The sequence below is a fragment of the Trachinotus anak genome, unplaced genomic scaffold (genome assembly GCF_046630095.1).
Source record: "Trachinotus anak isolate AG129_WGS33_773 ecotype Australia unplaced genomic scaffold, CSIRO_AGI_Tana_v1 ptg000008l, whole genome shotgun sequence".
NCBI classification, from domain to species: Eukaryota; Metazoa; Chordata; class Actinopteri; order Carangiformes; family Carangidae; genus Trachinotus; species Trachinotus anak.
In genome coordinates, this window is record NW_027273859.1 from 9,535,671 (window position 1) to 9,601,816 (window position 66,146).

Below are 66,146 nucleotides of genomic sequence, written 5' to 3' on the forward strand. Positions count from 1 at the left end.
AAAGCAAGCTGCATTCAAAGTCTACTGTGTAAGATTTCTGAGAACAGCGTATACTTGCAATTTCTACTCCCCGCTCAAAAGCTTCTGTAACCGCTCCCCACTCATGCTGAGAGAAAACATACTTATGTTTGCTCTATAGAAGGGCTTGAAACTGGTTCATTTTTTCTCTTAGATAAGTTAACTGAGCGCTTCACAATATGCCTAACAATGCTGCCCTTTAGTTGCATTATGGGCTGCTAGCATACTGTTGTGAATGAGCAGTATCTTGGAGTGAGAGGGATAGCCAAGCCTTTTAAAAAAGCCACTTCATGTTTTCTCCCCCTCTCTGCAATGCTAACGTAACCTGACTGAGAGATCCTTGGAACACAAGTCAAGTGTGTATGGTTTGGATTTCTAGGCAGGTCGAGTTTATCCACAAGAGTTTGGCAGCTATTGATTTGGCTACTAAATCCACAGAAGAGTGCAAACATTCACTTTCTTGTTGTTTTTGTGACATCTTGTGTTTCTGACCTGCACCAGCTTTTTATATTTGACTGTTCTATGGTCTTTGTTTTAAAAAAATAAATTAATTAAAAAAAAAAAAAAAAAAGAAAAAAAAAAAGTCAAATATAACTCTGAAAGAGCCCCAAGCATAATCTGATCAAAGTGCAGCACCCCAGCATCAATGGAAGGAGTGGAAGTGTTTGAAAAGGTTTAGAGAGGAGGTCCTAGATCAGGGTCTGGTGGGGTTCTTCTTCTAGCTGAGTAAGCCACTTGCAAATACACTAATAGATATACTCACAACCAGGATTGCTCACACGCATACACGCACACTCATACAGAGTCTAGCTTAGATGAGTCTGGCCTCTCCCTCCATGTCTGGCGGTAGATCACACACTCCTGTGAAGTGCATCTCCTTTCCCTTGCTTCCCTGTCCCGCCCCGGCTCTGGCCGCTCGCTCCCCCAGGCTGGGAGAAGGCTGTTGGGCCTGAGGGTCTGACGATGTCCCACGGGGGATTCCACCTGCCCGCCTCTCTTTCAGGAAGACCTCTAGTCGGCGCAGCATCTGCTTGGGGTTCTTTTTGGCAAACAGCTCCACTTCTAAAGGGTTAGAAAACACAGATACTGAGGGACTCATGCCAGGATGACAATCTGTGTTTAAATGTGTTGATAATGCATATCAATGTGACTCATGTATTGAAGGAAGAGTTTGACATTTTGAGAAATATACTTATTTTTTCTATTGCTCAGATTTAAATGAGAAGATAAGTCCCACTCACATATCTGCCTATTAAATATGAAATGAAAGCTAGCCGGGCTCTTGGTGACAAGATCAGCCTACCAGCACCTCTAACACTCCTTACTTGCACATTATATCTCACCTGTTTAATCCACACAAAAGCAGAAATGTAAAAATGACAGGTTGTGGTGTTACCAAAGGTCTCTTCCTCGTGCAGGTACAGGAGATGAACCCGCCATTTTAACATTTCAATTTTTTTTTTTAATTTTTCCAGGTAGATTTTGTTAACTTTCAACAGAGGCAGGCTACCTGTTTTCCTATTTTCAGTCTTTGTGCTGAGCTAATCTAACCAGCTGCTGGATGTAGCTTTATATTTACAAGACAAATATGAGCAGTGTCTACCATCTATTTTAGCCCTTCTTATACAATTGGTTAAGAGAGCTTGCAAAAAGGCAGGGCAAAAGTTAAAAGAACAGACAGTTGAAATTAATAAAATAATGAATTTACAAATTACGTAGAACGAAATATTGTCTTTTTTATTCAACACATTTTTCTGTCAAAATCTTGTACCAACATTACCCAAACAGAGATGAGGAGCAGGCTACAGAGGTCTGGTAAGCTCACTTCTTTCTTAGTCCACAGCCCCAGATTTTTTCATTTTCTAACCTGTAATCTTTAGACCCAAACAACCCTGACTCAAGTGATGTCAATTGAGGCTAGTTATCAGATTTCACACAGCTCCTCTGGAGCCACAAAAGGGTTTATATAACTGTTTTCACATACGCAGTAGCAGTCCCCAGGACTTGTGAACAGACTCTGATGTATAGAATTGGTGGAGTTCTGCTTTACTGATGCATTGTCGTATCACATATATGGTACATGTAACTCTTTCACCCCAGTACAATACATCAGCAACACAATGATATCATGACAAATGAATGAACAAGGTTTATTTCTAAGTGTTTAATAATAGTAGAAACAATCCAGCATTTTCTTTACCTTTTAGTACAAAGCCAGAGTCAGCAATGGTCTTCTGTTGGGTCTTCCACAGTTGGTACAGGTGCAGGTACGTGGCAACGTAGAACTCATTCAGCACACCAACAACTTGCTGACGACGATTGCACTCCCTAGTATCACCAAAGACAAAGAGAAGCATTGCCGTGTAAAAGTAGACAGAATAACACATAGACACTCCAGAAGATGTGATAAAACAATAACTGTGACTCACTTAGACAAGGCTTCCTCTCTGAGTACTTGCAGAGCGATGCGGGTCATGTTGATTGACATCACACTGAATGGAAAGTTCTGAACGAAAGGAAATACACAAGGAAACTTAAGTCCCCATGGAATACTTAAAAAGGCCACAAGAAGAAATCCTGAAACATGCGTGTCTTGGAGCTGACTTTATTGATCCCTGAGGGGAAATTCTCTTTTTTGCTCTAGTTCCCTCTGCAGGGAGGACAAAGGTCAGGGTCAACTACAAAGCAGCACGCCTGGGGTTGGAGGAGTTTCAGTGTCTCTCTGAAGGATAAGTGAAATCTGATTCCTGACTCAGTTGTCCAAAACAACAAATATAATTAAAACACATCTCTATTACAGTAAACACATTTGTGCATGCACACATTTGCTGTCTCCTGGCACCTAGTGACCACTTGTTTAAGCTTATTTTTACTTGTTTTCAATCTTGGCAATTTTCCTTTTCTGTCGGCAGATAGTTTTGCTTAATTTAAGTAATATTTCCCCCATTATACTGCTTTTTTTATTGTTTTTGAGATTCAGGTTTTTGCAGCGTACCTGTGTAGGGTGCTGTGATAGCTTGTAGATGTCTCTAGCCAGTGGCAGAGTCTCTGGGTCCATCACAAAGTACAGCGTATGCATCAGTCCCAGGAAACCAGTGCCACGTAGGTCAGTGGCCGGGTCTGTACCTGAGGTACAGAAAACAAAGCAATACAGAGACGATACAACAACACATATTCATAATGTTCAGTAGTTTTGATTTTTCTTTTCTACAATAGCAATAATAGAATTACTCTATCACGCAAAGGCATCAGAGCCATTCATTTGATTAATTGATGCACTTATTTAAAGAAACACTGAATACTGATGCTCTTTGCTAATAAACCATAAAATTTCTTGGGGTTACAGGTGTCTCACCCTGAAAGCCGATGTTTTCCCAGTGTGCCCCATAGCGAGGACAGTCCAGCCTGCTGCCAATCAGCCTCTTATAAATGGTCTGCAGGACACGCATGTGAACTGTTTGGCTGTTGTCCACATGGCCTATCGAAAGCACAAACAATATGCAAAAGTGAAAAGCTGTGGTTTATTAAAAACACTCATCAGTTTTATCCCTTCGTGGGCTCATTACACAAACGGGCCGCTGCAAACACACACTCACACTGTGCGATGGCAAAGACCAGATCCCTCTCCTCCAAGAGTTCCCGGTGCAGTCGTGGAGGTCCGAAGAGGAAGTGTGTGATAGCGGCCAGACCTGTCCTGCGAATGGTTGGCTGGATGTTCTTCTACAGAAGGAGGGGACAGCAAAAACACAATACAGCTTTAGAATAAAAGCTAGTTATAGCTTTCAATACAATTCTTCAGCAAAGCAAGTAATTGACTCAGTTTTTGTATCTATAGTTCACTGATTTAGCTGTGGGTGCAGTTTTCCTGTTGCTGGAAGCCACTGCAGATAAAGGATATTTCTCTCTCTCACCAACATAGAATACTCTCTTAATACTTAATACTTTATTTACCTCAGCAGATCTTTATTTGAATCGAATTTCTCTTGGTTCTGATTTGCTCTTCTTTCCTGTTAATTTGCTAATTTCCTGCTGTTGGTGTCTGCTGTTTTGCAAACTCCACTTCCTCTGTCTGTTTCACAATAAAAGTTCTCTTCCCCTCTCTGGGATGTTTTACATGACAATGTTGTTTCACTAATAAAAATAATTCTGTGGTTATTTACATTGTGCTGGATTTATATATGAGCCATTACAGTGCAGGTAAACCACATTTGCTACTCTTATTTGAAACTTGGTTATTATTTAAAAAATTACAAAATTTTTGGTATGTAGCATTTCTTACTAGCAAGTCCCCGAGGTCTGTGGTCTGGAAGTACTGCAGGGCTTCATTGAAGGAGATGAGTGGGGTTGGGGTTGAGTCCTCAGTAAGAGCTGAGGGACATTACATAAAAAGCTATTCTTTCAGAACAAAAACTTACAGACAATAAAAATTCACAAGATCATCTTTAATTTTCAAGAAAACAGGTGAAACAGCAAGATGCATCTGACCTGGTTGCACATTCTCCAGAGCCTCCCACTCCTGTCTGGCCTTTTCCAACTCCACGTTTTCCTCTGAGGAGATTCACAAAGGTGAGAGATGAAAAACTACTTCACTCAATAATTTCACACGCTTTCTACACACAAATTTCACTGGCTTCAGCACTCAAAGGGGATGAGCATCTACTCGACCAATGAGCTATGGTGTAATGGCCAACACCCATGCAGTTCATTCTCAGTCATAAATCCTTCCTCTCTGATAGACCTGCATCATCAAGAGCGCAACTGAGACTCTGTGCTGCCTCCAAGCAGACTCCTGAGGGAGGTTTTACCAGCTAGAGCTGCCTGGTTTCTAGGATACACTATCAAATTCCTGTGGGAAGACGATATGAGACAAAAGAGAGGCTGTGTGAGAGCATGTATATGTTACCTGTAGGCTTAGGCTGGTCCCCTCCAGCTGCCAGGTTCTGGAGAAGACCGTTCTGCTTCAGTGCTGAAATCTGGACAATAACCAAGTAATGGATTACCTTATATGAAAGCAGGGTCATGTGGGTTAAAGTGAGATAGTAGGTATGAAATGTAATTACCGGCAGGGATCTGAGTGGTGCGCTGCCGTTGGTGTGGTCTTTGACATTATGACCAATAATCAGTCCATTCATGACCTATTAAGAAAAAAAGGCTTGACCAGGCAATTTCTACATAAAACACTTAGTAGGAAAAACAGATTACAATGGATCAATGAGAAGTGATTTTTTTTGCTGTACTCACAGGCTTATGGTTGGAGTGTCCATTGGTGATCTCCTCAAATTGTTTACATTCATGGGACAAACCATTCAGACCCTAACGAGGGGTAGCCACACAGAGCAGATGCTTCAGACATGTGCACAATGTAAAAATAGTACAGCTTTCACTCTATTTAAGACACACAACCCATTATCACTGCATGCCACATTTTATTCAGATTTTTTTTTTCTTTTTAATCTTGGCATCCTTGAAATCTTATGCACATTTGTGAAAAATATAAAGTACAACAAGCCAAAATTAAACCTCAGAGATGTCTCAGCACTTGCACACTTGCAAACACTTAACTTTTTCTGCCTTATAAGGATGCATTCTGCATTAGTGGATTTACACATTAAGAATCAGGTAATTCGAGGTTGCACTCCCTTTAAAGAAAACTTCCCCTGCCTTGTTGTTGTTGACATACTTATCCAACTGTTTACAAAAGCAGCAATACACAAGGAGAGAGGCCAGGGTGCAAGAGGTAATGTTACGGCTAGAAAACAAAGCCGTGGATAAGGAAATGCTCTGTCAGCTGCCGCCATGGAAACATGCCAAGCCAGACCAGAGATTAGAGCTAAAGCGGAGGGAGAACTATTGACCGTAGGCCTTAAGTTAAACACATGTGACAGAACTGCTTAAACAAATGAGCTCTAAATTGTTTAACATTAAACAAGAGTGCAGAGCAGGAAGGGAACATTTATCCTTGAGGGTGACTGCATCAATATGGCAACAGTGGTCAGACAGCACCTACTTCCATTTTGTTGACCAACACAGCAGGTGTCGCCGTTCTGTTTTAATGGTGTTATATTGGTGTAAACCCAAACACTGGAATGAGATTAAATTGTTGAAATTCGAGGATCAAAGGTGAAATAATAATACCTCAGTATGGGATGTGACATCAATGTCTTCTTCCATTGCATATGAGTGTGTTGGCTGGCGAGCGTGTTCCTGATCCTGGCTTCTACAGACTTCTGAAGTCTTGGACTGAGCTGGGCTGAGGAGCTGATGCAAGGACCACCATGGTTTCTGTAGCGCACATTTGTAGTGACTGCAAGTGTCTAACACTTTGTCATTATCTCCTCATAAACATAGAGAACTCAACGTCCACAGTCATCAGTATGATTTCACAAAACTGTCATTGGCGATAGAAATCCATGTTGTGCACATCATATTCTCTGTTTCTGTGTAATAGCGTTGATTGTGTGGTTTTGATGGGAGCCTGGTTTTATTAGCTACTCCAAAGTCTAACCTTGAAAGTGCACACAGAGAGGAATGTGCAGGTATCCGTCTACAGGAGCTGACCAGAGGAAATGGTTATCCATCAATACACAACCTTCCTGGAAACTTGCCTCCTTCCTCTCCTCCACAGATCTGCTCGGCCAGTGGGTTCACTCCTCAGCCCCATCAGAGGTACACAGAAGCTGGATGATGACATTGCTATTCAGGGCTTGGTTCTCCCTGCCCAAGACACTTCATTACTTTGGCACTCAAGACAAATCCAGTATGCACCTATAGGTACCAGTACAGGTGCAGTTTACTTTTGTTGCACCAAAGCTGTGTTATGTCTTCAGCCTCATATGAAACAGCAGCACACATCCAGAGCTGCAGGCGTCCAGTGAGATGAGGATCATGGATAGGCTCCCTGTATGGCCAGAGTCCTGAGGAGGAGGTGTCATATGTATACAATATCTGAAAATAAGCACAAAAAAATTAACTACACAAAGTTAATAGACATCTGTTAATGGGCAACACACAAATCATATAGCACCAACATGGGGCACACAACACAGAAAATGTGGAGCAAAATGTGGGTACAATCTCAAAATTCCTAAATATGCAACTACAGACCTTTTTCCACACACTTAGCAGGAAAAGCAAAATCAACTTGTGTTATTGTCGTTGTGCTACGGCTCTGTTCTTTCAAGTGTCTCAGTAAGTCATGCCAGTGAGCCAGCATGCACAACATCAGGACCCTGGACCTGACTCATTAAATGGAGCGCAGCCATGTTTCATGTTATCAATTACACCTGTAGCTTCCCTGCTACAACAAGCCAACATTTCTGCTGTGAAAAGGGTCTGTAAGCCGAATTCCCTTAAAATGATTTTCCCTTATAATATTATTTTTGCATGTTATTTCTTGGCAGAGCAACCTGAACTCTGTGGTGTACAGTAAATAAGCACATTTATCCAAATAAATACAAATTTATATTCCACTCCGGCCACGCCACTTTACACTTGTAATTTCACATACACAATTTATCATGAGCTTATAGATGCACTGTTGGAAATTAAACCAAACAGCACATGAAATAGCCAAATATTAGCTCCAACAGTAAAACCCTGATTACACATTAATAACAACAATACTATAATAGTGCAAGACTCACAGGGTAATTTTTTCTGCGTAGAGTCCCTTTTATTTCTTCAACCTCTGGCACTGTCATTTAGCGACGTTTACAATGCATGACTTCTGGTTGGAAATCATTATTTTTTTTAATGTGGTATTATCACTTTTTCTCGAGTAAAACGCATGAAATTCATTGCACTCGAGTGTTAAAGTAAAGCCCTGCAGAGTGTCGAGACGAAATCTTAAGTCTTTTCTTTGTCGGCTGACAGTTCACTGTATCAGATCTCCGCTTTGACAGCTACGGCAGCGGCAGCCTGCCGTCAGTTAGCTAACATTATCTGTAGCAACCGACAAGCTAGCAATATGTCATATAGCAACCCCGCAGGCACAAAGACGCAGCGACAGCTTCGCCTCAAACCGACAACGCAACGCCCGCATATACTGCGTGCAAGCCGACCTACATTTGCGCCACGGAGCTGAAAGATTTATGTCTTGAATTTGAAGTGGAGTTAAGTAGTTGAGACCTGGCTAGCACTAGAAAAGCCAGCTGTCAAGCTAACTAACGGGTTAGCCGTAGCTCTATTGAAGTATAACGGGGATGGAGTCTGTCCCCAAATACGACAGCAACATACGGATAAATCTGCTTTTGTCTTTAAGGCAGAGCGAATACGCTACAAAACATTACGTGCTGCGGGCTGTCCGATAATATTGTGCGATATGAAGCATTTAAAAAGTACCTCAGTTTCTGATTGTTTCTCCCTCCAATCTCAGCTTCCCTTCCCCCGTCCAGTGGCCACGGTAATTTCAAGTGCATCTTGGGAATTGTGGTTTCCTGTCGGACTCTAGCTTCATTACGTCATTGCTCTTGCTCTCTCTCTCTGTCTCTCTCTCTCTCTCCTTCTAGTGTAGACTATTGTAGAGCAGGCAGCCTGTGACCTCCTTTTCTTTCTACACTTCCCATCAGCACAGATAACAAAATACTGTAAAATACTCAATATACTGTAAAAAGTTTCACTTTTATTTCTTTTAAACAAATTATGAATCGAATAATTATGAAAAGGCCACAAATATAAAGGTTTAATCAAGGCTGTCATCAGTGCCAGGGATTCAGTGAGACTGCCAAATAGTTTGTTTTGTCTTCCTGGTGAACCTATCTCCACTGGATAATCTTCCCTGTCCTACCCCAGAATTTCTCCACTCCTCTCATTATACAAATAACGGAACAGGATCTTCGAGTGGCTACAACTCTCCTCACATCTGCTTATGTTCAGATTTTGAGGAATTTCAAGCAGATGTCAATTATTACCCTCTGGAACATTCTTTTAAGGAAAAAAAAAAAAAAGTTTGTTTTGCATTACACAGGCCAGCAGTTGGAACGATTCTGCTGAAGTCTGTGCTTTTTTTCAAACGCACACAGGAGTCAGGCTCAACCCAAACTTGGCATTTTTCTTGGGTTTAAACTCTCAAAAGGTCTATGGGGAAAAAAGTGAAAAACACAGCTACCACAGTTCACAGGTTACAGCCAGCCGTAACTTCCTATTTCACCTCAGAAATTTCCTTCAGGCCCTAATGGTATGACATAATTGGGAGACATTCATCCGAAATAGTGCTGGTGAAAATGTTGCGGCCAACTAAATCATGTGAGACAGAGAGTGAAGCCCCAAATCGTCATCTTAACTAATCCTGGCCCCTGTAGTCTGCACTGCATCCAAGCTGTTACAAAACATTTTGATCGATTAAGGCTGCACAAAATAGGAAAAATCTTACACAACTGGCAATAATGGAGGACAGATTTCCTGTTTGGGATGAGCTCTGCCGTTACTTGATCTCAGGGAATGTGCTGCTGGCTCACAACCGACTGCTCGCTGCTGGACTCTTCACACATCTGAATGGCCAAACACCTGCTCATTCTGGCGCACTGTCAGTCTGAAAACCCATGAAGCAACAAAAAGACATGTTTTTATGAACTACATTTTTTCATGGGTTGAAAAAGAACCTTCAAATTCACCCTTCTTCTCCCCGTTGAAGTGGAATCATTGTGCAACTGTTGTGTAGTTTCCATGATGAGTTTTCTGTTTTCTGTTCATTTTTGTGTTTTGCTTTTGTGTATTTTTTTTCCTATGGAGATAGAATTGCTGTTATTTTTAAAGTGTGCGTGTTGACTGTGCTTTTCGGCTTTATCTTTGCAGTTAAGCAAGCACTGAAATATTTTATGAGCTTTTATTTAAGTTCTTATGCATCAGGATAGGACAGAGTAATCATTCTTCAAACTGCCTCTCTCTCTCTCTAACAGCATAATAAAAACATAAAAACATAAATATCAGTGACATTGCAATCATTTATTCACTTGGCAGTCACTGTAAGGTAACACATCTGTGCAATATCAATAAATAAAACACTGAAATAAAAGTTCAATTTAACAGCACAGGGAGTGGACAATAACTGGGGTGTTATCAGAAAGAAACAATGTGCCATTTGTGTTACATGTTTTATGGCTCACACTGGCTCAGTGTCTCTGCCAAGGCGAAGTGGAGCGATGTGGATGGATGCGTCAGAAACAATCAAGCCACACAATGTGTAAGATTGGTGTCAGCAATGCGAAATCTGATGACAGAATTTCTATCCATAGGGGCAAGAAAAAAAAAGGCCAAATGAAACATTTGTGCTCAGATTTTCACACAAGCATCGTCTTCTTCTGATCTCCTGAATACGTTCTGGGTATTCTTGTTTTTTTTCAGCAGTTACCAGCAGATTTGTATGATTTTTTTTTTTTTTTAGATGAGCATGGGTTGCACTTCTGCCACTGTTGAGCGCACTGTTTCAAAGCTCAAGAGGCGCCTCGTGTCAGCAGGCATGAGCCATCTCCATAGAAACATTATTAGCCATCCTTTGCCTGAGGTGGTTGGCAAAGTCCACCTGCGTCTCAGAGAGCACTTTGTGTATGATTGTCTTTGGGATCCATCCCTGTGTACGACAGAGAAAATACCAGTGTTAGATTTGTATAACATAAAAAAAAGAAGTTTTTACTTTTAGTTCATGACTCAATTTCATTACAATCGCTGTAGGAACTGTAGAAAAGAAAACTCAGACATGGCAGTTCTATACCTTTAGATCTATAATTAGAAAAAAAAAAGACATGGCAGTCATGTACCTTGAGATCTATACTTAGTAACCAGGTGAACTTGGTCTTATTTGGGTCTTCAGCACACGGCTTCATAACTATACAGGTGGGCCCATTCTCTGCTCTGAAAAATGTAAAGATCATTATGAGGTGCAGTACATCCATCCATCCATCCTCTCCACACAATTAGCCTGGTGACTCTTTATTGATTCATTTCACCTTACAGACACACAAATGCCTGCACGCATTAAAATAAGTAAATGACTTTCCCCCACTGGTGACTCCCCTTGACTCACCTGATCACACCCCTCTGCACGGGCATTTTTGGATGCTGGGTGGACATTCCAGCCAGGAAGCAGGTGGAGCCCCTGCGTTTGGCGCAACGGACACTGACAAAGTCCCTTGATCCGACCACATTGCCAGGTGTGTCTGCAGAAACCTCGTGGGTCACCATTGTGTCCTGGCCGATCTTTTGAAGGATCTGTGGGATCCCATTTTGAAATTACATAAATGGTCTTGGATAGACACTGTCTGTATTTCTTAATATCCCCTTTTCTGATATGCTGTATACCAGAATTAAAAAAAAAGTAATCCCCATTAATTTTCCAACTCACGGTACTGCAACTCTCACCTTGACCTGTTTGACATTAGGGTTCCACTCGCCCATTTTCTCCATGTTCCCCACCAGCTCCTCATAAAGATTGTCAGGATGTTGCTCCAGCATCACTTCCAGCTTGAACACCTTCCCAACGTCAGGCAACACCTTACTCAGGACTTTGTCTCCGTTTGCCTGTGGGAGGGTGTAAACAAGCACTGGAAGTGTTCAAGTACCTTCTTTCAAATTTGAAACAACGTACAGATGTGTCACATCCTTGAACTTTAAATCATGACACGCACACCCTTAATGAACCCTGTAATGCAGCAACAGCCATAACTATTGAAATGACTTAATACTTAAGTAAAAGATTATTCTGTGGGTGCCATCTCAATACTCACAGCTACAGTTTCGGTGGTCCAGCCATCCTGCTCGCTGAGGATGCCGATGGCCTTCTGCAGTGCATCCTCACCTTGCTTCACATAAGAGATCTCCTCCTCGCTGTATCCCTCCTCCTCCTCTTTAATCCGAGAACCTTAAAACAGAACAGCGAGTCAGGGAATCATGTCTGTCGCACAGTTATGTTACTTTAGGATGAAATACTAGTATTATACATCATATCAAGTCTTGCATCATTGGTATCTTTGTGGCAATTTACTGACTCAAATAACCACATGTGATAACTCACTGAGAAAGGAGCTTCGTCTGCGAACTTGGCTGATCCAGTTACTGTGGCCTGGACCTGCCAGTCTGTTCAGCTCATGTTGAACGGCCACCATGGCATTCTTCCTCAGACCTGGGAGACGCAGACAAAAAATAGTTAGTTACTACAATATTATAAAAGAAATCATAAGAGATTGAAATAATAATGGCTTTATTCTGTCTTTATCCATTCATTCAGCCACTCTTATCCTGGGTAACATGAAGAACATGAAGAAAATTTAATGTAATGTAAAACGGGGAGAAAACTAGGCCAAGGCGACAGTGATGAACTGGATTCTCTCACTCACCTGTCATGTTTCTCACATGCCGGTAGGAGATGCCAGCGCACAGTTTGAAGGTTGCAGGCAGCATTTTCTTTTACAGGAGTTTGTAGCAGCTTTAAGAGAACTGGAAAACTATGAAATCAAGTAGATCACAAAGATTCAAAATTGTTCTGAGCCGTGAATGGTCTTGAAAGAAGTGGACAAAGAGTGCTGTAGAGAGGGGTTGAATTTCTGTCTGTAGGCGCTCGAGAGTGTCTGTATATATAAGAGCAGCGCTCACAAGGCCGCCGTGCTATCACCTCGTAGATAAACACACACATCACCTCACAGTGCCAATGGCCATGTCACCAAGGTTGCCTCACGAACACGACGAGCCTGTCTCAGAATCTCACAAACACTGTGTCAGATAACATCCAGTGCCCAGGCCCACTGCCTTGCCTCACACACACACACACACACACATACACACGCACACTTTTTACACATTCCTGTAGCAGTGGGCGACATAGAAGAAACAGCCTCTCTTCAGTGATGAGAGTCCAAAACAGGGGTCAGAAGGAGAGACCCTGAGTGACTCATCCATCCCTTCACGGTCCATTACAGCCTAAACACTCACTGTGGAATTTAAGGGCAAAAAAATTTCCACCCAGTTTGGCATGTTTCTTCCACATAATGATTGATATCTTGATATGAGGTATGCGTCAATTATCATTATCACTGAGTGGAAATGACCAGTCATTAATCATAATGTTTCGTTTGGGGTCCTGGAGACATTAGATTCTCTTTATCACTTCAAAAGAAAAAAAAAACCTAACATTGTTTTATCACCATGCTATTTCACGTGTTTCCCTAACTTTGATAACATTTCTTACGAAGATGATTTTGACATAAACAAAAGTCAGCTAGAGAAATAATTGCATGACTTGTGTTTGGAGTCTCAGGGACTCTGTCTGTAAAACAGGGTTAAATACAATGGATTTACATATACTTTATATCAGTGATTGGTGTTGACTTTACTTTAAGTCATTTTTGATTTCTGTTTTGTCACTGGACTATTTTAACAGTTTCGGTCGGCTCAGACAACAGAGAGTCTAACTGACCCCAAACAGGTCACATTACAATGTACATTCACATATTGAACATGTCTTTGTCAGTAAATGACTTTTTGGCAAATAACAGTGATACAACTGTATATTTTCTCCTGCATGTTAACATAATGACATGAGGTATGTACTGATTTGGTGTAATACCACTGCCTTACTGTCATTTCTCTTACTGATTTATCACCTTCTGCAAATGTGCAGGTCCAGTTTGTTGCAAAGTGAAGGGTTACTACTTTTGCTTCACTATTTGATTTTGCAATTATCATCATTATTATTTTTTTTTTTATTATTATTATTACACATAGAGTGGGCTACAGTAGTGGGATCTGTGGGACCCCAAAATGCTGAGGAAGTACAGTCAGTTTTAATGAAACAGTTAAAAGTGAATCTAGACCTATCTACTGTACTGTAAGTTACAGAAATCAGGAGCAGTAGCAACCAGCAGTTACATGACTGTATGGGATTTTGTTCACATGTGAGTGTTGGTGGCCACCTTCCCTCTGGAGGACTGAACCTGTAATTTTTAAGTAAATGAGGACCCCTACTTAAACATCAACGTAATTATTTTTTCATGTTGCATGTTGTAGTAACTGCTACATTTTCTTATGTGCAAAAACACACAGAGAACAGGGCATTGTAACAACCATGCACAGAATGCTCAGTCAATCTACCCAGTAGAAATAAAGGTTAAATAATACTTCTCAGTGAGGGTTTAACATTGCTCAGAAGCAGCCCTGTCAGTTTTTCCATGGTGGTTAGGCCCGTCAAACACACCACATTTCATAATGCTGACATCCAAACATCAGCTACATGATTCTCTGTCAATGAGACTGAATCACCCTCTGGAGGTTCATCCAAAAGGATTGCTTAATCGTCAGATGACGCAGTGTGATCTGTAAAAAAACATGTTTTATCAAGCTGCACAAGTGTTTTGACAACCTTACTCACTCCACCTAAGCAAAATCCAAACTATCTAATAGCAATATTGCCTCAGCGAGCTGCACGTCAAACATGTTCTCAGAGTCAACAGTGCACATGACCACAGGAATGGAAACCAGTCAACAGGGAAGCAGGCCATCTGATTAGTGAACAGGAATGGACACAGAGAAAACAGGAACAGATTAGTAAAGCGCAAGGAAAGACTGAAGTCACCTTCACCTGCAACCTCGCATCCCTCTGGCTAGATGGCAGGAATTATCCATCAATCCCTCTGGCCTTCTGCAGGGTGAGTTCTCTCATTTAATATGGGAACATACAGGCCTAGAACTATCTGACCTGTTACTCAGCCATGTCTCTGGTACTGTAGAGCTCTTTTTTCTGAGACAAAGAATCAGGAGCTAAAGTGGGTCATATGTGTCTATTGGCCCTCTATGTGACATTATGTTTTAATGAGCCTCAGTCCTGGGGCAAACTGTATTTCTCTAATATGGATCCTGTAAAGGTTTAAGAACCTGGAGAAGGTTATGTCCAGACAAAGAAATCATTTCCTTGTCATAAATGATGTATATTACAGTCTTACCAACCTAAGAGGCCTGTTGGACTTGAAGATGGGACTAGGACACAGTAGCTTTGTGAGTTTTACTTCTTTTGCTTGCACTGCATTGAAATAAAGGTTTATTCACTACTGGAAAGGCTTCAAGAAAAATGTTTGTGTCCTTATCTCCTTTGCAAATATCACCATGTTGTGGCACCTCTGTTTTTTTCCCATGATTCCATCTAAGTCAGATAGTGAGGGCGTTCCTTAGCAATGTCATGGTGTCTCATGAAATGAAACAGTTTTTCGTTGCAGTAATTGTTCCTCCTGTTGTTAGTGACCAAAAACATCGTCCTCTCTCTGTACAGAGATGCACTGCGAATTTCAGCTGCCACAAACACAGGGCTTCAGCAGTCTGAGTTTCTCAAATCAATTGAGTATCTTTCACAGTTAAAGTGTTATTAGTACAAAATTCCTTTTGTGAATTCCCAGATGGTGTTTTCTTGTTTCTTGTAGTGGAGAGAAAGGAGCATGAAGTGGGAATTTGGCACCAAAAACAGTGGATTTTGCACCATACCTCTTACACTAGAATCACATAGAGGATCTCTTCATGGCCAGAACGCAGAGGAATGATTACAGCCACCATAAACTGTTTCAGTGTATAGTGTATATGGACCTGACAGTGTTGTTTTAAGACAGACTTGAAAAAAAGTGAACTAATCCTATACTTAGGAGCACGGTTATAGATTCAAAACACACTTGTATTAGCCTGTAGGAGAACATGGTTATGGTGAAAGTGGAATGGTTTTCCCTAAAACTAAAAGTAAAATACTACTACATCTGCTACTACTACTAATAATAACAATAACAATGGGGGGGGGTCTATGGCCAAATGGTCTCATTATGAAGAATTTAAATATGTTAAAAGATGTTTAACAAATGTTAAACAGCCCTGTTATTACAGTAAACAACGCCACTGCAAAATTGTATTATAGCAGTATTGTATTCCGATAAAGATAAAAGCTTTGCTGTCTACTGTTCCATGTACAAGAGGAACTATAATAAAATGGGGAGTAGGAACATAATATCTCTAATCAATAAGATGTATGTGCCTATGAAGAGGAAATGTTCTGTGGTCACATGGACAGAGGAGATGGGGGGAAAAAAGAGACAGACGAGCTGTGGAGTACTCAAACTATAGCACAGAGTTTATTGGGACTTGAAGGACACAGTGGGTTTGGCTTTCACATGCACTCAGCACTTTGCTGTACATCACAATAAGAAAGAAAACTCCCTCATTCATCAGCTCCCTACTCTCTGCATCCTTTTTCACTCCTCCTTCCCCTCACTTCAAGCAAACTGTGTGAGTCTGTGTGTATTTGTGTCGACGTGTTCCCCAGTGAAACAAACAGAGCATGACAGTCAGAGAATAAACAAAGTGCTGATGTCTGTGTGGGCATTGTCTGGGAGATCATGCTAACAAGGAGGCACTTCAGTCTGATTCAGATTTTTTTTTTCCATATCAAGTACGCAGAGAACAACAAAATCAGGCTTGCATGAGATCGTAAGGACGATTAAAATTACTGCATGAACCAGCTTTCACTACCTCAAATACAGAAAATACCACATTCTTAAAACAAGCAGAAGAGGCCGAGCTCCTCCTCCCTTTTAATTGGCTGTGCTGCTGCGAGAAGGCCACTTCTTTGTGGTGGTGTTTGCAGGATCCTCTGGTGTCTTCCTACCCCTCTTCTGCTCTGACATAAATGAACTGGACTGATTAAATAAAAATCAGATAGGATAAAGGTTCCATGCAGCTGTAGATACCCTGTGTCTTCGAATATGGTTGAACACAACACAAGAGGAAGACCCTTTAGATTTGTGAGGCATTTTGAAGAGCACGTTAAGAGTAAAGTTTAAAGGGGCAAAAATATAAAAACCTGTACATGTGACAACAATGGCTATGCAGCAATAGCGTTTAAATGGAAAAAGGCATAGGGAGAGCAAGAACACTTTAGTTTCAGATGTAGAAAATAACCGGTGTGTGTGTGTGAGAATATCAATACAATAATGTGCCTTAATGGTCAGAGGTAAAAACATTTTTCATTTGGTGACAAAACAGCATGACATTGTTTTAAATTGTGCAAACTGTAAGTCAGGCTGAGTGCATGTGTTGCTCTCCACTCAATGGGGACTGTGCAGAAAATTGAGCAAAAAACCCCCCAAAAAAACAACAAAAAACAAAAAAAAAAAAGAAAGAGATTTTTGTTTCTGTACAGCATATTAATTCATTTTTCAAACTCCACATAATGTCAAATATAAAGTGACACTGTAAACCAAGGGAGACGTCTGTGTGTATATGATGCTAACATCAGTGGAATGAGGTATGCAGAAGCGAAAGGGATACAGCTGTCCATACTTACACTTGTCCATGCAATGAAAACACAACACGATTCTCACAATTCAGTCTGTGTGTGTGTGTGTGTGTGTGTGTGTGTGTGTGTGTGTGTGTGTGTGTGCGTGTGTCTATCTGATTGTATATGTATGCACTGTATGTGTGCTTTAAGCTATATGATATGTCTGCAGGCTCATATTTAGAGAGAGTGTAGAAAACGGATCACACATTCTGATCCTCCTGTGTGGTTCTAAACGACGGCTAAAAACCTTCAAAAACCAGGAAATCAACATGACGACAGTATCACAAAACTAAACTGTAATCTTTGGCCTGAGTGTACGCAAGGCAATGTACATTATGTGTTGAGGTTGTTGAGGTGATGTGTTCTGAATGTTTAAGGAGTGATCTGAGGTATGGGAGGTGGAAATACAGAGAAAGAATAAGTTAGTGAGTATGAGTTGTACAGATGGTGACGCTCGGAGGGGTGTAAATAGATGGAGAGATACTGGAACAAGATACAGGCCAGAAAGTAAAGGACTTAAAGTGAGTGAAAAAGAAATTCAGTTTCTGGAAAAACAAAAAAATTCACTAAGACCCCATCTTCTATTCCCTGTGGTGGTCTTTATTGTACAGTGGATCCCCTGAATATTAGCTTGTTTTCTATCTGTTTCTGTTTTCATCAACATCAGTGGCTCTGTTCTATAGTCCAACAATCCTGAGGGTGAGTTAGGTTTGTCCGAATATTTCCAAACGCCTCCGCAACATTGACCATCCCACTACAAATGCCCAGGGTCTCAGGGCCTGGTCACCCACCCCCCACCCACCCCCCATGGGCTGACCATTTAGGCTTTTAGTCAGGCTGTCTCTGGCTGCTGCTCCGGCCCCGGCAGTGGACCAATCAGCAGCAGGGAAGCCCCTCAGAGCTCCTTTCCTTTGTGTGTCTGTGTGTGGCTCCCACACTGTCACTATGCCACTAGGGGGCAGAGTTGGACATGGAGTCCACAGAGTTTACACTGGAAGACTGCACACGGCTGTGGGAAATAGACACGTCTTGGTGCTGCAGCAGAGGAAGCAAGGGAGAGGGGGAACGAGAGTTAAGTGTGGGCTAATTTGTATGATTGTGTTTAAGTTTATGATATGCGTGCGTGTGTTCACTTACATGCCTCCTGAAGATCCTGTCCAGCAGGCTGCGTCTGGGCGGCTCTGGTGGCTGATTCCAGTCCAGATCTGGAGGTCTCGTCCCTTGAGGCCCAAACACATTCAAATCTCTGAAACATTCAGTTTCTATCATCTAGAGGAGAGGAGAGGAGAGGAAATTTGGTGAACTTTGGTAAGTGAGTTCTTCCAGCAGTTATACAATCTGCACTGAGCATTTAAACATGTCATATTAAGCGCACACACTTACCTCATTCTGCCATGGGATGGAAACGCTGCCTGTAGCAAATTTGGAGTAGAAGTCATTGTCAGTTTGGTCCAAATTTACTCCCTTGACTGTGGAGAATTGCTCTATGTCCAACACATCCTTACAGTACACTGCTCGAGGCTGGGAGAGGGCAATGACCACGAAAAAGAAGGGGTTGGGAGGAAACACAGGAGACAAGTTTATCTTCCTAGATAATTTCTAATCATGAGATTGTACTTGCTGTTTATTTCCTCTGGTGGCCATTTCGGATTATTTTGGTTGGCATAAGGATTAAAAGACAAGGTCCTTTCTGAGAGTGAAACTCTCACAAGTTTTAACAGTGGGACCGTCTGAAACATGCAGTGTGTACAGTAATATGAACCGCTCACATCAGGCACAAAGGGAGGATCCACTATCCCAGCCTCCAGCCTCTTGAAGTTGATGTTTTTGAAGAACGAGTGGGCCTTGACACCCGCTGCTCCATCCACCTGGCACCCCAGCCTCTGCTTCGGGTCTTTGGTCAGCAGCTGGGTAAGCAGAAGATGAATCATGAAGCTATTATATCATTCACCCATTTTCTCTATATGAACACATTTCCAGTGAATCAAGCCTCACCATTCTACAGATGGCCTTAGTGTCCTCTGTAAATTTGTCGTTGTACTCCTCCTCTTCCTCCTGCACCCTCCTCTCCACCTCCTCCCGTTTCACTCGTTCTTTGCGGGCGCGGAAGGGCGATCGTCCAGCAGTCATCTCGTAAACAAGACAACCCAGCCCCCACCAATCAGGACTCATGCCATACTTTTCATTGTTTATCACCTCCGGAGCTAGAGAGAAAGGGAAGCAGATTGTTATGGTTAAGAACTTGTAATCACTCAGGTAAGTTTACTTATGGAAATGTTGACTGCAGTGTTTCTTACCCATGTAACCCACAGTTCCCACCCTGCCTCTGATGTGTTCTCCTTCAGGCACTTTGATGGCCAGCCCCAGGTCAGAAATACGGATGTGTCCTGCAGCAAAACAGCGATGAGCATGATACATTTAATTTATTCATCAGCAGCAAAATAAAAATGCTGTTCAATGCCATAACCAGAGATCTAAGCTTTCAAAACTCACCATTGTCATCTAACAGGATATTCTCCGGTTTCAGATCCCTACAATTAACAAAGCATGTGAGCGTGTTAAGTAATTTGTCCAAGGACAGTATCAATTCACACTCAAACATAATTCAATAAAACATGAAAACGTTTTTTCACAATGTATTTGAGACTGTGTAATATAGACAGTGTTACCTGTAGACAATACATTCCCTGTGCAGGTGCTCGAGTCCACAGCAGATTTGAGCGGCGTAAAACTGGACCCTGTCTTTCTCAAAGCCCGGTGTGCCCATGTTGTAGATGTGGAACTTCAGGTCTCCACCGTTCATGATGGTCAGCACAAGACACAGAGCGTCTTTGGTCTCATATGCATATGCTAAGCTCACCTAGAAGACGAGAACAACATGTTAGATGATATAAAAATGCCTAGACAAAGGAAAAGACAACAGAACAGAAGCAACCGCATGATAACATGAAGCGTGCTGTGCTGCAAATACTCTTCTTTTATGTTGACTCACAACAAATCTACTGTTGACTTTCTCTAAAATCTGCTTCTCGTTGAGTGCCATTGACTCTCCTTTCCTCTTCTTTATCCTCTTCTTCTCCAGCTTCTTGCAGGCATACATCTTCCCTGTTGCTCTGACCTGGCAAGCACACACCTGAGAGGAAAAACAAAATATTTTAAGCTTCATCGGCATCGTCATCAACATTTCTCACTGTCACCATAAACTGTATCTCCTACCTCTCCGAATCCTCCCTTCCCCAGCACTCGGTACTGCCTGAACGTGTCTTTAGTGATTGGTTGCCTGACAGAACACAGACACAGCAAAATCCATTAATAGACGCTCATATATTATCGATTAGGACAGAGATATTATCTGCGGAACTCAATACCATCCTGAGTCTGTTTCCTGTGCTCAGGGTGGGGCCTCTTGGACGCAATTTCACTTTCCAGACATGGATATAATCAAGGCAGCTCTGAAAGCCTGCTCTTTAATTCCAACTGCCTTTGACACACACAAAATATTTTCCTTTCTGGAAAGATCACACTTCACTGAAGAGTCTCCCAAGTAAAGTGTTACTTTATCGAAGTCAATTATTCCCATCTGGCAGTTACTGCTTGTATTAGTATATATTTTTATATCAACAATGTTACAAATCTGGAGTTATCTGTGCTTTATAGAGCTGTACCTATACTTTTGGAAAGGTCTTGATCATGATGATTATGTTAGAAAAGTTATTCTTGAATATAACTGAGAACATGTACTGAAGTACAGGTATGTGTACTTTACTTTAGTATGCCACTTTATGCTTAAACTCCATTACACTTTCAGCATATTGTACTTTTTACTCCACTTCATTTATCTGAAAGGTACTAGTCATTTTTGCAGATTATTTTTACAAATAAAATACTGTATATGACCAGAATATAAATACAACACAGTGTAACAATTAAACTGCCAAACAATAAAAAAGCGGTTTAAGTTAGCTTCAAATTAGCTTCATCTGCAGCAGCTACAACATTTAAAATCTGCTTAGACAGTAATGCAACTGAAATGATAAATAATATTACATATAACAGCATAACATTTAAGAAGAGACATTTTTGAGCACTTATACTGTTGATATTTTAAGTACATTGCCCCAATAATACTCACATGCTTATACTTTGGTAAGATTTTGAATCTGAGACATTTTACTTGTAATCTGTACTTATTATTATTGCAAGTTGTAAGTACACAGTTTGAATACTTCTTCCATCATTGGACAGAGAAACTCACAAAAAGCATGATGATATCTACTTTTGGGAAAAAGAAATAATGTTTTGTGTTCAAAATTGTTAAACCCAATCATATTATACCCCACTTCATTTGTACATTAGACTGATTTAGACTCAACAAATTGCACTTGACATAATTAGTACTGGGTACTGAGACTTGAATGTAGTGAATGAAATTAGAACCAATTGGAAGATGTGAAGTATGACATTAAAAAAAGCTGTGTGCATTCAGCATTTGCTATGAAATTAGGGCTAAATAATACAAAAAACAACCTCTCCAGCATCTTCCACTGCAGGAAGCGGTCAAAGTACATAGAGTTCTGGTAGTCTTCGAATGGAGCTCCACTCAGGTAGTCGTGAACAGCCCTGGTCAGACACACAACACGGCAGGCTGAGTTCAGCATTTTGTTACATGCATAACATGAGGTTTAAAAATTTTAAAAAAGAGACAATGCAGAGGGAAAACAGGTGAGAGCCCGGCAGACAGGTAAGGGGGAATAAAGACAGCGGCAACTCACTTGCGGCAGTTGCTGAAGATCTCCTTACATGGACTGAGCTCGAGGTTCTCTCTGCACTGGTCTGCAAAAACCTCTGCTATGTCTACACGCTGAGGTGACTACATCAACACATGTAAACACACACAGTGACATACACGCACACATAGACAAATACATTACCTTTTATTACACACACCAATCAAACTAGGGAGAAACATACATAACTCCTCAGTGACCACAGAACAGTATCAGTACATTATGTACGAATGCTTTCTGCAAAGATTACATTGTTGTTTTTGTACATTTAATGTGTTCGTTGAATTACTACACCCTTGAAAGTACCCTTGGGAGTGTTGGGTGCTGTCCACAGGTTTTTAATCATTGTGAAAGGTCACTAAATACACTTTCACTAAAAGTGTGAGAGTGGGTTCAGAGGTTGATAAATGTATCAGAGAAAGAAACTTACTTGTTTTGAGAGAAAGGTCTTGATGATCTGGTCCCCTCTGCTTTTTCTTTTTTCATCAGGTGTCACCTCATAGTCTTCCTAAATAACAAAATAACTCAGTGTCATAAACAATGTCCTTTGGAGACATCCCATCATCAATTTGAACAGATGTAATGAAAGCACTGGATTTTTTTTATGCCTTAAGAGCCACATGTTTTATACTGGTAGAGGTAGTTACAGTATGTATTTGTGGGTGCCAGTCGCTAAAGAGTAACCTTTTATAAAAGTAAATGATGGTGTTTTTAATGGTAAATTAATCATTTACTAATGTTTTATAGATCAGACATTAATAAATTCAGTTTCTGTGTTGGTCTTTATACACCATGACTATTTTTAGCTCTTTAATTCATCAGGAATTAAAGATCAAGCAATGGACTGTTTGACCTCTGAACTTCTGGAAAACAGCTGCAATGCATCTGGACCAACAATTTATTTATTAACAATTTTCTCTCAAACGTGTTCCTTATTGAAGACTTGAATAACATTTGTAACTGAAGAATTCATTACTTATTAAAAATTCAGCCTGGTTAACCTTTATCACTAATAAAGAGAAGCATTAGCAAAATGAATTTTTACAACTTATAAATCATTTACAAAAATTGACTTATTAGAAAGTGTGACCTGTTTGTGTCAAACATATACAGGTGACAAGATAAGATGAACCTAAAAGGCACCAAATCTACTTTTGCATTAGTATAATAGGATTCATTAACTTCTTACACATGCCATAAAATAACAAACAAAAACCTCGTCTCTGTTCCCAAGTTCTACAAATAAAATCTGCCACAAAAAGTCAAGCTGAGTCAACTCAGTCTGTAGAGCCCGAATAAGAAGGACCTCAGACCCTCAATATGAATGAAAGAAGGAAAATTTCCCCCACAAAGTCAAGTGTTTTATAATCACACGTCAGCTAAGACGTGCCACTAAAAATGACATCCTCAAATTACACTGATGATGATTTAGGAGCAGGCCAGAAGGACTACAACCAGATTCTAAACTTTCCCACTCACTCTGCTTTCCCACTGTGAAAAACACTAAAAAGTCCAACATTAAATTCTGTCTTGCTTTCAATGAGAAAAAATACATACAATAATTTTCTGTTTAATTTGTTTGACTGAATAGCTGCTGCTTAGAGGCAATGAGGCCACTTCACAGACACACACCTCTCACTCTCTGTGTGTCGCTGTCAATCTCACATAAACATATGCCGCTCTTGGCTCCTTGTCTGAACATATGTAACCACTGACACAAACAGGTTTGGCCGTCACACGCTGGACATTTGGGACATCTTGCAGAAGCAACAACGTGGAAATCACTCTGACGCACTTTGTAGCCAGCACTTTTAACTTCTCAAAAAGGGAGGAAGCAACATGGCGCCCACGCTGCACGCTGACCCGACTCTTTCTATCAGTGGTTTTTTTCCAACATGGTCCTGTGTTGCCTGGCAACCACACAGTAAACACGGCGGGATTCCTTGAGGTCCTGGAGTGTCACAGTGTGTCACACCAGTGTCACCGTCTTTCCACTACAAAACACACACACACACACACACACACACACACACACACACACACACACACTCACACACAAACTCATGTATATATACAGTACATACACACATAAGCCCGGAGCTTAAGGAAAAACAGGTTTTAAAAAGCCACAGCATCACTGACAGTTCAGAACAAAGCCAAAAGAAGTCCAGCAACACACACATACTGTATATACAAATGTAAATATATACGGGAGTATGAGAGAGAGAGAGAGAGAGAGAGAGAGAGAGAGAGAGAGAGGCAAGAAGTAAATTGTGATTGTTGCCAAGTGTTGATTAACCCAGGCATTGTTTTCAGAGGCTGGAGGGGGGGGGGGTCAGCCAAAGGGAAAAGAAGATGCCCCTTTAGCCTTTTTTTCCAACACACAAAAGCAGACATAAAGTTGTATGCACACAGACACACACACACACACCTTCTTGTGATGTAAGAGGAAACACTGGAACCCCCAAGCACATTCTTTCCTCTGCTGCACACACACACACACACACACACACACACACACACACATACACACAGTTGTGTCTCCATGACTTCAGAGGACATTACATTGACTTACATTCACTTCCTGGGACTCACTCTAACCCTAACCAGAACTACTATTTGCCTAATCCTAAACATGACATTAAAACATGTCTTCACCTTAACCTCTAATGATTTACATTATGAGGACTTGCTTTTTGTCCCCTTAAGGAGGATAAGTCCCCATAATGCGACTGAGTAAACAAATTTAGGTCTCCACAACACACACATAATCTCCTTCTTCCTCCTGAACAGTCGTGTCCATACTTTCTCATGGCGTACTCTGTTTTGTTTGTTTTTTTTACAAGACAATTGAATCTTTTCCCATATATCTCACTAATTTCACTGATTTGATGAACAAACTAATACAATTGAGTTTTCTCACTTTCTGGAAAGCATGGTGACTGGATTACATAATAAAACTGTTTCTTGTAAACCTCATAACTGCACAGGGCTCACGTGTTATTTAATCACTTGAAATACAAGCACCTGCCTGGTTGTAATCACCCTCAGGCCTGGTTTATTGTCAGTAAAGTGGTGAGTGTAATGCTCGACACTGAGCGTGGCCTCAGAGTTCATCACGTGGTCTGCAGAATTAGCTCCAACATGTGTTTGGGATGAGTGCCTGTGAGTGGTTTCCCCCCCAAAGTGGGTGATGGTCACTTTTAGGGATGGATGGTTGAAGGGGGTAGAAAAAGGGTGGTGGTGGGCGGGGGGTCTGGGGGATTGGGATTGGGTCGGTGCTGGGATTGGACGGGGGTAGTGTGGGAAACAATGCTGTCCTTTCTGCCCAGTTGCATGCCCGCAAAGATATTCTGGGCATAGATAAAGACTTAAATGTGTCATGTGCGAGGTATTCCGTCTAGACGCACAGAGAGTGAGATTGGAGGGTGGAAAGGGGGGTCATGGCAGCAAGCTGGGTGGAGGTGGGGGGGGGTCTGGGTGGTTGAATAATCACTACTCAGTTTAATTGTCTCCTCTGGCTGCATGACCCAGCGCTGGCATACTTTCAGGCTAAGTTGTAATCAAAGTGAGTGCACTGAAAAAGTGGATGGGTGTGTGTTTTTGAGATTTGCATGCATCCTGGAAAGAGTTGCTGTTTTCCCTGGTATTCTAAACATAGTCACACCTGGAAACATTGGAGGAATTGACCCTTTGCTGAGCCCCTCCCCCGTTAGTTACTGCTGCTACGCCTGTCAGGCTCTCCATCATAGAATGGTACACATACAGTTTACAATAATGATAGACTTACTGCTTGAAATTCACAGTCATTTTTTAAAACAATGGGTCTTTAATTTCACACAAAAGCAGGCCACCCATTTCTGGCTGACAACCATGGATTCTGTGGGCAGCACCGATGACTGTTGCTAGTAGATTTTTCATCAGATGTAGCTAGGTAGCATAAGCTAACACGAACCCTCACATCACATATTGAATCCATGTAGACTAACACTTTAGACTTATGCTTTGGTGATTGTATTTTCAAACAGTGAAGTGAAGCATACTTGACCAACACTTCCTTTGGGATATTCCAGGATTCTTAAAGGCAAATTTCTGGTAAAAAGACACCCACTCAGTGGATGTGTGTGCATGTGTGTACCATTGCGTCCAGCAGCTGGATGCATCGTTGCAGTTTAGGTCTGGTCTCACAGTAAAGACGGAAGAGAAGCCGTCCAATGGGCTGTTTCTCACAGATGCTGACATAGTCCCTCTCTGCAAAAAGGAATGTAAGAGTACACATGCTTTAAAACACAGCCAATAGACACACATACACACTTCAGATGCAGGTGAGCATACACAAACACGTACCGATGCTGTTTCCCAGCTCAGTGCACTGGCTTATATGGGGGAAGCGAAGGATCTCCTTCCATTTTTTGCTCCTCCCTTTCCGCTTTCCTCCTCCACCTGTAGCGACAAACAAAAATAAGAGGTGAAAATGGCAGGCTATAATGAAAGAGTTTATTTTCACTAGTTAGGAGCAAACGAAAGCTTAAAGGCTAAAGGGAGTGGGAGAAAGGGGGTGGGGAGTTGTGTGTGGCCTCTCCCCTGAATGAAATCATAGTCTCAGTGTGTATATATAATTCATAGATTACGTCTCACTTCCTTCGTAAATCTCCCCTCTCTCTGCTGACTTTCCTCCTCAGTAGCTTTTCTGAAAGTGGAACAGTGTGTGTTAAGTGTGTGTGTGTTAAGTGTGTGTGTGTGTGTGTGTGTGTCCACACAGACAGAAAGCCTATTCTGACCGGCTCAGTTCCCATCAGAATCCGGGACTTTGCCAGACTGGATTCCATCGCTCTGAATAATCAGCTTCCTGGAGCAACGTAACACTATCATGAACAAAAATCACTTACATCCAGATCATCTCTTTAGATCTGTTAAAGAAACTTCCTGTACAGTTATGCATTAATCCAATATATCCTGTCTTAAACTTGCCTTTCACATTTGACCACCTCCACATTTCCCATCTAAACCATGTTAGAATCCCCTCTGCCTTTCCCCTTCTTATACTTATTGGGTTAAACACAACTATAAGTACTTAGTTGTCTGTTTTCCATCCATTCCAGCTCTCTGTGCCCTACGTCATGTTCATCAGTTTTATTTTTTTCTTAATATGCAAAGACTGCTCTAATGAACTGACAGGGATTTCCTTTAACCACTCTGTTCAGTGGAAATTGGCTGTGAGCGGCACTCCTGATGTGAGAGGCAACATTGAGAGCATGAGAGCAGGAGAGGCAATGACAAGCAGACATCTTTAAGTAATAACCCAGGAATGCGAGAAGCACCACGTCATGCTGGAGCCTCTGAGTGAAAGCTTTAGCAGTTTTCCCATCAATCCTCCTGAATTCCTGCCTCATCCTTCCCCTTACTGCTGTTTGAAATTTATCTCAAAATTGTTCTTAAATACATGTTGCTGCATTTATAATAGTATATGACTCTCATACCTAAATTCAAGAAATTGAAATTACTCAATTACTACTTAGAATGTGAAAATTAAAGAGTCAGATTGACATGTTTCTGTGTCACATTAGACATCATACAGGCCTGGTTTATTAACCCTCACCCTTTCAGATATCTGCACTGTGCTATAAAAGTCTCATGAAATGAAATGCAAGTTTTGTTCTTCTTTTTTGGTTTCTATTTGGCATCTATTGCAACAATATAAATAACACACACACACACACACAATCACACACACACCTGAGACAACTGAAAGTTTACTCAGTGCAACCATTGTTAATTAATTCATTAACAGTGTTGGCTAATATGGAAATCAATATTGATATTGATACTAGCAGGGCACAAAGGCAGTTTATTAGACATTAGATACACCACACGCATTCATGGCCATGGTTTGGGGGGAAACTCTCAAGCTGAATTTGTTTCCAGTTGACTCAATTTAAAATAAGAACCATAAAAAGGGCCTGAAAAGCATACTGTACATGTTTGACACTATGCTAATACTGAAGCTAATGCTACTTCCATGCAAAAAGTCACCATCATCACCAGTGATCCATGTAGAGGACATTTATATGTCCTCTACATGGAGCAATATTATTCTTATATTGCAGAGTATAACATAGAATTATAAATAAAAATGGAGAAAAATGTTATTTTGTTCTAACATAAACGAGTTTGGATGATACCAACAGAAAAACATGAACATGCCACACAGGTTAGATTTTGGCTCATATTATATTATATTATATTATATTATATTATATTATATTATATTATATTATATTATATTATATTATATTATATTATATTATATTATATTATATTATATTATATTATATTATATTATATTATATTATATTATATTATATTTTATATCGTCATTCACTTTTGCAAGAGACAAATGAGCACTAACCAATACGCTCTGCAAACCTGGTGGTCTCTTATAATAATGAGATGGCTGGAGTCTAAACTTTCCCAAATCCAATAAATAAAGGACAGAGCTGTTAGCATTAGCATAAACCCTGATATTATCCAAGGTCTGCTTGGCTCACACACAGTGGGTGTGCCAGTGCTGAACAAAGGTTGTTTTTCTTTTCTAATATAACCTGAGCAAACTTGTATTGTAGCTAATGCAGTTAATTCTTTGGCTTTGGAAACAATGCTAGGTTACTCATGTAGGCAGTAGGCTAAGCCATTTAGCCAGACATGATAAACATTGCAGCTTACATTAGCGCAGTCAAACACACTTTTTAATCCATTCCCTACTTCTATGATTCACAAAAAAAAGGGTTTTACAGGCTTGCAGGAACCCTTACTTAAACTTCAACTCAGGTATTTTTTTAGATAAAGGACCCTTTGTCACCACAGCTCAAACACACAGAGTGGTAGTCATATCACCACGGACAAAACGAAGCATGAATGTATTAATAACTCAAGTCAAAATATCCCCAGGAGAATCATTAACTCCCAGCACCTGCTCCTCATCAACATTACTGTAGACCAAACAGGCTATAAACAGACACACTTCCTAATTTAAGTGCCAGTTGTTCTCTGAAAACAGTTAATATGTAAAGTTATGCTCCACAACAAATCCTGAGTGTGCTCTGCTGTGTTGTTGTGTGGTCCAATATTTTAATCTCTTTTAATAAAAACATGACGTCTGCCAAAAATCAGAACAGTACAGTGAGCAGAGAAGGTCATTCCCCACGGGGCCCACCATGCTAAAAATGAATGCACTTGTGCTACTGTAAGGCGTTTGTGGATGAAAGCATCCACCAAATGGCGTAGATTTCCTGTGAGGGGTCAACACCATGTCAAATAATTGTACCCAACATCAGCGCTCCACCCAGGCATTCAACTTCTACACAATGCTGAGACAACCACAAATAATGTAGTTCCTCCTTTTTCTCTCTGTGTCCTGTTTGCTTTCTTTTTCTTTCCTCTAAATCTATTTATTCATTTTCTCCTCACTCCTCATCTTTCCCTTCCTGCTTTGCATAAGTCATGTCTCCTGCCATTACCTCCAGCTCTTTCTCTGTTTGTCTGTGTCTCCTATGTCCTTTTTTCTCTTATCATCACTTCTACATCATTAAGTTGCTGCCAGCCAATGACTGACCTCATTTGCTGCTTCAGGCCCATCAACTCCCTTTGTTTTAGGGTTAGATGAGGTTGCAAGTGTTCAGCTTTATGGGCATATAAACAGAGCATCGCAATAGATTAGTGGTTCCCTTCCTTTTTGGCTTTTTTACCACATTACATCTATTTATGGCCTCTTGTCACAAATATTATTCAGTAATTTAATTTTTACAAAAACAAAGACTAGCACAAACTAGAGTAAAAACAACTTTTGTGTTGCAGGAACATATTTTTTTCATCCTGTTATTTAAGCCTTCATTCATCCCAACCCCATCTGGGCATCTTGGCCCCAAGGCCGGGAACCACAGCTACAGATGACCAGACGGTCTGCACAGTAAGAAGTAAGAAGATAGTGTTAGGGGCCTCATTTTGCCAAATATAGCATCCACTCATCATGGTTAATAAAACTTTAAATGTGATTCCCCACTGTGTGTGAAAAAAAGAGAGTTACGGTGTGGGAAATTTAGTGGCGATGAAAACATCCACACCACTCACCAGTCTCTCACCAAAACCCCTGTCAGCATTTTTTATTTATCCTGCTGTAACAAACTACTTTAGGACTTATTCCAGGAAGGACTATGAGTAATAACAGAAGCCTGTTGGGTGCACAGACCTGAACATCCGTACACAAACACACCCAACTGCTCTTACACACAAATACATGCAAATGTTATGCATAAAATATTCTCCATCTCACACGAAGGAATCATCCATCTGGATGTAACGAGTGATTTCCTGTCTGGTCCCAGTGTCTTTTGACATCCCTGATGTTTGTGCCCTAAAGAAAAAAATACAACCCTGAATCACTTTAAAAGCAGTTCAAGTTCTGTGTTGCATTGTTGGTGGCCGTCAGCTGTTGTATATCTGCTTGCTGAGGGGGAAATATATTGGCGGGATGTAGCGAACTATGTCTTGGGGGAAAGTTTACAGAGGGATTGTAAATATCAACATAAAAGGAAGCACTGTGGTTTTAAAATCATGGTATGAAGCAGCAGGAAAAAACTCCACTTAGACGTGTTTTGTTTTACGTCCAGATTGGTAACTCTGGGTTCCTGTTTAACAAAGCTGGGCTATTAAAAGCATGAATATGCTCGTAAATGTTGTTCATAAACCCTCTTGTCCTCACTCCTTCATCCATTTCTTCCTCTGTTAAACAGTCCTCGCTTTCTCATAGTCTGTCACTTACACATGAGTAGAAATATGCACTGCGCCGTGGGTACGCTGCACACAGGAACTTGTCGGTCTAATTTGTTCCATGCGGGCAGTGTGGTCGCCGCCCTTTATTTATGTTTCTGCTTAGCAGCTCTGACATCATGAAGGCACGTCAAGTGAAGCAAAAATAAGGTCAGAGAGGGAATGACATCCGTCTGGCGCGACACCAGGGGGTTACCGGCATCCCAAACATCTGTGTGTGTGTGTGTGTGTGTGTGAGCACACAGTGTTTCCTCTGTGACCTCTCTCTAGTAATGTCCTCATGCTCAATTTAACCGACTCTGGCAGTCCTGCAGGCCCCATCTATCCACACATTCAAAAACGTCCCTGCTTAGCTGTGAGGTTATATTCATAAAGTGTTGACACACAAAAGAATCCAAGCCTTTAAGCAGTTTGTAGCTCTCTCTCTCTCTCGCTCTCTCTCTCTCTCTCCACACAAACACACACACGCACACACAGTCTCTGAGGTATAAAACACCTCCACTTATATTGTCACTCCACACATGCAGCCAGATCTGCTGTGGACAACCAGCCGAAACCACATCCTGAAACTGTGCATCTGGCATATATGAAGCAACATCTGCGACAGAATGTGATGCGAGAGCACTGTCAGAGAGGAGTGCTGTGAATATGTGCTATTCTCTACACCTACACGGTGCAAAAAGTGAGCAAGACTTTGCTTGATTTCGTTGAGTCTCAGCACTCATCTCCTCCCGGCACCGACCTAAAGTTTCATCCTTGTTCACAAACAACTGATCTCGTCTCTTTCTGATTATCCAACTCTCACTCATTCTCACATCACCTCCTTTGTCTGAACTGTTAAATGTCGGCCTCGCGGTTGAGTCATACCGTGGTGGTCAGCGAGGTGCCAACTCAGTGAAGCCAACCAGCACCAGACTATCATACAAACGCCTTCGTTCTCTCAATGTCTTCCTCTTCCTTCCCTCCAACAACGTCCAGCTGTTGAATACCTGGACTTCATTTGCATGAGATCTGTATGTAAAGACTGGCGTTCTAATGTATGCAAAGCATGAGTGGTAAATAGACAACAAGGAAAGAAGTTTGCATTGGCACTTTTCAAGACATCCTCTTCCTGCTTTGCAAGGCCCTGCAGAGAGATTCTTAACACAGTTTTGCTTTATCACAAAAACATCTAGAAGACAAAGTACTAGATATCATCTGTGGCCAACAAAGACGGAACAAGAGCTGCATGGAAATAAATCACCTTTACTTTGTCGCCGGGTATACAGTGTAAGAAGAGATGTAGAGATGCAAGATGGAAGATGAATGAAATAGACACCAATATCAAATAATGAAATATACCAGTACAAGCTAAAGCGCTCCAGCCAACATCACTGCGATAACTCCTTCACAAGGTTCACTTTTTGTTAACTTATCAAACAAATTTTTAGGCCTTATTTACTAGTGCTCCTGTCCTCCACCTTTATCTCTACATACGTATAACTTGTTATTGAAGGAGAACGTGTTAAGGTTAATACCCTCGGGTTTAGTTTAACTGTAGCAAGTGTGTTTGTATGTGTGGCCTGTGTGCCACAGGAAGCCAGGGGAAACGCTGCCCAGACCTGAGCACAAGGGGAGGACTATAGCAGGAAGACACTCTTTGTTGCCCTGTTCCACCATGATGTCACGTCGGTCCCTCTGTCCAGCCGCCTTATTACCATCCTGAACGAGCCTCTCTGTCCACGTATTCCTCATTATCGCAATAATAGCGGGATGATCTGGCTGTAACATCTGCTAACGCGCTCAAACCAAACATCTGTGACGTACACCTTCTATCTGGCGACACTCGACTATTCTTTGGACGGCTGCGGGGGTCACATGTTAAATCACTTAATGAGGGGTCATAAACTCAAAATCAGTCATAGACAATAAAAGGGAGATCTTATCAGCAGTATTGATGCTAGCATACAACTGTGTATGGCGCAGACAATAACACCTGAATCTAACTTGACCTCAACAATGAAGCTGCATTTTGCATGAAAGCTAAATGTGTCTAAAGATTGATATGGACATATTTTCAGTGTGTAGCATGTTGCCCACAGCTTAAGCATTACTGCTATAAATAACAACCAGCTTGAGGGAAGAGCAATGTGTTAAAACAGACCTAGGTGGTCAAACTGGTCCACGACCTCGGAGGTGGAGAGCTGTGACAGTTGTGGCCGGAGTGGCTGTGTGTGTGAGTGTGTATGTTCCTAAGCGAATGTGCAGGAAGATACTCGGTGTGAAAACTTGCATGCAAGGGCAGAAATTTCACAAAAGCAGCAGAAGGCAGGGAACATTTCCTGTCTGGGAAGAGCAAGGTGCCACAAGTTTCCTGTTCTATAAATATCTAAAATATGCAATGTGGTGGTGGTGGGGGGGCACACAGTCAATAGACTGAAATTATATAACCCACATGGCTTTCCGATCAAAGCACCACACACAGTGCAGGGCATGCTGGGTAATGCATTGTGTTTGCTCATCCATAAAGATCCAGGAGGACAGAGCATAGTCCACATGAAGATAGTCATAATAGGACACTCCTACGCTCTGACACGGCGTTAGTGTGTTTGTTCACCTCCATAAATGTTTTGATAGGGCGACTGTTATGGCAATGTAATCTTGAATCTCCATGAGGGATGATTTTATTTCTTCTCGCTTGGAGTGAAACTGTGCAGTTACATCACAAATGAGCAAACATTGAGGAAAGTGCTTCCAATGAAAACAAGACTTATCAAAGTGATGGAAAACGTGGTGCATGTGGATAGATATTATTGAACACGAGTGTGTGTGTTTGTGTGTGTGTGCTTGTACATCCCATCCCGGAAACAGGGTTAAAGTGATTACATTGCCCTTCTCAAGCTGTTTTTATCCTCACAAGCTTGTTCTCCATTTCCTTTTTGTCCTCAAACACACACACACACACACACACACACACACACACACACACACCCATGCACTCTCTTCATAAAGATGTGTGTTCCACGTCCTTGCTCCTATGTTGACATTCCATGTTCTTTTGTCCCTGTTATAGCAACATCCCTCGAAATAAAAAAAGGTACTGGAGGGTGTGATGAGGTCTAAACTGAGCTGAACTGCTGAGAGAAAGCTGCTGTTTCTTCTTTTACCCTAATCATCTGTTTACATATGTCTTGAAGCCTCAAGGAAGAGCAGTTTGAGATTTATTATGTTTTTACAATATTAAATGCCATCAATTCTTCTATTTCTTCTCTCAGAATGCACACAGAATCCCCAGGCTATAGGCTCCCATACATAACCTATGGTTGCCCATAGGACAGCAGTTACACACACACACACACAGACACACACACACACACATACACACACACCCATACACGACTATTTTGTTCTCCTAAAAACATAAACAAGTGGTTTTACTTTAAAGAATTGACATAGTTTCATATAACTGCAAGATCTGTAATGTCTGACCTTGCTGTGTGTGCATCAGCATGTTTGCACGGATGTGTTCAAAATGAAAAAGTGCACAGGCCAGCATTAGGCTCCTCATACGAGAGGAGACGTTAAGAAGGAAGCTTCAAAAGTTACAGTATTGATTATTCTGTCATTAACACACATCAAATATTCCTCGGATGTTCCATTTATCAGGTATGGCAGCACAACAGGAAGCGTATAGAGACACAATAAAATCCTGCATAAGTTATCACCTGTATGTTTGACATTAGGGGAAAAAAAAAAGATATCAGCTCAATGCTTTCCATTCCCGTAGTACTTCAGTGACAAGCTGTTAAAATTCACATTTTTCTGCATCCACTTTCCCTCTGTACGCCTAGTCTACTTCTGCCTTAGATAATTAACTCTTATATTTCCCAGAATTCCACTCGACAACCCCCAGAGAACAGGCGTGAACTTGTTGCATCCAGCTGAGTTACGTATACTGTATGTGTGGGTAGAGGCAGCAATAACAATAGAGATAGTAAGAGCCAGAGAGCTGAATTTTTCCACTCAAGAAAAAATGACTCACACTCCTACTCAAAACACAGTGAGCCTTGTGGCGTATTGTCGATGGAGAAATGGGTAACTCTGCTTCTTCTTTGCTTTATATCTCCATGTATAACTGCTGGTAAAATATGGGGAGCCAAGAAACAAGCCCTTGCTCTTTATATTCTCAAGTATTCACATAAAAAAACCCTGACTTTAACTGTTGATGCAGAAAACTTTATTTCAGTTTCAACTGAACCCGTGCTGAAAATATCTCATTATGAGGGCATCTAGTAGCCTCATGGTTAAGGTGAGTGACCACAAAATTGCAAAATACTTGATTTGATTCTAGGCCGAGGGACCAGTGATGCATGTCTGCCCTTGTGTCTTGTCTCTTTCTAGACTCTCAAATACAGGCAAATTGTCAGAGATCATCTTAAAAAAAAAAGCTGTAAGACTTGAAGGTGGCAGTTCACAGGCGGTTCCCATCTAGTCAGATGGAGCCTCAGAGGATCTGCCAGGAAGAATGAGATAAACTGCCCAAATCCAGATGTGCAAACCTTGTAGAGGCTTATCCAAGAAGACTCACAGCTGTGAGTTTGCTGGCAAAGGGTCTTCTATAAAGTTGAAAGAGTCTAAATATTGACAGGTTTCAGTTTTTGATTTGTAATAAATTTGCAAAAATGTCTAAAAACATGTCTTCACTTTGTCATTATGGGTCACTCAGGGCAGATTGATGGAAACTGAAATCCATGAAGCCATAAAGTGTGCAAAAAGTGTCACTTCTAAAACTGATGCAGTCTAGTTTTCATGATCGTTCTAATGTTCAGTTTTTGTTGGATCTGTTTAAGGGGTGCTGTTTCAACTGTGCGATCATTTAGGAGGCAGCAAGTTGTGGTGCTTTTGAACTGCACTGCATTATTCAAAGTGCTTTGATTGGGGGAGACAAAATAATAGGAACACCTGTCAACAATGCAGCTCACGTATACAGTGGGGTCCAGTCGTCTGTCTTTTGTCAAACTCTTGTAAATCAGGCTTTTTTGTATCGTAGAAACATTTCAGTCCGGACCAAAGTGGTGGATGGTGCAATTTTATTTTTGGGTCACTGACCTAATACTAACAGTATTTCCAGTAACCCTGACAGCCAGTAAACACAGTGTCTAGAGGGTCTAATATTGCAGGTTGAGTGCTCCTGAAGTATGTATGCCAGCTGTGAAAACATTAAAAAAACACACACCAAACTATCGCTTTAATAATCAAAGTGAATCACCTCTGAGAGAAGTGATAAATATAAGATTAGTAAGAGCGGGTCACGAACAGCCCTGCAGCTACTTGCAACAGACTTTCGTCACAAGTCTTCCTCTCTTATCTCTCACTTCTTTCCTGTCAGAAGAATCCAGAGAGGAAACGACAGCCTGGTTTCCCTCGTGCATTTTACTCTCCTCTCCATTAAGGCTCTCTACCCAATAAAAGTCGACGGCATTATGTCATGGCTCCGTCCTTTCAGAGGGGTCCGGAGGGAGGATCACTCCTGGCAAGTGCTTTTGTTTGTGTGGGAGTGGGAGAGAAAGTTTGTGTGTGACAACACAGTGTCTACTGTATGTTATTCATACTGACATTACTATTATCTGACAGGAGGAGGATCAGATAGAGCAACAAAAACCTGTGTTGTGTGTTTGATAGTTTAGGCTGCAGAGTCAAACAGGTTACACAGCTCATTTCATTCAAATTCTGTTAGTTGTAACAACAACTGCTCCCCCCGGCTTGCCGAGACTTGCTGTGGCATCACATGAGAAAGCAACCCCCCCCCCCCCCAACCCTCTGCAACAGGGGCTCGAAGACACTGCGTACGCTCAGAGCCTACACAAATCTCTTGTACAGACAAATACCTCATGTTTGTTATTTTATATTATCTTGTGTCATGCATGCTTCTTGACTAATCAGCCGGCCTGTAATGTTTGTACTTAGCAAAATATCCTCTTGAGAGTGCTGTGGGGAACAAAGATAGGATTAGTTTTTTACACAACAGAATCCAACCAGGACTTGTTGCATTCTGAATCTGGGACTCAAAGAATCCTATTGAACTGTGGAGGATGCCAAATGATACCACTGTAGTTATGTACTGATTGTGTAAGGTTTTCCCTTTGGATTGCTCACAATGCAGTCCTACATTTATTAAAAGCTATATAATTCTAATTCAAATTCATTATTAACTCACCTTTTGATTATTTTCTTGATTAATCATTATGTCAAGGTGGCGCCTTCAAATGCCGTGCTTCCAAACCCGGAAAAGACTCAGTTTACAATTTAAAAACAGGGAAAAATCTGCAAAATCACAAATTGCAGAAGCTACAACTTGAAGATTGACTTACACCGATGAAAATATTATCAAAATAGTTGCACATTCATTTTTATTTCAGTCAACCAATCAATAAATTGACTAATCATTGCATACATTTCATTTAGGTTATCAAATAAGGTCCTTGATTCAGTAATGGACAGTGAAGAGATGGGCCAACCGGGCTGCAGCTAGCTGGTTAGCATTCTAACTAAGTAAACAGCTGTTAATGCTAACATTGGCTATGAGCAATAGCAAAATCTGCAAATAGTTCCTCTAAAGACATTCCTCTATAGGCCAGACACAAATAAATGAATCATGACCAAAAGGCCTCGACAGCCTTCCGAAATATTTTTTTAACTAGTTTGGATATAAATATTTGTTTGAGGGTGAAACACGAATGGAGAGAACAGCTGCTACGTTCCTATCGTGGCTCACCTTAGTTACATGGAAGGTAACTGAACTGAGAAATACTCAGGCCATTTTACTATAGGGATATATGTGTTTCTACAAGTTTTTTAATGTACTGATTCAGTCCAATAAAACTGCACTGAATTTGTGGTGATTTTTACTTGATTTTCACTTATGTAACTACAACATCCAAAAACACGACAGCCCAAATGAGAAAGTCAGCAGGCAGTGGAGTGGAATTCAGTCTTGTAGCCCGAACTAAATACCCCAGCTCTGTTACCGCAATTCAAGAAAGGCATCTGGATGCAGCAATGCAGTTTTTCGCCCTTACTCTCATTCACTTCGACAGCTGATGACGTTCGCTCGCTTGGCTTGGAATCTACGACTGCTGCCAGCAAGAGTTGTGAATGGGGAGGCAGGCAGAGGCACACAACGGACGCACACATATATATAATAAGTTCAGGGTCTACTGCACTGATGTTGCTCCCGTCAGAGCAGTCCGGTTCAGGTTACATTTAAACAAAGGAATTCACCCCCACCCACCTCATCTGCTAACGCACATAAATCTACAGTATACCCTGGTATTAAACATGCACACTTAGTCTACCAATATGTCTGCTAAAGCCCCAATCTGCTGAAGAACAAAAAAACCCTGTCACTGAATAAAAAAGAGCCATGTGAGGCCTGAAAAACTTCTTCCTGATCGGCTGTGACCCCCAGTGTCCTCAGCTGACTGAGATCCCACAGACAGCAGAGCTTTTCACATCAGCACATCAACGTTTCCTGCTGCCATGACATGGTTAACAGTTCCGTAGTTGTCAGATGATACTCAGATGACCACGCTGGAGATCGGGGTGTTTCATTTCACTGCATACTCATCATCCATAAAGTATCTTCCACAGAGACCGGAGAGCAGCTCCACAGGAAGATGGAGCTCGGATGGCAGTGGCCCACTCAGTTTGTTATGTAACGATCAATTTGATTAAATAGCTTATGGGCTGCATCTGACTGATAGTGTATAATACCATTTGGCTTTATGTAAGATAGCGGCCGCTTCACAAGATGGTTCAGTATGGTCAGAGCTGCCTCTTTTTCCTATGGAAATCAAAATGTGTCCTTTTTTTCCCCCACTCTGTGATTATCATGAAACAGCATACTGATTGTAAACCCTCTTTGATCCAAAAGTTTTAATCAAGCTCCAGCTGGCATTACCCTCCCAACTCTAAGTTCTCATAATCAATGACTGGTGTTCACAAGACCTTTGCAGTAAAACCCAGCCCAGTGGTGTCAGAGCAGTCATTGCTGACACAGAAGAGCCAAAGAGCGATACAGGGTTGGCTCAGGGACAGCTTTGCTGTTCTGCCTTGGGGATATCAATAGCTTTTTATATACGCTTCACTGCCTCTCGCACTGTTTTACTGATTTGGGAGGTGTGAGGAGGCTGGCATAAACAAGGCAAAGATTGCAGTGTAAACTGGGCCTTCCTGTCATGCGTCCCTGGGACAGAGGATACATGTCTGTCGGATTGGCTGTGGCTCGAGACGCAATCATAAACAAACAGGAATAAACACTCTTTATTTGCTCCATTCACGTTCTCTCACTGTTGCTGGTATGTGACCTATGATGAGCCTTGGTGTATTACTGTACTAGAAGCACAGGAGTTACCACCGGCACACAGAGATCTGCACAGCCTTTGGCACTCTGCCCTGTAAGATAAAACCTCTAATGATTCAGACAGTTAAAGGACACGACCAGTAACACACTCACAACAACCTGTGACATATTTCAGGGAGCACACTGCAACAAATCTTTACTCAACTGTTGAATCAGTGTCACACGGCTGCATTTGTAAGGCCATTGATCAAGCTGCTGAGAAAATCGTGCCTCTGCTATTAACTCAAAGGACCATCTCATCCCTTAATGCAAAACTGTACAAGGCCTTTTTCTCTCCCACACACAGTCAGAGCAGGGACGGGGTGAGCACCAATGGAGCAGCTGGGACAAGCAAGATCTGTCATGGGTCATTAACTGCTCTTATTAATTCATGAAGCTTAATTCACCCGACCCAGTCGAGCTCTGCTCCTATGAAACAAACGTCCAGTCAGACGGGCAGACGAATGCATCCTTCGTAAGCTTTTCGACAGTGTGTCAGCTTCCTGTTCCACTTTATCATTCCATTAATTCCCATGAAACTCCCTCTGCCCTCTCCACAGAGTCCGTATGTCATCATTGTGAGATAAATGGAAGGAGCTGCCAGAGGCGCACAGTCTTCTCCTGCGTCACCCTGCAACTCCACAGAAACTGTTGCCACATGAAACAACGTCTTGCATGCAATGAAAGTTGTATATGCACTTGAGAGAGTGTGAGCGCTTGGCACACCACAAAACTGAGTCACTCATCATTAACAGTGCTGCTCATTGGGAAATTTATTAAGAAGAGGTTAAATTATGCAGCACAGAGTTCCAGGTAAGTATGATGCTGGAGTGTTTTTTTCCCAAAACAATTTTGGGGATCTCCAGGAGACTTGAAGTCTCTAGTACACTCAGGAAAAACCTAATTCCATTTTATTTACAATCACTGGACATTATCTCAGCTAAAGAAAGAAAAGAAATGACTATGACTTTTGTCATAATTTATCTTCCTCTTGATAGTATACTACAAAAATATCCCCTTGTATGGCATCCTGGGAACACATCTAATGATTTTGCAGCCCGGTACAGAACAATATGTGACAACTCTGCTTTAAATGATAGTTACGATTTCATTTTTAATGCATTACCAAAATGCTGACAATACTTAAAACTGTAATATAAGTACCTGTGTAACCTGCAGTGACTGATGCCCATTCATGAGAAGCAATCATGGAGTCAGTCTTCATGATGTTTACCTGCAGGCCTTCCTCCTGCCCTCTGCACGACCCTGCCTTGCTCAAAAACAGCTATCAATGACACCATATACCTTCTTATTCCAGACTATATAGTCAAACTGCAAGATCTGGCCTTCCCAGACATTTACCCGCGTATACGCTGATAACCTGAGTCTTTCTCTGTGCAGGCCCCACACACAGATTTCAACACCAGTCACGTCATCATATCACCGCTGAAATACCAGGCAGCCTGTACTCATTTATTCCTTCTCTAGAAATGACTTATTCACCGCTTCGGCGTGTGCCTCAGCATGTATAACGTTGCGAAAGAGCGCATTCATTTGCACAGACAGCGAAAGCGGATGTGGGAGGGAGACCCCCCCCCCCCCCCCTCTCTCTCTCCCTCTCCCCCTCTCCATTCATATGTGGGAAAATGCATACAAGCTGTCAAAATCAGTGAGAATAAAATAATCCATGAGACTGATCTCAGGTTAACATGGATCGCAAGACGAACGGTGTTCAGTGATAAGTGTTGGTGTTGTCTGTAAAGCCTGCACACGACTTTTCCCTTTTGCATCTGTAGGATTTACCTGCTGTGGTGAGCCGTGCAGTCCGCAGGCTACCTAGTGCCGTCATCATTACGACTGTTCCCACCTTTTCTGCATATTGAGCGCAAAATGTGACACGTACAGGCCTATTTACTGTTTGCACTTAGCTCCTTTATGTGTCAACTTACCCTCTCTCGCTTTTAGCAGTACAGTGTTGGCTACTATGTTCTCCAGCTCCATCAAAGAAAAAAAAATCCTAAATGCAGAGGTTCTCGGTACACAGGCGTCTGCAGCGACAACAGCGTCCTTCAGCTTGTAAGCTGTGTATATCTTCTTCACTCCTCGTCGGTATCCGAGCAAATTTCACTCATATCAAAGTCATAACGGATAAAACAGGATGTCATAGATTTGCTTGCAATGTAAGCTGGGCATGGTTCTTGTTGTGGGCTGGAAGTGCGGCGCTGCATGTCTACTCCAATCCCCCCAAAACCATTCCATGCGTAATTTGGGTGCGGAATCTCTCCGATGCAGGAAATAATTAAGTTGGGGGCACCGATGTATTCAGATCGGGTCCTCTCAGCGGATTCTTTACAGCGGTTCACCAGAACACTACCAGCTTTACATTACAACAGCAGGGGTTGGCTGAGTGCACCAGAGAGGACATCAGCGCGCACCCCCCTCCTCTCCTGTTGGTGCGTAATCAAAATGGGCTGGGCCTCTGTCACAGCTGCGTCAAGCCAGAGTCAGAAACATCTCCACCAGAAGTTCAGACGATTTGGCTGCAAAATAAAACCACCGCTGCAAGCCTACTTGTTTTGAGTTCTGTCTCTACCTTGTGGTACATTATAGCCAGAAGAGAAGCTGAAGGATGGGCCACGTTGTAAAAACAAGCTTAGATATTAAATTTCACTGTCTTTGTGTCTTCTCTGTGAAGCTGTCGCAGTTTCACCATATGAGTATGAGCCCCTACACAGGTGTATCCACAGGTGTGAGTCCCTGTAACATATTGCATTACAACATATCAGAATCAGAATCTGTTTTATTGCCAAGTGGGTAAATGCATGTGTGCAGAGACTCACAGGTGCATTATTTCTTTATTATGATAGAGGCTTCACTTTGTCTCTATTGCAATGACACAAATGAGTAAAATTAACAGCTTTATTACTATGGAGAGACTATTGAGTGGGGAAAAGGGTAAAGTCGCCCTCTGATGGTGGTATATCTACATGAACGACAGGAACTGGCTTATAAATAAAGTTATGGACACATTGCATTAAGCAGGTCAATACTCCAGCAACACTTGTATTCAGCAGAGTACAAGTGCTATCATGCACTTGGCTCATATCTTATTTAAATGTCACCTGTGATGTGTTTTATGATGACCCTAATGAAGGCCACAAGCTGAAATGCATTGCTCAAATAAAATTCTTCTGCTGACTACGAGTGTTGCTGGAGTTTTGACCTGTTCGCACTCCTTCCTTTCTCCATGCACCTTGGAAGTAGGTGAAGTTGTGCCAGATTCTTTTATGTTTCTACACATTGCATTAAGCAGCAATGCCACTTGGCCTCCTCTGACTGTGTCTGTGCACACATGGACAAGAAGATTTTTAATTGCAGATAATCAGTACACACTGTTTTCACAATAAATACATTTCTAACTGTATAGCACTGTAGTCACTTTATGAGCATTTGTAAATGGTATAAAATGAAAGATGGTTCGATTCAACTGAGAGTGTTGATAGACATTTACACCCTACATATATGTTTAACATACACTCTTTGGTTTATGGCTCAAGTTTCAAAACTCAGCTGTGGTCTAAAAACCAAAGATATTTGACACAACAGAGTAAAGCAGCAAATCACCACACTGAAGCAGTTAAAACCAGGTAGCTGTCGAGCCTTTGGCTTGAAAAATGACTGAAGTGGTTATCACAGTAGCTTCAGATTCTTTTTTTTTTGCAAATCGACTAAACCATTAATTGCTACAGCTCTAATATATTTTGAAGATAATTGAGGGTTGCATTGTTAAGGTGCCAGTTTTTTTGGGGTTTTTTTTCTCATAACTTATTCGACAACATGCTTTTTAGTGGAACCATATGACTGCAAGTTTGTATTTCTACTAATCAAGATGTGTCATTAGGGCTAAATTCAGGTACATTCATATTTTAATCATTTTTATTACACTTGTGTTGCCATTATAATTTGCTCATTTCTTAGTTGTTGGTGAGTTGATGGCTCATGTTCTGTCCTTCCCAGGTGGTATAGAAGCAGCACTGTATAGGCTTTATGAAAGAGTCTTAAATGATTATGAATAAAAACATCCACTCAAAAAATACACAGTGACTGAGCTTCATTTGTATTAGAATGAACCCAGAGCCCGGTAAGTTCACTGCATTTTTCAAAACTACTTCATCAAGACCCGCTTTCCCTACAACACACATAAGACCCCAGCCCAACGCTAGTCTCCTCAAAGCGAGTTTTATTTTGAAGTCTAACCGGAAATCCCTCTTTTGTAACTGTACATGACTTTCCATCTCTCTGAAAACGGTTTTCTTTTCGTCTACAGGCTGCTGCACAGCGAAACATAAATCAGCGTACACTGAATCTCGGCGGAAGGCTAATTCACTGGGTACCATGATGAGCCTGGCGGGGTCCGCACCACCCAGCAGCCTGAACACCGCCGCTCTGCCCCCTGTTGCAGCCGGAGTGGAGGGCGCACTGAGGCGGTCTGTGAGCGCTTGGACGGCGCCTGTTTTATATTAACTCACTGTATCCGGCCAAACGATTAACAAGCTTCTCATTGACTGATGAAAGCAGATAGGATCGATATTTCCGGCCGCGCTTTATCTCTATAAACTGGACATGAGGCTGTCTGATGCACTGATATGGCGCCTGCCTTAACTGGATTACCCAAATGAATTATGCCCTTGCCTAATGGATGGCAAACATATGCACAATCAGTCTCGCATTTGATGCAGCATTGCAGGTTGTCTGCCCGCGGTGACTGTGGCGCCATTACAAAGGACTAGAAAACCACTGGCTGCTATGGCACCCACATTTACCAAATATTTCAGTCTTTAATGCCTTAATAATAAAGCACTAAACACAACGGGCAACATGGTCAGATGAATGTGAGCACACTTTTCTTCCGAGCAGGCCTTCCATAAAGAAAAATTCAACTCTTTAATAGAGCACAGAGACAGTTTTGGTGTCCAAACAATAAGACTACCCATATCATGAATAGAAAGTGCTGCTGTAAAATAATTGCTAAATTGTCAGCATAATGATCTCAAGAGAAACACATGAATTTTATCCTTTTGCCGCCATGATCTGCAAAAGTGAGAGCAGCCATCGCATTTTTTCCTCCTTCTAACTCAAATTAAATTCATATAGTCCGCTACAGTAAACAGGCCCACCTTGATGCAGGCATGTACCCATAAAAAACAAACAAACAAACAAACAAACAAACAAACAAACAAAAAAAACCCCAACACACTGTCATGCTCTCTCAAAATCAGATTCACCATAAAACTTATCAGTCCCATACAAACTGAGAAAGGGGCTCATGGATAAATGAAGGCTGTGCTAGTATTCGTCTAAGTTATCTGCTTTGGGGATGGAGAGGCCTCGGTCCTTCAGGACCTGCATTTTGACTTTCTCCGTCTCCTGTTTGGCTTGCTGCTGCAACCGTTGCTCCTCCAGGATCTCCTCAATGGAAACTTGCTGCAGGACTGTGTCACTGGGCTTGTCCACATCCTGCAGAGACAGAGACCTTATTAGCTGACATTACCATATCTGTTAAAGGCTTCTAACAAACTATTTTGTATACGAGTTCAGATACACTTGAATGAGTTATACAAGCCATTTTGTGCTTTACTGGTTGACCAGCTGTGTTTTGTTTTCACTGTTTATAACACAGTAATGGCATTTCCAATTAAGGTTTAGCACTAACACCTTATAACATACAGCATCCAAGTAGTTTCCTGTTGAGGAATGTTTGCCTGTCGGCCAGATCATCCAATATCTCCCTAGATATAACTGAAAAAGCACCAACCCTGCTCAACCACAAACCCAGCCCGCTTGCAGACTGAATCACAGCCAACATCGCCATTTTTGTCAGCAACTAAAATTGAAATTAATTAATAATGAGTGATAAATGAGTAATGAAGTGAAACTGAAATGACAAATCAGCGTAATTATCAGGCCACCACAAACCTCTATAACCGCAAAAGATGTTTACATCATCGTCTGAAGCACCGAGCTCGACAACAGTGTACTGATGTCGTTTATCTGTGTTACATTATCACATTGTCTGATGCCCTTAACTTCTCTGCAGCCCGTTCTTCATTGGTCACATGAACTGCTACACTCAGCATGCTGCACACCGTCCTCTGCTGTCAAACTGCAGATATGAGACTGCATGATGCGTATTTATAGCAGTGAGATATAGAGTCCAGGTTCATGAGTCATGTTCGGTTGTGTGCAGGCCTCAGAGGCCCTATATTGTCACTTTAATGTGCCTGTTAGGTGTCTTTGCACCGATTTACACAGACTAGAGAAGCGTGATGTGGACGAAATTAAATATTATGGTGGTTAATTCTTCTTTATTGTTGTGAATAAGAGCCTGTTTAAGTGGCTGAGCGGGTAGATACATTTTTCTGTAGGTTTCGTATATGTTTAACCGTGTTTATATTTTGTATGTTTAGCATTTTATAGCACATCAAGACGGGACATCATGTTCAATGTTTGTAGCTCATGTGAGTTTTCCTCAGTCATAAACTACAGGCAGCTGTAGGAACAAACAAGTGACGCTACAATGCAGAGCCTTATACACCAAACAAAAACAAACGAGCAGAAGTGTCTTGTTCTCATTCACTTACTTTGTAATCTACCAATTTATACCCATGAAAAATAAAAATATAAAGGTTAATGCAGGAAAATAAGCTCAATTCATAAGCAATATGTCTACCTGCTAAAAAATATTAAGTTTAATAGAATAAGCAATAGAAATGTAGACTAAACAATAATCCCTTCCTTGCTGAAATTTAAATATACATTTCCGTGCATGCCTGGCCACATGTTCCTGTGAACCTCCACCTCCACGCTAAGACTCACTACTGCTAACTTCATCATTTTGTCACAGGCCAAATTATATTACTGTTATTATTATTAGTAGTAGTATTGTTATTGGTAATCGTAATTACTTGACATCTAGTGTTGTTAAACCCCATTTTGTATCATTCCAACTCACTCACACACACACACACACACACACACACACACACACCAAGAGGACATTCCCACTTACTATCTCTCCCAGCAGGACCACATTCTCCCCTCTCACTATGAATATTCCTCTGGGGATGTCTCCAAATTTCTTCCCAACGTGGATGCGCTCAACTGTCTGATGAAAAACTAAATTGGCTGGGAGGGATAAGAGAAACACGTTACGTCCTGAAATACAGTGTGATTTAAGATAGGCAGACACTTTCCACACAAAAACAGATGCACGGCAATTGTGGGAACAGTGGGTATCATGTACACATGAGCCTTAGAAAAGAACGAGCTGGAAATGTTTTGATTGGTCTTCTGCACCTTACGTGAGTAGAAACAAGTGGGAGATAATTAAATGAGTTCAGTACCAAACTGATCAATGCTCCTGAGGTAACCGATCAGTGTCCTGCCATCTCGGAGCAGCACCAGGTGCTTCTCTGCGGGACACAACCAGCACAGGCATGTTCAGTGATCAGAGACAGCATGAAACGGTTACACTTGGTCCAGTCTGTGTTAGTCACGATGCCACATCTTGAAACGATTTTTCTTCCACTAAACCATCTCTACCTCCACCCTCCTCTCCAACTTACTGTCGATGTCGTCAATAAGGCTGGCCGTCCCTGGTACGTAGTTCATCTTGGGCTACTGTTTATTTGCTTCGTGTTTCTTTATGTAACGTTAAGCCATGAATGTTTCAAAATATGTTTCTTTCAAGAAGAGCACAGGAAGCGTCTTTATACACGCCTGGGATAAACTTCCTGTAGACGTTTAACCCTATGGGCGCTGGATTGCAGTTAAGTTTGTGTTCGTAAACCTTGTAGGATTGGTGCTTTTAGAATACGTCTTGAAATAAATGAAACACCAAATACGGGTACTTTTTTAAAATTAAGATACTGGTTATTATTGAAAAAAAAATTATGTTTTTATGGTTTTCCCCTATTGGCTAATTGCGTCTGCTGACGCACATGCGACACCAAAGATCGTATATGTGTAGGAGACAGTGCCAGATTCGAAACAACGCGGACATTTGTTTGTGTCGTTATACATTATCCAAATTAAATTATGTTTCATACCGAACACACCCAAAATGCACACAATCACATATTTTAATTTTTTTGTAAATCAAGTTCGAACAAGTTTGACGGCAGAACCTGGCACCTCTGACTCCGCAAAGAGATCGGCGGTGCTAGAAAACAGCGGCAGAGTGGGAGCTCTGCGGTCAGAGCTGTGCCTTCATTAAAGAGACAGCACCGGATTGCCCGAGCTCGGCGTCATTCAATCATTTCCTGATTCCAGTCGGGCGACCTGTACTTCTGTAGAAAAACACCAACCTTGTTGTTAACAGTTTGGATCGACTGGCGGCTCCGCGAAGCGACGCTAGGCTTGTCTGGTTTGTGTTTCTTGCTATGACAGATGACAGGACGGCTGCCGGGGACCGCGTTTAGCTGATGCATCATCATCAAATGCAGCCTGATCTGAAGTCTGGCTGGCCCTCGACTTGTAACTCGGGAAATAATAACGGGACCTGGAATAACACCATGGTAAATAAGTAAACGGATACAGCTTAGACAAAACCCCGGGGTTTGTTCGCTGTCTTTGGGGGTGCTTATTTTTTCGAGCTAATGGACATTGTGCAGAATCCCATAATTATCCAGCTAGCTTCCGTGGAGCTCTGTCCATGCTAGTTGCACGGCTAACGGAGCTAGCTGGCATTATGTAATAGTTGCCGCCGCTCTGCTAGTTCAGTTGTTGCCCGAGTTCGTCACGTTTGTCTTGACGTGACAACGCCGTTAATGGTACAATTGCTACAGTTGTGTCAAAAAATGTTTTAGCATGAGAGCATCCTCCCTCAGATATACGGCATGGCCTCCTGTCGGTCAGCGGCACAGTATTTGTCTGCTGTGGATACAAACTGGTCCAGCAAGTACTGAATGAATCAGTGTCACTGTTTACTCTGTTATTGTATTTTCTGGGATAGGCTGCTGAAAGCATGTGGTTTCCTGTGAGTTAGCTTGTACCAATCACAGCTCAGGTTATAAATACTTGTACTTAAGGACAGAGGTATCCTCTTTAAATAACTCTCCCTTGTGATATTCTGTGTTCGCAGGACGCTCCTCAGTATCCAGGCTACCCCTCTCACTACTGGTATCCTCAGTCTCATTCAACAGGACACTATGCAAACACCTATCCCTCGGGATCAGATGTTCAGCCACAGTACAATCCACAGGTACAGCTCATGATGCAACATAACCTGGACTTCTAAATCCGATGTTGTAGGAGTAAATCTACTCTTACCTTAAGTCTCTTAAGTGCTTTCACCTTTCCCTTACATTTTACAATAGACCGCTATTGTGTTACATCACTGACGTATACATTTACTCAGAGACAATGTCATCTCTCATTATTAATTCACCCTCTTGTGCTTTTCCCTTAGGTAATGCCTGGAGGTTATCCAAATGGCCATGGTGTCTACAGCCCGGCACAGACTCAGTATTCAACGAGTGGTTTCCACCCATCCAACCCTTTCTACTGTGCTGACCCCCAGAGACCGGGTCCAGGTCCTTATCCTAACCAGGGCTGTCCAGCGGAGCAGAGCAGTGCGCCGTCTAGTCAGCCACACTCTCAGCACCAACATCATCACTATCCGGGTGCACACTGTCAAGGGGTGAGTTCATGTAAACACACGCCACAGTCAAATGTAGGAAATGGTAGCTGCCAAATGAAACATTAAATTAGATTTTCACTGACAGTGTATACCATACAGAGTGGTATTTGTAGTGTAATCTGCTTGGTCTTTTTCTCTGAACCAAAGTTACATTTTCACCTTAACAAAACTGAATATTTTTGGAAATACTATATATATATCTCTGTCCTGCCTCTGTTCTCAGGCTCCTGGTTATCCTCCTGGACCGTACCCCCACTATAGTGAAGGTGGTCATGCAATGTCTCCAAACCCCCCATACCCCACTGGCCAGTCTCTCCATCCCAGTCCTCAGGCCGAAGCATGGGCACACTCTGGGGCGTATGCAGCCTCACAGCAGCAATGGCAGCCAGGCCAGCAGCCTCCACAAAACCACTATGGAAATCCTGTCCGTCCACCGCATCCACCAGCATGGCCAGGGACCGGAACTGGTGCTCCACCACCTTACCAACCGAAGGTAAGAATCTGCAGCTTTTTCAGTGTGGTTTTAATTCTCCAAAAGATTTTTGGGGTTTTGTTGAAAAAGTGAGGTAAATGGAAAGAAGGGCTAGTATGAAACATGATTAAACAACCGCAAGAAGTGAACAGAGAAAGTGGTATTGATAAGTTTAGATAAGGTATAACCACAATTACAGTTGTTTTAATCTGAATTTTATCAGCTATAAATATCCGGACACATATTTGGTCTGGGAGCAAGACATCTGGTCTTGTGGTTTTCACCGCAGTATAGGCATAAATTATTTAATAAATCTGTACATTTTACAAATGCTGTGCTTATATATCATAGAGATCGAGGATTATCAAATATCTTAAACACATTTTTTTTGTTTTGTGTCGCTTTAGGACCAACAGCACCAACGTGCCCCACAAGTGGGACCAAAACCCAGGCCAACCCCATCCACGAATCCCCCCACCGGAAAGCCTGCAGAAATAAGTTCACCTCCCCAAATGTACAACAAAACCGGGAGAGGTGAACCTAATCCTTCTCAAGGTGAGCCCCCACCCTCTGCCCCGGCCCAAGCTCCAGCTCCAGCTCCAGCTCCAGGCCAGGCTGGACTTCAGCCCCTGAGCGACAACCCCAGCCTTGCTAAGGTCCAGCAGGTCATGGCCAGAGTGCTGCTGCTTCAGGAAGATGTTGATGAGTTTGTTGGTAAAAAGACAGACAAGAGTTACAGGTGTCTGGAGGAACTGCTGACCAAAGAGCTGCTGGAGCTGGACTCTGTGGAGACTCAGGGACAGGAGAGTGTCCGGCAAGCCCGAAAGGAGGCTGTACAGAGGATCCAGGCCATTCTGGACCAGCTGGAGAAGAAAGCCTTCTGAATTGGACTTATTTAACCGTTTGTGGGTCACTAAGTCTTGCTGTTTTCTTCTTCCAGATCTTCCATGAACACAGTGAGGGTCTAGTCTTGTTCTTCAGAGCTGTGTATCTTAAAGGTTTTTTTTCACCACAATGATATAAAATGCCTGAAGTAAATGGCATGGACCCAAGAAGGGCAATTACTGGTACATGGAATCAACATTTCAAAGCCTAATTATGCTGGTATGAGTGACATAGGGGTAGTAGAAGTACAGACTGATGGTTGTTCATATCTTAAGACTTTCAGCCTCAGTGAGCGGCTGTGCTGTCCACACAACCTGACACTGTTGCTCAGCTTCTCTTTTATGTCATGCCTTTGCCAGCATAATGCAGGGCAGAGTCACTGGAAGAAAGATTTATTTAGTGCCACATTGCAACTGTTAGTTGTCTCTAACCTGTGATACCGATTCAGATTATCGTCATGCTGTCCCTCAGGATCGTGGGTCGGTTTTAGTCTGACCCTACATCAAACAACGCGTGCACTTCCTTAACTGTCTGTTATTACATGTCACAGACCGTTTGCATGATCATGATATTGTCGTCACCCCTGATAGGGTCCATACACTTAGTTGCCCATACTTACTTACTTCTTGTCTCTGCAGGAATAGGTGCAATGCTTTCCTTTTTCAATTGTGCTCCCAGCCCTGCATGCACTGTAACGTCAGATAAGAACTCAGTACAGTCATGACATCTCCGAGCTCACAATTGGACCTAGAGTGTAGCAGATTAGTGAAAACCCCCTGAAGATTACTGTCCCCATTACTCCATCTCTTGGATGGAACTGCTTCCTAAGTGCGGACCTAGAATCAGACCTACATATGAATGCCATGTATTTCACTCTAGTAACTACTGTTATTGCAGATACGTAAGGAAATGAAGAATTACTTGAAAAGCTGTTAAATTGTGTTCTTTTTCTCCCTTTTTGAACACTTAGAACATACATAGGACTAGGCAAGAGAAATGTATTTTCAGAAGTAAATCAATCAGTTTCTGTAAAGGATAAAGGAAAGGATGTACCTTTTCAGTAATGTTTTGTGCTTAAGGACAATGTTGATCAGAGTAATTTGATCAGATGTTTAGTTTGGCAGTTATTTTTGTTTAATCTAGGACTGGTATCCTTGTTATATCAAACCCAGATTTGCACCCCAATCCATTTTCTTGTGTAGAGCAGGTCTTTTTTCCCCCCCAGTCATGCTTGTTGTGTTGATTTAGAAAAAAAGAGTGCCATATTTCAGGGGATGGTTTTATATAACTAGAAAAAATAAAATAAAATATGATGAGAAGCTTTGCATGGAGAAAAAAAAATCATCTGTCATATGTGTTCATTTTTGTGCTGTTAAGTTTCTGTTTAGATGGAGCACAGCTGTACAGTTTCAGATGTAATGCATGTTTCCAACACAAGATGGGAATCTTTGCCTGATGAATATTGAAGTTATGACAAGTGAGGAAAAAAAAAACAAAACAGAGAAATAATTAAATGTCAGTATATTTTTTAACCTGTGATCAAATGAATTTTATTTTTTTGCTCTCACTTGAATTGCACAAATACAGTTAATAGAGTGAATTTCTCAAAGGTGACACATTCAACTTGTTGTGCATAGTGGCTCCAGATAAACAAGATAAATGAGCATAAATCTTTCTTAAACAGAAATAGAAACGCCCTCTTGCAAAATCCAAGAGTAAGAAATCATTTTGGGTTTTTTTTTTATTTGTGAAGTGGGAACTGTTGCTGGGGTCCACTCTCTGTGCATCTGCCAGCCAACGTTTGGATCTTTAAATAGACGGCTATTTTGATGCAAAAGCATAACACAGGCCTGTCAAGGCTTGAGGCACACGAGCTAGATTTAATTTGAGGGTCAAATGGCCTGACAACACTTGGGACACCCTGTGGTGAGTGAATCTGAGCAAAGAAGCCTGAGACTAAAATCACCTCTGGTATTCATTCTGCTCCGTTTCACACAGCGGTTGCAGGGGCTTGCACTTCTCTTACAGCTTTTAGTGTGAAGCCACATGTAAGACATTTCTTTTGGTGAGGAGTTTTTTCCATTTTTAACTCTTTTTTCACTTTTAATGGTTTGGGTACCATATTCTACCTGCTGTGTCACATCAGAAGTCTGGCTTAAACCCCGAGCGGATTAAGTTATGTCATATAGATCTAAACTTCCTGCATCCTGGAATGATAAACCCCCTCCTCGGAAGGTGGAAATTGACCTGAGCTCACCTGGTCTTGCAGTATTTGAGTTGGAAAGACTTTTGTTCACTGGTAAAGCCATCATCAGCCATGCAGATGAAGTTTGGCCAAGGCTTTATGTTGGTGACCAGTAAGTAACTCTCTCTTTTCTTGTGGTAAAAATCCACAGACCTGCAGACTAAACGAAGCATGGCCTTGTAGCTTTTTACTTTCCGAGCACTACTCTTGCGACAGAGAGAGAAAGCCCTTGTTACATGTGTTACTCGAAACTGCACATGGATTCAGAGTCCACATTTGTGAAAGCTGCACTGATCATAAATCAGATTTAATTACAGGATGAGTAACTTAACCCCCCTCAAGCTGCATTCGACCTTAGGAACTTGAGTAAACTACAGCTATGATATGTGAGAGTTTCCACTAATGCATGGGCATGAAAGCATGTCTCAGGTCTTGGATGCTAACTCACATGTTTGAAGTGGTTTCCTAAATATCAATCCATCACTATGAAATACATTACATTCAAATGGTTCACCAGGAAACACCTGCAGTGTTTTTTCTGCATATCCTACCTGTTGTCAGATAGTGAATTCAAAGTGTTGTGCTTTTCAGACACAGCGCAGAGAATACAGCTGATCTGTCCAAGCATCGAATCACACACATCCTGAACGCAGCTCACAGTAAACGCAGAGGACAGCCAGATATCTATGAGAGCATGAAGATCACCTACATGGGCATAGAGGCTCATGACTCCTGTAACTTTGACATGAGCGTCAACTTCCATGCAGCGGCAGACTTTATCCACAGCGCTCTCAGCAGAGGAGGTAAAGTGGGGAGGGAGAAAAAGATAACGGCAGTTGAAAGGCGATTAGATTTGGTGTCTGCTTAGAAATTAACATTGCAATGTAATGTTTCTCTGATTCTCAGGTAAAGTACTGGTGCATTGTCATGTAGGAGTGAGCCGCTCTGCCACCCTGGTCCTGGCTTACTTGATGCTGAAGCAGAATCTGACCCTCGTGGAGGCTATCTGTGCTGTGAAAGAGAACCGTGGTGTAATCCCTAATCGAGGATTCCTCAGACAGCTCATCAAACTTGATGGTCAGCTGTTTGGCACACATCACTGAACCCTGTCCGATAGTATCACTAGTCAGCTTTCATTAGTCCATAATGTATTGAAAAATATGATAAAGATCACTCAAGTATTCTGCATTTAAGAGATGAGATATATTGATTACATAATATGGTTGCATAGATTTTTTTTTCACTTTTAGGACAACTAGTACTGCTTTTGAAAAGGGACTCAACATCATCTGATCGTTTCTTGGATCATGTTTGAATTGCCATTAACTTAGGGCTAAAAATATTTATATTCTGTCAGTTTGTACATGTTCAATGGATTGAAGTTTTACATTAAAAATATAAATCTGACGCAGCTTTTTTGAGTGTCTGGCAGTAATTGTAATTCACACTACATCACTTCTAACATACTCTATGGGATAGAATATGGGCTAGAGACTATAATCATCACTAACATGTTTATGTCGGCTACTTGGAATTTACGTTTATCCTGTGCAGTGTCAGTTTGATTCCAAGGTATTGACAGTAGTCATTTCACAAAACAAATACAGTGACCAAGCAAATAAGAGGTTGGGAGAGAGAATAAACAAAGCCAAAGTTCAGTCGCTTGGATCAGTCTCTTAAAATGGGACTTCTCCCTCTGTCCAGCCTGTGCTTCACTGCCTGTGGTTGATGAGACACTGTGAGCAGCAGCCAGAGGAAGGTAAGTGGTTAAAAACATTTAGAGAGCTCACATTAATTTAATTTGCGATGTATCAGTGCAACACTAGAACTTAACATGCGGAGTGAAATTAACAGTAAAAGTAAATTCTGACTTAATTTACTAATTTCATTCTCTTGTCAAAGGTATGAAGTGACTGTATTAGTGTCAATTAAAGCCCCTGAAAACTTTGCTGGAAGCCTTAGGTATTTACATACTTAAGTATGTCCGTCAAGACGCTAAACAATCACAACTAAATATGCAAACTGAAGATGTGTGATTTAATCAGGTTTGATTGACAGTAACCAAAAACAAAATCCTGATTGATGCAGAAAAGTATGTGTCTTCAAACCAGTGGAAAGAACAAAAGATATACACTGCCGGTCAAAAGTTTTAGAATACATATTTTTCCAGTTTTTATTGAAATTTCAGCAGTTCAAGTCCAGTGAAAACCCTTAAATTTTACAAAGGAAAGTGGTAAACAAAAAAAAAAAGGATAAGAAAAAAGTTTAGGTCACCAAAACTGAAAAAATGTAAATTTAATTGAAAACAGGTTTTTTCAGCGATTAAATATTGGTTAATTTATAGTTTTGGATGAATGGAAGTAAATGGAGCCTTGAAAATTCCTACAGGTGCCCAAACCCTTGCTATACAAAGACAGTGTTGGAATAAACTGTGTTACTACAGCCTCTGATGCATTATTAGGACAACACTGTACTGCAGGAAGTAGTCCTTTATATTGATATCAGAATGGTAAAAAAAAAAAGACAAGTAACAAAGGAAGACAGACTGGTTGGTCGGGGTTCATCCTACAGCAAGATTATGATCTAACACATTGACTTCACATGATGGAAGAGCAGCACAGTCTCCAGACCTAAACCCCACAGCTGGTTCGGGATGAACTGGGCAAAACGTAAAAGCAAAGCAACCTGCAACTGCAACTTTTGACTGGTAGAATACAGAAATCTGTAAAATGACCAAAACCGCTCTGTGAAGAAAATAGTGTGTTCTTGTAGGACTTATTGCATGTTTATTGAGTATTTGCCCTAGCAAACATTGTGTAACCCAATTGAACAGTGCTGCACTTTTGAACCTTTCTCTTAGATCACCATGATGCGTGCAGCCCTGGGTATTTGGCTCTTATCAGCGGTGGTCTGCGTGGGTAGAAGCCATCACCATGTAGGTCATGGCCAGGTTGAAGATCAGGCTGGCCAAGAAACTGCAAGCAACCCTGTTGCCAGCAGTCTCTCACTGGTGACTTCAGCAAACAAAGAGTTTACCTACAGTCTGTACAGGAAGTTAGCGGCTCATGCTGATGTACAGGGCAAGAACATCTTCTACTCACCAAGAAGCGTGTCTGTCGCCTTGGCTGCCTTGTCTGTAGGAGCACGGGAAGAGACCCACCAGCAGCTTTTCAGTGGTCTGGGTTTCAACAGCTCCCTTCTGACACAGGAAAATGTAAACGAGGCTTTCCGTACAATCCTCGAAAGGTCAAACAAGCTGTCTCAGGAAGACACCAGTGAAGGGACAGCTGTGTTCATTGACGGAAAGTTCAAGCCACACCCTGAATTCCTGGACGCTTTAAAGCAGTCCTACTTTTCAGAAGGGTTTAATGTTGATTTTACCAAAACCACAGACAGCGCCAATACCATCAATGGATATGTGGCTGAGAAGACCAACGGGAAGATAGACAAGTTGGTTGAAAACGTGGATCCAAACACAGTCATGTATCTCATCAGCTACATCTACTTCAAAGGTAAAAGGTGACATGTCATGATATTTGGGTGGTCTCCCACTCAGTCTGAGGTCACATATTTAAGTTTGATGAATTTTATGTTGATTATTGATATTTCCACTCATCACTGTTATACAGGAAAGTGGCAGACTCCATTTGAACCTAAACTGACCAAGGAGGAAGAGTTCACTGTGGCTGAGAACACCAAGGTTCAAAGTTTGATCATTTATTCAGAGTGGACTTGAGTTACAATATTTATGCATCATCATGCATCCTTTATAATGTGTGTATTTTGAGTACGTGCTTAAATTGTTATTTTCCAGGTTCCAGTCCAGATGATGAATATGGAGGAGGACGTTGACGTCTATTACGACCAGGCGATCAACACATCAGTTCTCCACCTTCCCTTCAACAGCTCCTACTCCATGCTGCTGATGTTGCCTGGTGATATGGCCGAACTGGAGAACGCCATTTGCCCAGGTCACATCACCAAATGGCTGAAGTGGATGAGGTCCAGGTTAGGAAAAAAAATCACCCTAAAATCATCCTTAAATTCTTGGTTTGGTTTGATAATAAATAAGCTCTTCATCTTTGTCCTGTCAGAAAAGTTGTCACTGTCAGATCAATCAATGTATGCTTGTCCAATTTTTTAGGCGATATGACATATATGTTCCAAAGTTCTCCATCAAGACTTCCTACAAACTGAATGACGTGCTGAATCAAATGGGAATGACAGACATGTTTAGTGATCGTGCAAACTTGAGTGGCATTTCAGAGGGGCAAAAACTGGCAGTATCAGAGGTAAGGACAGAGAGCACATGTTATTACGCGCATATTACCTTCCCTATATTCCATCCACTTTTAATCTCACCCTGCCTCTATTGTGCCTCAGGTTGTGCACCAAGCTACCCTGGATGTGGATGAGGCTGGAGCCACCGCTTCAGCTGCCACAGGCATTGGCATCACACTTTTGTCCTTCCGCCACATCCCTGTCTTGAAGTTCAATCGTCCATTTATGGTTGTCATTACTGACCGCATCACAGGAGACACCCTCTTCATTGGCAAGATTATGAACCCAAATGAGTGATTGAAGGAAAGATTTTGTGTTTGCTCAAGCACAGCTGATGCATCTCATATAAAATAATACATACACATAAAAAACATTTAGTGTGTGGTCTCTTCCTTTATGTCTGATTGTAGAGCAAACAGTTTTACTGTTTATGAGGTTCTGGTTTTGTGTTCGTTTTTTAAGGAAAAAGGGACAAAATATTATCAACAGGCATTTGCATTTGTCATTATAAGAGAGATCATCTTTTATAACAAATGCAATAAATTCAAGGACGATGAAGCATTTTTAAATGCATCCTACAACTATTTTTTCTTCAATATCAGGAGCATGTCTGCAGTCCCAAAGATTGTGAATAAAGACATCCCATTCAGAAAGCCAATGATATATGTATCTCATTAGATCTGACACAACCATTTGTATAAAAAAAAACTCGCAATATATCTTTCTTTTTTCGTATGACCCCTTTTTTCTGACATGTTGTGTCACATATGTGAAGCTTTTGCTGTATTTTCTGAAATCATGGGTTGTCTAGGTTGGTTATTAACCTTAAAGGTAAGTATTGGCTATATATGAACAGGTGGTCTTATTGGGAAAAATATCATGTCAGCCCAAATATTAAGTATTACTACCTGCTTATTCATTACTTAAATCAATCAACCACTGGATTTCTAAACCAATCAGAAGAGGGGGAGGTTTTCTTTTGGAAACATTGAAAAGGCATGGCAGTTTACATGTTTTAGTCTTTTAACTACACAAACATTATTGTTTATTATAAATTACTACAGTGTAAACATTACGTGTGTCCTCATAATTCATATAATCTGCTGTGAGTATGGCTGTATTATTTTATTTGTTTCACCATAGATACTGTACGTCCTATCAACTGCAGAGTAATCAGCCGACTGTGGGCGGCAGCAGTACGCCCATTAGAGTCTGATCTGCTGGAATCAAGAAATCCCACGAAGAAGAACTTTGTCGCGTTGTGATTGGACGGCCGTGAATTTGTTTCAGACATGGCTGAAACCGGAGGAGAAGGGACGCAAGGTGGACCATTTTTTCACAAAGAAAGATTAAAATACAGCCCCGAGGAGGAGGCCAAGCTGGAAAGGCAGCATTTCTGGAGAATAATCGATGCTTTTAAGTTTTACAGGTATAATAAGAATGTTTCAGAATAAAAAATGAGACAACCAACGGCAGTTTGTGTCAGTAAACGATGTTGTTAGCAAATAACAATAGCAAAGGGCAGAGAACTGGGTTTGGAGGGAAACTGCTAACTGTGATATTTTATCTCGTATTCAAGCGGTAGTCGGTGCTTCCCATAGTTAAATCAGCTTGTATTTAACTAGGTTTCTGTGGAATTTATTGGATAATTTTCTGAGTTGGTCAGAACTTGTCCCACCCTTGCTCCCTCTAACACTAACATGTTAAAGCACCCTTAAGAGAGGAATAAGGTGATATAGAAATCCCACTTGAAGACAAAAAAACAACAAATAATATAGGAATCATTTGGACATAGCTCAAATCAGTGCTGACATCTGCCACTCCTCAGGTGTGTATTGTTGTGTTTTGTCTCTGGGTCAAGCTGACATGAAAAAGCTTGTGAAGTACTTAGATGTCACCTGTGTTTATTCCTATCAGGGTCCATGTCCAGGAGCAGGTCAAGCGTGCTGAGCGTCAGTTTCAAAGCCTGCCACAGCGCCACCAGAATTTGCTGCCAGGTGTTCTGTCCAACTTGGCCCGGATCAGCCAGTGTGCGGACCACAACCAGGAGGTGTTGCAGGCCATTATTCACAACAGCCTCGATATGTTTGAGAACATTGAGTATGGCGAGAGGGTAAGGCTTGACAAAACGAGGTCATGCACTGGGTAGATACTCACATATACAAATGGCCTTTGTTTTATAATAGTTTATTTATTGTGATTTACTTACAGAATTTGTGTAGATATATTCCTTTTTATTCTTCCTTCAGGAGGATCCGAGGAAGGTGCGCCCATCCACTACATTTGACATGGACAAGCTTAAGTCCACCATAAAGCAGTTTGTTAGAGACTGGAGTGAGGCAGGCCAGGCTGAGAGGGACTCCTGCTACCAGCCCATCATCCAAGAGATCCAAAGACTCTTCCCAAGTGACCAATAGTAGGAAACACACATGCTCCCTTAGACAGATACATGCATGCCAAAAACAGATGCTGCATATTTTGCCCAAGCATACATAGAACAGTCAGAAATAATAATAGGCACATGGTTACCTAATGATAGAAACAAAAAGTTTTTCATTGGGCTATGGTTTCAAAGCAACTTGTAATAATTCTGAGTGTGTGACTTATTCGGTGTTTTCCATGTGATATGTGCATTTTGTGCATTTTATTATGTCAGTGATGTGTATAAGGTGAGCGTGCTGGTTCCGGGTGCTGGGCTTGGCCGTCTAGCTTGGGAGATAGCTCGACTGGGTTATATATGCCAGGGCAACGAATGGAGCCTCTTCATGCTCTTCTCCTCAAACTTTGTTCTCAATAGGTAACACACACACACACACACACACACACACACACACACACACACACACACAAACTCACCTCTAACTCCAACTGCCTTGCATAAGACAGAGAGATGAGGGATTTATTCAGGGTGTCTTTGCTTCCTTGAGATGGAACTGTGCATTAATCACAATTATGTCTTCATTCTGTTAATTATTTGTAAGTGATCACAAAGAAAATCAGAATTGATCATTCATATTCAGTTACAACTGGTACAACTTGCAGAATGGTACTTTTATTAACCTATCCTCCATAAATTTGAACTTCTCCATTTAGGTGTGAAAAGGTGAACGCAATGACCCTGTACCCTTGGATCCACCAGTTCAGCAACAATAAGAAATCCTCTGACCAAATACGACCAATCAGATTCCCTGATGTCAACCCTCAGAGCTTACCTCTCACTTCAGACTTTTCAATGGTAGCAGGAGACTTTGTGGAGGTCTACACTGAGACAGGTAAATAAGTGCTTTCACCATTGTTGCAAGCAGTCAAATTGCATGGGAGGGACATATGCCGTTAAGAATTTCAGACAACTTTATGTATTCATTAGCTCCTCTGGGAATTTGGAGTTCAAAATGTCCATTCAGGCAAAACTAACTCCTAGGCTGTATTTTGCCCTGAGTTAGCTCGAAAAAACAGTCGTAGTTGATTCAGTTGCCTTGCAGCATTTAAACATTACAAAACAACAAAAAAGGCAGCACAAAACTACGTGGTTATGTTTGGGCTTTATTAAGGATATCATGTGTTTACTTGATTACTTTATACTATATTATACTTATTACTATCATGAATAAATATTAGCAGACTTCTCTCTCTGGTTAAGTTTATATCATAACATTTTCTCTAAAAAGCACATCATTATTTGATCATTGGTGAATTGTGAACCTTAGCAATATTAATTAAAAGTGATCATCTTATATAATATGTTTCTGTCAGATTCCTGGGACTGTGTGGCTACCTGCTTCTTTATTGACACAGCTCACAATGTCATAGAGTATGTGGAGACTATCTGGAAGATTCTGAAGCCTGGTGGAGTATGGATCAACCTGGGTGAGTAAACTCTACTGAGGAACAAAATGCTATCCATGGATAGATAGATAACCTGCTATTGGAAGTGGTGTTGTTAAAAAATGCAAATGCATCATCATAAACTTGTGCAGCCATTTGTCAGTTTCTAATACAGTGGGCCCTGTTACATCTGGTGCAAAGTGTCTAATTTCAGACAGACGCAGTTGTCATTTTCCTGTCCAGCACTCACATTGTTTAAATAGCAAATACACTTGCACCCAGAGGTGTGTTGGTCTTAAAATGAGTCAAAATCAATTCCATGATTGACCAACAAAAACCTGGTCTGAAGTCCATGGTTCAATATTTCATTGTTATCTTAAGGCCACATTATAAAGATAGTAATATACGTGTGGACAACATGCATACACTCTGCCTGTTGTGTTGCGTTCCACAACATTAGCATGTATTATATGTCTCTTGGACATATATGAGGCTCTGCAGAGAAGTTTTCTTTCTCACTACCTGGTAACTCCACCAGTGTTTCCCGTTCATCAGGCTAAATTTGTCCCCCCACAGTTTCATAATGAACCGAAAAATGAAAATGTATTCACATTTCTCATAGTATAACAGAAAAGATGTCTAACGCTGTAATTTGTGCCATTGCTTCTTTGTAGAGCTGTGTGCAGCACATTGATTCGCTCAGCCCACAGAGCTGCTGCGGGACTCAACTTTCGCCATTGAAAAAACAAAAGTGGATTTGGACAGGACCTGCTCTAATTGCACTTGTGCCCTGCAATTACCATGCAATTAGGAATCACAATTTCCTTTAATTGCTGTTATTTATTTTTTTATTTACTTAAATATAAACACATCAATTGGCAATTATCTGCATTACCCAGATCTGTTGAGCCTTAAGAGATGTTTCTCTGTGCTGAAGACATTTTCATGTGTGAGACCGTAGCAAGAGAGGCGGACCATTGTCTCTTGTGGGGCTGAACTTAGCCAATCAACAAACAAGCAAATCTGCAGATATAAATAGTGGCTGCAATGCATTTGGTGTATTAGGTCACATACTAATATAATCACACTTATAATTGACCTGTCATCAGCAAATGAGAAAATAAAACAAAACAAAATGATACCATAAAAATATACATGTTAGTGTTTGTTTGAAAGAGTTTGGGGGTGATTTGTTTTTCTTATTCAATATAAAGTATTGCTGTATGTCACAGTCTTATGACCAAGAAAAAAAACAGTGTTTGAACATTTTATTTTGGGGTGTTGATGAACAACCTTTAATGTTTCTTCAGGTCCACTGCTGTATCACTTTGAAAACATGGCCAATGAGCTCTCAGTTGAACTTAGCTATGAAGACATTAGGACAGCAATGCTTAAATTTGGCTTCCACATTGAGGTAAATTAACATCCACAACTTAATATCATATTCCCCCTCACAAAATCTTGTTCCAGTAGTAAAGCTGTTGTCATACTGCTCCTGCAGGTGGAGAAGGAGTCGATGCAGACCACCTACACAGAGAATGACCGGTCTATGTTGAGATATGTTTATGACTGTGTCTTCTTTGTGGCACGAAAACCTGCAGAGCTGTACTTTGACTGTCAAGAAGATGACCAACAACAGACTTCTCCTCCGGCTGCTAAGTCACCACGGCGAGAGGACCCTGACAGCCTGACGTGACAAGAAGTCCTTTGACAAAATCAGTGAACTCAGAGGAGCACAACCATTGACTAAGAAAAGATTAGACTGACAAAATGGAAAAGAAAATGGGAACAGAGGAAAAAAATCGGTGGACATAAAGTTTCTTTTTTGTCATATATGTTTTTTATTATGCATCTCATGGAGAAATGTGCCCAACTCTGCAGGTTATATGAAATATTATAGTACTATGTTATCTGACAAATGTCTAAATATTATATATTTCCTCATCCTTGGGTGTGAGATGAGTCAGTTGCCCTTGGCTGCTGTTTTGCTTCAGTGGTTTGTGTGTCAGCTACAAGCCATGAAGAGTATATTTTTTAGCCTGCACACTTACTCATTCTTATCTCCATTGACTTTCACTGCCTGAGAGTTTGTGAATGGAGAAAGTGACATGAACATTTGCTTTTGAAATCTATTTATTTTTTCAAATATGGTGCCAATAACTACATTTACTCATTTGCATCGATCGTCAGTCACCTCTGAAAATGTAATCAAAACATGTTTCAGCTTTTCAGGAATAAGTTGTTTTAAAGTAATTTTCATTGACTTTTCTGGTTTCTAATCACACTTTGGAATAAAGCCTAACATTTTAAAAATATCAATCTCCATAGTTTTAGTATCTTATTTGATATCATTTTACCATGAACATAACACAAAAACTGAACTCTACACCCACTTAAAAATGTTTAAATTTGTTTTTGAAAATGATGAAAATACCAAGCAATTTCTGTTCTTCATTAAAATCTCTTATTAGTTTGGAGATCGGTCACAGTTGTGACAGCATCGTGTGATTAAAAAGCTGCCTATGCCTCATTTTAAACTAAACCATAATAGACATATTTCACTGTAGACATTTTGCATTATGTGGTACTGAATCAAAAAACAAAACACAGTGCCCACATTCAGCTTAAAGGTGTACTGAACTCTGGCACAAAATCCTGACTAAGGCAGTGATTTGCGTAATGTGTAAACTGAAAGCATGGAGCAGCCATGGATGTTTTATAAGACCTTATAATATAATATAAGGTCTTATAATACATCCATGATCCATGGATGTATTATAAGACCTTATATTATATTATAGGGTATATGGCATGGATGTATGATAAGACCTTATATTATATTATAGGGTATATGGCATGGATGTATGATAAGACCTTATAATATAATATAAGGTCTTATCATACATCCATGATCCATGGAGCAGCGTGAGACCTGCCGCCACAGGAAGAGGAGCTGACTGTGGGCGGGGACAAACACCAGCGCTCTCCTCTGGTTGGCTGTCCGGACTGCCTCGCAGTAATTGTACTACCGGTGCTCAGTGTTTTGCGACTGAACCACACGACAGAGCGCATCCATGCTCAACATAGACATAGATCAGCAGCTAGTAGTGTGAGTGTTGCAGCACGACGCATTTTAGGTTCACAGCTGTACACCGGAGCACTGACAACGCTGGCATTCATGGCAAAGAGACGTGCCGAGGGGACGCTGCTGCACGACTCTCCCTCCAAAAGATGCTGCCGCTCACTGCGCAGTGTTGACCTGCACCTGGAGAGCACGCCGCCGGCCGGGGCTGTGAGCCTGAGCCCGCCCTCCCTGCTGGCTCTGCTGGGCAGCCGCTGTAGAAAGAGGCCGTACTACTTCGAAGAGCCAGAGCAGGAGCAAGAAGAAGCGGCTGCTCTTCACCGCAGGACCGCACACGGCGACAGCAGGAGGAGGCATCCTGCAAATGTTTTGACGGTGCAGACTTCTGGAAGTTTCCAGGACGGTGGCAGCTCCAGTTCACTGACGAGCCTCAAGAAACGACATCGAGAGGACTGCACGGGTTCTGACACTGCTGTTCCCAAAGCCAAAGATAAAGTAAGTTACCAATTATGTAGGAGATGTCCGCGATTTTGAGTCTGCAGGTCGCTGGGCCGTTCAGAGACTCTGTGTGGTGGAAGTAGATGTCCACTAGATGTCACCCTTTACTCACTGTACAACCCGCTGTAATCCCGAGTACCTGTCAAGAGCTCTCAGTGGCTTTTGTTTTGTCCTAATTAGGTTGATCACACCCGGGATAGCCAGCCTCAAGTGTCACTGTTACCTGCTGTGGACATTTCTCCTGACCTCAGTCCTTCTCTCTTTCTCACCACTCTTAGACTGCTGATGGAGACGCCAACACTGAAGACTGCGCTTACAACTCCTTTCAGTACTGGAGGGTCCCCTTACCCGAGCTTGACCTCTCACTGCTAGAAGATTTCAATGGCCGTTCCCAAACCAAACAAAAGTCCAAAGTCAAAGACTCTTCTTCTGATGCTATGGAGACCTGAATGTGATGGGTGCCATGAGTTTCTTCGACCCTGTGCTAACATCAGCATGAAAACATGATGATGAAAATGTGATGCTCTTGAGCAGATCAGACATCAGGGCACATTAATGTTGCTAGAAATGCACCCAGGTGAGAGGCAGCAACCTGGTGGCTGCAGACTGCCAAGTTAGCCCGGGAAGACTGGTACAGGCTGTCCTAAGTGAGTCTTGTGCTGGTGTAAGATTAATGACCTCGGTGAAGCAACAGTAAGATCTGTAATAGTGCTGCAGCAATGAAGGATGCCCATCCACCCTCAAATTGTAGATATCTTTTTTTGTTTTGATGTAAATTTTCTTTTGAAAAATAATACCCATTGTGTGAAATGTATTCCAGACAGCCTGGTGTAGAACCGTGAGTTTGTTTCATTCTTTTGTTTGTTTGTTTTACACTTAACCCATACCTGTCAAACCCACAGCAGTATTTTATGAGCACATGTTCATAATGATTTTTAAGGAATTGGGTATGAAGAGTTGAGTCTGTGCATATCAATTCATATTATAACCACTCCATACTGTATAATCTATCCCAGAGTTGTTTATAGATTATGTGAGTGAGCTGTAGATGTTGTTGGAAATTTTAAACACACCTCATGTATTAGCACTTTTATTAGACGTTACTGATAAAACTCAACACTGATTGTCACAGCCAGCTGTTTTCATTGGCAATAAACGGTTTTCTCTTTTTTCTACTCGTGTGTGGTTTCAAATTGTACTGTGTTATCCGTCAGAGGCAGTGCTTTAAACAATGGAAGAGTAAATGAACCAGAAAGTCTGATGTTTTTATGCAGCGTTAAATTAAATTGGACGTATTCTGTTACAAGAAGCTAAATCTAAAGATAATATGGTAGCAAATGACAGGCACATGTAAATGTAAAGTAAATGCAAATCCAGCAGATTGCAGAGGTGAACCATGAAATAGCAACACAGCAGGCTGCTGTAGTCAATATACACTTAAGCAAGAAATTGATTAAATTGATTAACAATTGTTTGTTTGCTGTATAGTTTAATTCTCGCCTGTAGTTCCTCCACTGACCTGAAGAGTATTTACTAACTCCTACAGTTTTTAGGTGCCAGTGTGCTGAGGCCCTCCACCTTGCTGTGTGTGTGTGTGTGTGTGTGTGTGTGCCTGAGGGTTTTAAAAAAAATGTTAATTTTACCATTCCCATATGATGGTGGTGGTGGGGGGCGCCTCCACCAACTCAGCAGGTGAAACAGTGCTGAATGTGTTTGGAGGAGGAGGAGGTCATGAACTCCTCAAGGCTTCTTGGAAAGACTGCCCTTTGGACCAGCAGCTGATAAAAGGGCAGTCAGTCCGTGTCAGGACTAATGATGAGGTGGTGGGATTGACTCAGGATCTCGGTGGAC

The 66,146-nt window shown here is 41.5% G+C and overlaps 8 protein-coding genes across 10 annotated transcripts in view; 4 read left to right on the forward strand and 4 right to left on the reverse strand.

Annotated features, from left to right (window-relative positions):
- The window catches only part of elmod3 (ELMO/CED-12 domain containing 3), an 11,477-nt gene extending 2,983 nt beyond the window's left edge, over window positions 1-8,494 (reverse strand). Inside the window, exons 1-13 of one of the 3 annotated variants that reach the window (XM_071482424.1) lie at window positions 8,359-8,494; window positions 6,154-6,963; window positions 5,260-5,331; window positions 5,079-5,153; window positions 4,922-4,991; window positions 4,504-4,566; window positions 4,298-4,386; window positions 3,615-3,738; window positions 3,374-3,496; window positions 3,014-3,144; window positions 2,448-2,524; window positions 2,219-2,346; window positions 1-1,080 (exon numbers count right to left, since the gene is read on the reverse strand). The exon at window positions 1-1,080 is cut by the window's left edge and continues 2,983 nt beyond it. In XM_071482424.1, the coding sequence (XP_071338525.1) occupies window positions 830-1,080; window positions 2,219-2,346; window positions 2,448-2,524; window positions 3,014-3,144; window positions 3,374-3,496; window positions 3,615-3,738; window positions 4,298-4,386; window positions 4,504-4,566; window positions 4,922-4,991; window positions 5,079-5,153; window positions 5,260-5,331; window positions 6,154-6,189 (1,239 nt within the window). In that variant the 5' untranslated portion in view covers window positions 6,190-6,963; window positions 8,359-8,494 and the 3' untranslated portion in view covers window positions 1-829. Of the gene's footprint in view, window positions 1,081-2,218; window positions 2,347-2,447; window positions 2,525-3,013; window positions 3,145-3,373; window positions 3,497-3,614; window positions 3,739-4,297; window positions 4,387-4,503; window positions 4,567-4,921; window positions 4,992-5,078; window positions 5,154-5,259; window positions 5,332-6,153; window positions 6,989-7,661; window positions 8,334-8,358 lie in introns of those variants that run through there. The other 2 variants (XM_071482427.1, XM_071482425.1) reach the window with 2 other exon arrangements.
- Window positions 8,495-9,827: 1,333 nt separating this feature from the next.
- Window positions 9,828-12,560, reverse strand: star (steroidogenic acute regulatory protein). The gene is made up of 7 exons (XM_071482428.1): window positions 12,348-12,560; window positions 12,026-12,133; window positions 11,739-11,872; window positions 11,374-11,532; window positions 11,039-11,223; window positions 10,773-10,866; window positions 9,828-10,585 (listed from the first exon to the last, which is right to left on the reverse strand). The coding sequence occupies exons 1-7, from the start codon at window positions 12,409-12,411 to the stop codon at window positions 10,466-10,468; spliced, it is 864 nt and encodes a 287-aa protein (XP_071338529.1). The 5' UTR covers window positions 12,412-12,560; the 3' UTR covers window positions 9,828-10,465.
- A 3,522-nt stretch (window positions 12,561-16,082) lies between these two features.
- On the reverse strand, window positions 16,083-41,708 carry grk5l (G protein-coupled receptor kinase 5 like). Its single transcript, XM_071482429.1, has 16 exons — window positions 41,257-41,708; window positions 26,449-26,544; window positions 26,240-26,352; window positions 22,532-22,609; window positions 22,087-22,184; window positions 21,842-21,934; window positions 20,531-20,594; window positions 20,307-20,447; window positions 19,984-20,174; window positions 19,808-19,845; window positions 19,612-19,701; window positions 19,310-19,518; window positions 19,084-19,221; window positions 18,698-18,835; window positions 18,452-18,583; window positions 16,083-18,349 (listed from the first exon to the last, which is right to left on the reverse strand). The coding sequence occupies exons 1-16, from the start codon at window positions 41,306-41,308 to the stop codon at window positions 18,266-18,268; spliced, it is 1,755 nt and encodes a 584-aa protein (XP_071338530.1). The 5' UTR covers window positions 41,309-41,708; the 3' UTR covers window positions 16,083-18,265.
- Window positions 41,709-43,530: 1,822 nt separating this feature from the next.
- Window positions 43,531-47,108, reverse strand: lsm1 (LSM1, U6 small nuclear RNA associated). Its single transcript, XM_071482439.1, has 4 exons — window positions 46,933-47,108; window positions 46,711-46,779; window positions 46,377-46,492; window positions 43,531-44,824 (listed from the first exon to the last, which is right to left on the reverse strand). Exons 1-4 carry the CDS (start codon window positions 46,976-46,978, stop codon window positions 44,654-44,656), a joined length of 402 nt encoding a protein of 133 aa, XP_071338540.1. The 5' UTR covers window positions 46,979-47,108; the 3' UTR covers window positions 43,531-44,653.
- Window positions 47,109-47,520: 412 nt separating this feature from the next.
- On the forward strand, window positions 47,521-51,896 carry bag4 (BCL2 associated athanogene 4). The gene is made up of 5 exons (XM_071482437.1): window positions 47,521-47,883; window positions 48,450-48,569; window positions 48,777-49,007; window positions 49,231-49,500; window positions 49,887-51,896. Exons 1-5 carry the CDS (start codon window positions 47,791-47,793, stop codon window positions 50,361-50,363), a joined length of 1,191 nt encoding a protein of 396 aa, XP_071338538.1. The 5' UTR covers window positions 47,521-47,790; the 3' UTR covers window positions 50,364-51,896.
- Window positions 51,897-52,024: 128 nt separating this feature from the next.
- Window positions 52,025-54,037, forward strand: LOC139623844 (dual specificity protein phosphatase 26-like). Its single transcript, XM_071482438.1, has 3 exons — window positions 52,025-52,721; window positions 53,201-53,412; window positions 53,516-54,037. Exons 1-3 carry the CDS (start codon window positions 52,543-52,545, stop codon window positions 53,710-53,712), a joined length of 588 nt encoding a protein of 195 aa, XP_071338539.1. The 5' UTR covers window positions 52,025-52,542; the 3' UTR covers window positions 53,713-54,037.
- Window positions 54,038-54,219: 182 nt separating this feature from the next.
- On the forward strand, window positions 54,220-57,263 carry LOC139623841 (serpin A3-5-like). Its single transcript, XM_071482435.1, has 6 exons — window positions 54,220-54,368; window positions 55,470-56,121; window positions 56,239-56,309; window positions 56,424-56,617; window positions 56,754-56,901; window positions 56,993-57,263. Exons 2-6 carry the CDS (start codon window positions 55,476-55,478, stop codon window positions 57,185-57,187), a joined length of 1,254 nt encoding a protein of 417 aa, XP_071338536.1. The 5' UTR covers window positions 54,220-54,368; window positions 55,470-55,475; the 3' UTR covers window positions 57,188-57,263.
- Window positions 57,264-58,159: 896 nt separating this feature from the next.
- carnmt1 (carnosine N-methyltransferase 1) lies at window positions 58,160-65,470 on the forward strand. Its single transcript, XM_071482436.1, has 9 exons — window positions 58,160-58,319; window positions 58,808-59,003; window positions 59,140-59,306; window positions 59,547-59,687; window positions 59,984-60,162; window positions 60,644-60,757; window positions 62,026-62,129; window positions 62,217-64,292; window positions 64,574-65,470. The coding sequence occupies exons 1-8, from the start codon at window positions 58,183-58,185 to the stop codon at window positions 62,409-62,411; spliced, it is 1,233 nt and encodes a 410-aa protein (XP_071338537.1). The 5' UTR covers window positions 58,160-58,182; the 3' UTR covers window positions 62,412-64,292; window positions 64,574-65,470.
- The last annotated feature ends 676 nt before the right edge of the window (window positions 65,471-66,146 follow it).

What these genes read in the sequence shown, in the direction of transcription:
- star (XM_071482428.1), bottom strand. Translation starts at nt 12,411, where the DNA reads ATGCTGCCTGCAACCTTCAAACTGTGCGCTGGCATCTCCTACCGGCAT. An exon ending in CAGACGAAGCTCCTTTCTCA is followed by an intron (nt 11,873 to 12,025) that starts GTGAGTTATCAC and finishes TTCTGTTTTAAG; the next exon opens with GTTCTCGGATTAAAGAGGAG. An exon ending in TACTAAGTATAGATCTCAAG is followed by an intron (nt 10,586 to 10,772) that starts GTACATGACTGC and finishes TGTCGTACACAG; the next exon opens with GGATGGATCCCAAAGACAAT.
- grk5l (XM_071482429.1), bottom strand. Translation starts at nt 41,308, where the DNA reads ATGGAGCTGGAGAACATAGTAGCCAACACTGTACTGCTAAAAGCGAGA. An exon ending in TGAGCTGGGAAACAGCATCG is followed by an intron (nt 26,353 to 26,448) that starts GTACGTGTTTGT and finishes TCCTTTTTGCAG; the next exon opens with AGAGGGACTATGTCAGCATC. An exon ending in TATCCTGTTAGATGACAATG is followed by an intron (nt 19,702 to 19,807) that starts GTGAGTTTTGAA and finishes GTTTTGCTGCAG; the next exon opens with GACACATCCGTATTTCTGAC.
- lsm1 (XM_071482439.1), bottom strand. Translation starts at nt 46,978, where the DNA reads ATGAACTACGTACCAGGGACGGCCAGCCTTATTGACGACATCGACA. An exon ending in CCTTATTGACGACATCGACA is followed by an intron (nt 46,780 to 46,932) that starts GTAAGTTGGAGA and finishes TGTGTCCCGCAG; the next exon opens with AGAAGCACCTGGTGCTGCTC. An exon ending in TGGTCCTGCTGGGAGAGATA is followed by an intron (nt 44,825 to 46,376) that starts GTAAGTGGGAAT and finishes CTGTCTCTGCAG; the next exon opens with GATGTGGACAAGCCCAGTGA.
- bag4 (XM_071482437.1), top strand. Translation starts at nt 47,791, where the DNA reads ATGCATCATCATCAAATGCAGCCTGATCTGAAGTCTGGCTGGCCCTCG. An exon ending in GGACCTGGAATAACACCATG is followed by an intron (nt 47,884 to 48,449) that starts GTAAATAAGTAA and finishes CTGTGTTCGCAG; the next exon opens with GACGCTCCTCAGTATCCAGG. An exon ending in CGGGTGCACACTGTCAAGGG is followed by an intron (nt 49,008 to 49,230) that starts GTGAGTTCATGT and finishes CTCTGTTCTCAG; the next exon opens with GCTCCTGGTTATCCTCCTGG.
- LOC139623844 (XM_071482438.1), top strand. Translation starts at nt 52,543, where the DNA reads ATGTCATATAGATCTAAACTTCCTGCATCCTGGAATGATAAACCCCCT. An exon ending in AGGCTTTATGTTGGTGACCA is followed by an intron (nt 52,722 to 53,200) that starts GTAAGTAACTCT and finishes TGTGCTTTTCAG; the next exon opens with ACACAGCGCAGAGAATACAG. An exon ending in CAGCGCTCTCAGCAGAGGAG is followed by an intron (nt 53,413 to 53,515) that starts GTAAAGTGGGGA and finishes TCTGATTCTCAG; the next exon opens with GTAAAGTACTGGTGCATTGT.
- LOC139623841 (XM_071482435.1), top strand. Translation starts at nt 55,476, where the DNA reads ATGATGCGTGCAGCCCTGGGTATTTGGCTCTTATCAGCGGTGGTCTGC. An exon ending in CAGCTACATCTACTTCAAAG is followed by an intron (nt 56,122 to 56,238) that starts GTAAAAGGTGAC and finishes ACTGTTATACAG; the next exon opens with GAAAGTGGCAGACTCCATTT. An exon ending in CTGAAGTGGATGAGGTCCAG is followed by an intron (nt 56,618 to 56,753) that starts GTTAGGAAAAAA and finishes CCAATTTTTTAG; the next exon opens with GCGATATGACATATATGTTC.
- carnmt1 (XM_071482436.1), top strand. Translation starts at nt 58,183, where the DNA reads ATGGCTGAAACCGGAGGAGAAGGGACGCAAGGTGGACCATTTTTTCAC. An exon ending in GATGCTTTTAAGTTTTACAG is followed by an intron (nt 58,320 to 58,807) that starts GTATAATAAGAA and finishes TATTCCTATCAG; the next exon opens with GGTCCATGTCCAGGAGCAGG. An exon ending in TCAAACTTTGTTCTCAATAG is followed by an intron (nt 59,688 to 59,983) that starts GTAACACACACA and finishes TTCTCCATTTAG; the next exon opens with GTGTGAAAAGGTGAACGCAA.